This window comes from Pseudorca crassidens, chromosome 9 (assembly GCF_039906515.1).
Source record: "Pseudorca crassidens isolate mPseCra1 chromosome 9, mPseCra1.hap1, whole genome shotgun sequence".
NCBI classification, from domain to species: Eukaryota; Metazoa; Chordata; class Mammalia; order Artiodactyla; family Delphinidae; genus Pseudorca; species Pseudorca crassidens.
The window spans coordinates 33,778,101-33,850,189 of NC_090304.1; positions in this window are offsets into that span (position 1 = coordinate 33,778,101).

Consider the following 72,089-nt stretch of genomic DNA (forward strand, 5'->3'; position numbering starts at 1 on the left):
ATAAATAAGGAGTCAGTTTAAGTTGACAACTAGGCTTCATGTTGAAACTTAGATTTTAGTCTAAGGAGGGCATATTTAATGTGATATAATTAGATAATAGGAATTCAAGGCTTCTTGACTTGAACTAAAGAATTAACTTACATACAAAATCTTTCCTGAGATCAATGAAATATTTTATTTCATTTATATATAATTATATATATATAATTATATATATAATTATATATATATATACACACACACATATATAAGGCTTTATATATATATATAAGGCTTTATATATATAAGGCTTAACTTACATCCAAAATATTTCCTGAAATCAATGAAATACTTTTACATGCATAAGGAATTTCATGGCAGCCATTACTGAGTTTACTCCATTAAGTTTTTTGTTTTTTAAAGTATATTTTTAAATTTGGGGCTATGTTTAGATTTACACAAACACTGCAAAGATCTTACAGTTAGTTCACATACACCCCTCATCTTGTTTCAGCTCCTCCTATTGTTAACATCTTACATTATATACATTTTATAGGTAAAAACTAAGAAACCAACATTGGTACATTATTATAAATTAACTGCAAACTTTATTTGGATTTGACCAGTTTTCCTGTCAACACCCTTTCTTGTATTAGACCCAATCTAGGATAACACAGTATATTTAGTCATCATGCCTCCTTAGTGGCCCTAGCATTTGTCCGTATCATTGTTTTTTCTTGTTTCTTGTGACCTTGACTATTTTGAGGAAGACTGGTCAAGGATGTTTGTAGAATGTCCTTTAAATTAGAATTGTCTGATGTTTTTCTCATGATTACACCAGGGTTATAAGGTTTTGGAAAGAACATGAGAAGTGCCCTTCTTATAACGTCATATCAGGGGTTACTTGATATTACTAATGATGTTGACCACGATCACTTGGTTAAAGTATTGCTTACTAGGTTTGTCCACTACAATGTTAGTATTTTTCTTTATCGTATTCTATTGCTTGGAAGTGAGTCACTAAGTCTAGCCCATACGAAAGTGGGAGAGTGGAGACCAAGTTACACCTTGGTCTTTCTACGTATATTATTTGGATCCAATAACTTTTAAAGGCTTTATTTTTGTTGTTTTAGTTTGAGAAAGGCAACATTTCCTAAAAAAGAACTAAGTATTCTAGATTACCTTTTTCTCTAACATTTAAAACATTAGCCCAAAGGTTATACAATATTAAATATTCTCATGAAATTGCAAAAGAGCATAACTATACACTTTAAATAAATTTGTGTATAGATATTAGAGGATGTATAGTTAATATTAAAAGTACAACTTGTCCTATCTGTGTATCCAGAATAGCAATTTTTTTTTTAATTTAAGCAGAAATACACATTAGATGCATTCTCATATAATTAAAGAAAATAAACTTAAGAATGATTTTACACTGGAAAGAGAAACACAAGTTATCTCCAGGATAAACACCACATAACCTTTCAGTTTAATATATAACCTTTGTCAGGGAAATAATTTAACAATGTAAATATGAGCCAAATTTTGTGTTTAGTTTAGCTTTTAAAACACTTTTAGTTTTTATGCAGAATAAGGATTTTTTTTCTTTTTTCATTCATGAATATCCATTAAAACAATTTATTCTTTCTATTACTTCCAGAGTAAAGCTATAAGAATGTAAAATTGAAGAAAAATCATTCATAGACCTTTGTTTAAGTCTTCTAAAATATGAAGACTGAATACATGAATGATATAATCAAACAAATAAGATTTGAAGGAGCCTAGTAGAAATTTTGTTCATAGTAAAATCGATATTCAAGTGGAAGTAAAATAAAGCAGAATTAACTAAGACCCTGAAAGGGAAGGAACTACTGCACTAGCGGCCGCCTGGGCTGCTCGACCCGGTGCCACTCCAGCCTAACCGCGACCCCCACCGAGGGCGGGGACAGCCTGTTCGCTCTCTGCCAGATGCTGAGCCCAGGGCTGAAGCCCCGTCAGGGGCCACCGCGGAGGCTCCGTCCTCTTCCCTGGGCGGCTGTTTTTAAAGGCAGCAAGCTCAGGCGGATGCAGGCCGCGTGCACAGTCGAGCGGGAAAAGGCACGCTCTTCCCTGAGAGGATGGTACGGCCCCAAACGGGTCACTGATAAAACGTAACATATTTATCAATATGTTAACTCATGAACATTATCCATAAATAGACATCCATCCCAGAAGTAAACACTTTCTATGTAAGGCAGTTGATGAAGCTAATGAAATCATTTGGACCTTATACACAACGTCTATATTTATGTTTATTGGCCCATATTTCAGTTTCCTTCATCCTTGCTCATTAACAACATTTATTAAAAGTCTCACAAAGCCTCCCTACTTTGAAAAGTTCTTATAGATATCACGGAAAGATGGTGGATTTACTGCTTTCATTCTCAGTTGATTTCCAATTACAATTTTACTTAATTGGCTTCTGTGTAAATATTAACATTTGCTACAGCACAATAACTAGAGAGTTGTAGTGTGTGGCAAAGAGAGCTGTATATTTAAGATAAGAAAAATTGGGTCAAAGATTGTTGCCTTCAATGACATTGATCCAAGACATTTATCTTATAGTTAACATCCAACCACATGGACAATAAAATCACCCTGACAGTGACAGAATTTGAGGTACAGAAATAATCTATGATTCAACTGCCAAAATCTTCCAAGGTCTTCTGTGACAATAACACAGAGGCTTATATAAAAAATTATACAAAAAGAGGCAATAACACGGAAGTATGGGGAAAGGTCAAGAGGGCTAATGAAGAGAGGTTTTTAAAATTTGTTTGTTTCAAGAAAGTGATAAGTAATAGCCTCAGCCTCTAGTTTAAGTTCCTCCATGTAAAGAACTTGTAAGTTGTCATCCCCATGCTTACAACAGAAAAAACAGAACAAAATGAAAATAAATAGATTTTCCTGAATCTATAAGAGAACTGAGGTTGCAAGACAAAGAACAAGCCTGATATCTGGAGAGACAAACATGCAGAGAATCAGAGTCATGTTCTAATTATTTTAACACACGTCCCTGGGGCAATAAACTGATATGAATACTCAAATGTTAATTTAGACTGGTTGATGGCGGCTAAGTGCAGACCAGAATGAGAGTGAGAAACTCCGAGGGGCCATAATTTTAGGGGTAATCCCATACTTTGTGGACTCTACACTCAGTCCACTGGGTTCTCTAAGCAAAGATATAAGAAAGCCTTTCATGACTCTGGTTGGGAAAGATGAAGAGCACTTATTGATATTTATGATATACACCCAGAACCTTCTGCATGACAAAAGCCTACTCTGTACCACACCAACAAGGCTTACGTAATAACAGTGGATTACAGCTACAAGAGCTATAAGACACAAAGTTTCTTTGAGGAGGAGTACTTAGGGAAGCTCAAAGTCAATATAGAAGACAAAAACAAGGACACCTGAAAACTCTGAAACCTAAGTGACCTATAGCTATGTTAAATATTAAGCATAGTTCAATTCCCAGCTTAATTAACATAAATCCTCACACTGAAGACCTATATACTCAATTACTGATACTCAATGCAATATGTCTGCACTTCAACAAAAAATTACCAGGCATGTGAAAACGCAAGAAAAAACAATCTGAAGAGACAAAGAAAGCATCAGAACTAGTATCAGATATGAAACAGATGTTCGAATTATCTGACAAGCATTTAACTATGATTAATATGTTAAGAGCTCTAATGGAAAAGTAGATAATATAAAAGAATAGATGAGTTATGTAAGCAGATATGTGGAAACTCTAAGAAAGTAACAAAGATAAAATCTAGCAATTAAAAACATTGTAACAGAAATTAAGAATGCCTTTGATGAGCGCTTTAGTAGACTAGATATCGCTGAGGAAAGAATTACTGAGCTTGAAAATAGTTCAGTCAGTACAAACTTCTCAATGGAAATACAAAGAGAAAAAGAATAAAAAAAAACTAGAACAGAACATCCAAGAACTGTGGGACAATTTCAAATAGTATAACATACAATTAATTAGGATACCAGGAGAAGAAAAAAGAGAGTGTGGAGCAAAAAATATCTGTATGTCAAGTATTAACAGCTAAGAATTTTCCAAAATAATTATGAAAACCAACCCACAGGCACAGGAAGCTCAAAGAAAGCCAAGGGAAAAAATTACACCACCATTACTGTCCTCTCCACACACATACACATATATCATCTTCAAACTTATGAAATCCAAAGACAACGTGAAAATGTTGAAAGAAGCCAGAGAAGGGAGAAATAGCACCTAAAAAGCATAATTATAAAAATTACAGTTGACTTCTTCTAAGAAATCATGAAATTAAAAAGAGAGAATGACATACATAAGGGACTGAATGAGGGAAAGAAAGTCCATCTAGAATTCCACTCAGTGAAATGATCCTTCAAAAGTGAAAGAGAAATACTTTCTCAGAAAAACAAAAACTGAGGGAATTCATTGCCAGCAGATCTACCCCAAAAGAAATTTTAAAAGCAGTTCTGACGTAAGTCAAAAAATTAGATCTACATGAAGAAAGAGTGCTGAGAAATGAATAAATGAGGTAAAAAATATTTCATTTTTCTTACCCTTAATTGATTGAAAATAGAACCATTTTTTAAAGCAATAAGAGTAGCAATGCATTAGGTCCGGGGTCTCCAACCCCCGGGCCCAATCCACAGCCTGTTAGGAATTGGGCCTCACAGCAGGAGGTGAGCAGTGGGCAAGCAAGTGAAGCTTCATCTGCCGCTCTCCATCGATCCCCATCGCTTGCATTTTCACCTGTACCATCCGCCCACCGTCCGTGGAAAAACTGTCTTCCATGAAACCGGTCCCTGGTGCCAAAAATGTTGGCGACCCCTGCATTAGGTCATTATATTATATGAATAAAAGAAATGAATGACAGTAATATCATAAGGGACCAGAGAAAGGAACTGGGGACACTGTTATAAGGTACCTTCACTACACATGAAGTGGTACAATACTATTGGAAAATGGACTTAGAGTAATTTAAAATGAATATTGTAAACTCCAGCACAACAATGCAAAAAAAAAAAAAAAACTTCTGAAAAGAAGTATAATTGATATGCTAAAAGAATAGATAAAATGAATCATAAAATTCTCAATAAAGCCAGAGAAACCAGTAAAGAGCTTCTATGTAAAAGAGATATATGGGAAGTTACCATCTTAGAAGATGGTTTTGGTTAAGGCAAGCAAGTAGAGATGATGTTGTGCTGACAGAAGAAAATATAGAAAGTGTTACTTTAAAATGTTAAACATATATTGAGTGGTAGGTAAGGAGGGCCTAGTGGGAAGTATTGGGAAGAAGACTGGGCTAAATAAACGTAAAAAATTAAATTACAACAAAACAAAACACTGAACTAGTTGAGCAGCATCAGTGAATTTTAAGGAAATTTTATTCAACACTTTTGAATAATTTTTATATCAAAAATTCTAAGTTGAATCAAAATTCGTTTATCAAAAGAAATGTGAGGGCTTCCCTGGTGGCGCAGTGGTTGAGAGTCCGCCTGCCGATGCAGGGGACACGGGTTCGTGCCCCCGGTCCGGGAAGATCCCACATGCCGCGGAGCAGCTGGGCCCGTGAGCCATGGCTGCTGAGCCTGCGCGTCCAGAGCCTGTGCTCCGCAACGGGAGAGACCACAACAGTGAGAGGCCCGTGTACCGCAAATAAAAAAAAAAAAAAAAGAAATTTCAATATAATATTTGTCATTTAAAGAAAAGAGGCCTTTCAGTTTAAAAAAAATAATTGCACCCTTGGAAATACAATTTAAAGAATTTAAATTATCTGAATTTTTGTTAGTGGCAAGAAAGATGTTCCAGCCAATAAATAACAAAGTGATAAATATTCTTCTGCCATTTCTTACCACCTACTCATACCACGTTCATCACAGATGGCAACTATCAAAAATTAAGGATTATAAATAACCATTTTGAGCATAATATCTGATTTATAAAAGAAGCCACAGAAGCAAGCTCATTTTCAAAAATGGAAAAAGTTCTTTTCCTTATAATTTTAGAATCTAAATAAAATGTGGTGGCTTATTTTAACAGACTCCATGTAGACTCACCCAAACCTTCTTTTGGCCTAAGTTTAAATGCAAATATAATTTTCTATATAGACTATGACATGGAAATCAAAGATTGTTCTTGGATTGTCTGGAAAACAGAAGCAGATCTGATTCCACAGATGACTAGGTAACACAGGAAAGCTAAAACCTCAGTCAAATAAATAAACTGCAGGCAATAACATTAAGAAACCATGCTAAAAATACTATTTTACAGAGGTGAATAAAATAAGAATATAAATCATTGGAAAAACTAACACGAAACAACAATGAAAGGAAGTCTTTGTGCTTCTTCAGAACTAAAGTGAAGACCTTCTTTTCAAAAAAGAAATTGATCTTTTCAGCCAAGTAGATTATCTGAGTCTGCTGGAATAGACTTTGAGATTTGAATAGATCATGAAAGCTCAAAAGATATACTAACAAGATTTACCTAAACAGCCATGAATACAGTGACCATACAATTTATTGTTCAAATGAGAACACTTCCAGGATAGAAAAGTGGCACCAATAACGCAAGGATGACAGACAGAAACCAGTATTGTTCCCAGTGAACCACGACATCTAGTCCTCCTGGCATGAATCACAATAATATAAAAGCTATACTTTCCTCAAGCTTACCAACACTTGTGTGGAACACAACTGCAAAGGGCACGTTACCCATATTATGTTGTGTTCCAGAGGGCACCAATCACATAGAAATCATTGTGAATAGCGCCCCTGGAGCTGTGTAGTGTGGTGGTCCTTGGTCCTTATTCCAAGCCAGGCAATTTTCTTAGGACTTAATCCATATTAATTTACTTATTACTTGAAAACTCTAAAATGCTTGTTATCTCCATTTTACAGATGAAGAAACAGAGATTGATTGAATAACCTGCCCAGAGTCACACAGCTAAAATTGGTTGAGCAAAGATATGAATCCAGAAGGTCTGGCATTCCAATTCCTATTTTAATCACTGCCTATACACCTCCCCATTAATTCCTTTTCTCCAGTATAAATTTTCTTTATTCAGGACAATAAGAGGATAAAGCTTTTAGGATGCATAAATTTCCCAAAAGGTATTCTATTCAAATAATTTCCATTACATTAACAGGGGAGCCGCATGTAAAATAATAACGTGTGAGTCGGGAATACTTCACAAAGAATAGGTTAAAGTGATAGACTGTAAGTCAGAGCTTTACCTCTGGCAATTTTGTTTTGAATTGTAAAAATTAAATGAAGAAACCACATGTTTTTTAGAATTGTATTCAAGTATTCAATATTCTTGTTTCATACTTCCAGGCTCAACGAAAAGGGGAAATCATGGGAAAAAATTCATACTTCTCCTCCTCCTGACAGTCAGATGACAATTTTTTGAACTAGTATCACAATATGAATGTTCTCCCAATAAATTATTTTCCTAATGAAGGAATTCTAAAACCTGCTTAAAATCAGATCAAATGTGACATAAAATACATATATAGTATTCCCACACATCTGTATACCACGTTTGTCCTCAATCCCAAACATAACTATGCAAATCACCCAAGAGAAAAGTGGGTGCAGAATGGGAAGAGAACTAATCTAGAATGTGTGTTGGGAGGAGACTATTCAGAAAATAGCAAGAAAAAAAAGTGAATCAATGATCAAAGATAAAATATTTAGCATAGGGATAGTTCTTTTCATCTTTATTTAGCTTCTAGCTTTTCAACATTCAGTCTAGGGAAAAATTTACATCATAACAAACAATGAATATTATTAATGTGTTCCATTTTTCTGTCCGACAAGAATCAACTTCTTGTTAACTGTTACAGAGACCCCTTTCTATAGAGGTTGCTACAGAGGTTATTTGACTCCCTGGACTAGTTGGTACAAATAGTGGGTTGGCTTCTTGGGCTGACTGTTGCAGATTGTTGGTCATTATTCTATCGTTATGTATGGTGTAGCTATTGCCATTTGCATATTCAGTGTTTCAAGTGTATAAAGGTCCAGCCCCCTCCATCCAATTTTGGACAAATATGAAAGATTTTCTAGCTCTAAACCTACCTTTAAGGTCAGCTGAGGACTTTACTGGAATTCTCCATCTTCTCAATCCTGTTTCCTTTCCACCCCATGCATAGATATTGCCGCCAAGATCACTCCCTAATAAAGAACTGATCTTCAATTTCCATTTTAGAATCTTTTTCCTTGGGAACGCAACCAGCACCAAGCCATAAGAGCCCTGGCTGCCCCAGGTCCTGCTTGCTCAATCCAAAGACTGAAGAGCTCAATGTATGGCGCATCCCTAGCGCATGTGTATCACACCAGTCTACTGAGGTACATTAGTGCCCAAGAACTACTAGTTCAACCTACTAGGGTGTAGTTCAAGCTGTTCAGAAATAACTTGGGGAAAACTCCTTCAGAGTTACTTAGGAATCAGTTATTACAAACAGCAGTAAGTAACTAGCTACCTTGGCCCCATCTGCTGTTCAAAGAGCCTGGAGAGACAATGCGAAAACCACTGTGAATGTAGAAATTCCACTGATTAAAATTACATTTAGTGATTTATCATAAGAATTATCCTCCTACATGGATTATTGTGAAAAAAAAATCATATATATATATTCATGTAAGCAAGCATTAATTAATGAGAGTAAATAACAACTGCTTAAATGTGAGTGAATGTTTTGTATTTTCTAATATGAAAAGGTAAAGATATATTTTGACCAAAGGTTTACCACACTCTCAGAGGCTTGAGACCCCTGCTGTTGATAATTGTTTTTTCTAGGGTACTATTTATATCATGGGTTCTCCTTTCTCCTAAGAATTGCAGAGCAAATGAGTAAACTCAATGAGTGAAATAAGGTAATATATTAGAAAACAGAGAAGTTGGTGTGAGAACACTATGTTCTGCAATCTTGCTTTTATTGTTGTTATCCTTCTCATGTGCATCAGCAGGGGTCCCTAGGAAAATCCTCTATGTGCAAGATCTGAACCCTTCAAGCCAATGCTAGCCTTTGACAGAGTTTTCCCTTTTTTATCACTAGGTTTTAAATTATAACCACAACAATGCAACTTTTATAATACAGTAGTTCAAATATAGGTGTAAATGCTGTGTTTGAATTGTAAACATGTAACAGACTTTTGGTGATATAATTTGAAAGAAATAAAGCTTCACTTGTACATGGGAAGCCAAGCCTATAAATGCTTGGCCACTTCTAGTATAAAAGTCTTGGCTACAAATAAACAACATAAAGTCTTGGCTACAAATAAACAACATAAACAACTTCTCTCCAAGGCAGTAATTGTTAATGCACTTAAAGAGCTAAGAAAATTGCAGAGTATTTTCTTTTAGCAACCCATTAAATTTCAGGACTATGTCTCAGATATAATCTAACTTATTACATTTAAAGTTAATCTGTAGTACTTGCAATTCTTATTACCCAGGAGACCTCAGCCTGCCAAAGTAGAACTTTTGTTCCCCATGTTTATCGTTGCTCTTCTTCAGAGGGTTTTGTAGGAACATAACATTTAAAAGAAAGATTGGTCTCAAATGGGTAGCCAATACCATATCCTTCCAACTGGCCTTGATTGCATACACACATTCACTAATTAGACCTGTTTTACCAAATAGAAAACTCATATTCAGGCATATTCTTAGGTTATTTTCCAAACTAGTTCGTCATTTCTTCATGGCAATTATTCATTCTAAAGTCGTAACATAACCATTCCACAATGGGCAAAGCATTTGTCATTCATCTGCAATCATAAATACCTAAGAACAAAAGTGATTAACTGAGGATGAAAATATATGAAAGCCCAACAAAACATGTACCTTAAGATTTTTTAAATTATCTGTTCCAAATGGCTCTGCAAAAAGAAAAAAGAAATTGAAGCATAATGTTTGACAACAGTTTCTGGTTATTTTTCTATTTTGTACATGTCTGCCTTTCATTACCTCCTCAGGTTTCAGGAAGACACAAGCTAATGAACAGAATTACTAAACAGCATGCTAATTGCCCTTGAGTGCAGACCACAGTTAACAAAATGTGTCATGTTTCTGATCTATTTCTGCCCCCATGTTCAGTGAGATGACAAAATAGGGGTTGAAAATGCCTTCGTATTCCCTAGAGAAAACACCTTCGATTTAAAGGACATAAGGCAGAGATTTAACTGCTAACCAAGAATATAAGCTACTATCTTCATGACTCCAAAACTTAATGGCAAGCTTTCATCATCTTCCCGTGGCTTAAAAATGATCAATACTTATCTAATGGTTATAGCTTGCTATAAAGAAAACAACAGTAACTATAATGCTATTTATGTGAAATAAATAACCACTGTGTTTTAAATCTTAATAAAACACTGATCTGATGCTTAAAATTTGTCAACCAAGTCTTTTTTTTTAATTAAATTACCTAAAGCCTAAGAATAAAACACAGATATTCTCTGCAGTTTTCTTACTTTTTTATAGTGCTCTTTAAGTAACTTAAAAGTTTGTTCCCATAATCTATGTTTTCTTTGGCTTAAAGACACAAAAGTTAGAAGTAGCTTTGCCTCGGGTCCTCCCCAAGACAGGTCAAAGGCCCAGCCACCAACCATCATTATAGGTAAGGCTGCCCAGCAACAAATCCTCCTCACCAATCTGGAGCTGCCTGAGTACATCTTCCAAAAGCAACTAAACACAGGTCAATTACTAAGAGAGCAAATAAGAAAAAAAGAGAACACGTTAGTGGAGTGCCCCATGGATAACTGGTTTGAGAGTTTTAAAGAGAAAAATTTCTGCAAGATCTCTCTCCCTCTCTTTCTTTGTGTAAACACGTACAAAAAAAGATCTTAAGAGAAAGAACTTCATTAATGATCTACTTCACAAGTATTTCTTGTGCTATAGCAAGACTTTGTGGTGTATTTATACTTCATATCACATCTTGGCAACTTTGGGGGTGATAAGTTTTGTTCTTTTTAATATAGTTTTTCTTTATTTTGGATACCTTGAGCTCCTGAACATCTCACTCAGACTCTACTCATTGAGGAATGGTTTTAATCAATTATTATATGTCCAGAGAGAATTTATTCAGTTTAAGAATTAATCACTGGATTCCTTTCTTTCATAGACTTTCTAGTGTCTCATTGGTACCACTTCTAAAAAGGTGAACAGATTGAATGGGAGAAAGTAAAATGAAAATCAATCGCAGTTCAATTCCCAATATATGATAGAGAAAAACTTCATTCATAAAATGAAAAATTTGAAATGGATGCTATTGCAGTATGGCTACTTTAGGAAGCAAACCTTAAATGGAGTTTAGGGTTCACTATATTTATTAGGGATTGTCTTTGGGATCAATATATATGGAAGGGAGTAGAAGGAAGCAGCACCAGGTAGAGGGTACAGTTGAGATACAGGCTTGACTATTTCAGTGGACTCCACAGGGAATCTGGAGCCGCAATGGCCCCATCAACGTTGTCCCATGGGTGGCAGAAACAGCCAGGTTAATATACTTCCATCTCGATCAGTCATTGGATGTTAGCCATGCATGAAAGGTCATGAGCTTGGACAAGGCAGCAATCCCTGGAGAGGCTGCGAGCTGAATGCTGTCCACTGACAGCACTCCCAGAAGCAGAGGCAACAAGAATTCTCTTGAAGGAGGATCTAGGTGGTGAATCTCCATGCCCACAACAGACGCTCCCCAAAGTACTTTGCAGTCATCCTCCATTCCTACACTTCTTGATGATGCCTCATTTCCCTTTCCTTATATTTGCCGTCAATGCCAGTGTTTCTCAAACTCAACTATGGATTTCATTTAATAACAATAAAAAAGTATATCAGAGATATTCAGTGTTGATTTAAAGTGCCATAAGCATGAAGTCTTTTAAATATCTGCAAATTTAAATTCTTTAAATTTATACCTCTTAAAATTTTATAAAAAATTAAGTTTAAAATATAAATGTAAGCAAATAACAAGAACTTCCAATGTAATATTAATATGTTAGATAATCTTCTCTTGGTTTAATAGCTGAAAGAGTAAACCTCAAAATAGATATATTTCTCTGGTTTGACAATAATAATAATAGTAGTAGTAATAAATAATGCAAAGTAAGCTAGCTGTAATAAGTTTGGAGAAATGGTATCATACTTAAAATTCTTCTACAGAACAGTCCCTGAATGCTCGTTTCAATAAGATGACATTTAGCCACTCTCTAAAGTTCTGCTTTTCCTTGTAGATATGTTTATCATTGAGGCATATTGTACGCCACACTGAGAATCAGGAGAGAAAAACCCACATGATAATAATAAATGTTTCCTCACTATATGTTATTCACTCTTTAAAGCATTTTACTTGCATTCCTTCATTTAACTCACAAGAGAGAAGTATGTGGTAGGTTCTACTAATAACACATTTTATAAAGAGTAAGACTGAGGCACAGAGAATTTAAAAAACTAGCACAAGATCTCAAAGCTTGACTGTGTTTGTGTGTGAATATATACTCACATGTATTTTGAATTTTAAAATTATATTATTAATTTTTTAGTTGATGTAAATATACTATTTTGTTATACAATCCAACTGTCTCAAAATCATTATTAATTTTGTTATATTTTAGCATGAATCATAAGCACAAAGTATTCACGTTTTCTACAATTACAGTATTTCAAATTACCTAGTGATTTCAAACATATTTTATAAGATATTATGTAAATAAGGTTCAAAGTTAAAATATATAAGTTATAGTTAATGAAAGAAAGAATAATCTGACTAATTTGGAATACGGAACATCTTACTACCAGGAAAGGGAGAGGAGAAGCAAAATCCTCTAATTTTATGTATGAGTAAAAGTGGTTCTTATAAAGGTTAGTAACCTCTGTAGTAAGTGACAAAAAAAAAAAAAAAAAAAACTGACGTCAGGGTTTAACTCTTGATAATGTTTCCAAAATTTACTGAGGAAAAATATTTCAGACAGAAGATAATAAGAGTCTGAATTAATGAAGTTGAGATAGAGAAACAGAGTTTATATTTCAAATGCCAGAGAAAGTCAAAAAAGCATAAACACTGAGTATTTGTCATTGACTAATCTAGTAAATGGTAAACTTAGCTGTATAAAAACCACAGTGTTAAAAAAAAAGGAGATGCAGTTATATAATGATTTCTTTGCATAAAGAAACATTTTAGGCCAAAATGAGATGCATGATACACAGTTTGTTGGTATTAAAGCAATAACTTTGAATAACTGCTTCTCTCAGAGAAGATACTTTATCAGTTACTCATGACTGTAGAATAAGAAAACATTTTCATGTTTCATTTTCATTGTCTATCAAGTCCGTCCTTTGACATAAGGATAAGAGCAAAATTTGGGGTAATGAAAGAAGATTTGTATGAGATTTTATTAAAAGAAAAAATACCACGTTTTTCTCTTTTTATTATTTCATTTTCAGCAGATGTCATTCTTATCTCAACAACAGGTATCGTTTATGAAAATAGGTAAACAGAGTCCAGTTCTCTCTCCTTCATAGGACATATGTGCTTGAAAAGTCATGACGGTTTTTGTAGGGGCAGATTACCATGCACGGGTTGCCAATCCCAGGGGAGGACTCCAACTACATGGAGGAGAGGAAAGATCATCACAATGCCAGCCACCAGGGATAGAAGTCCAAATGCTTCTACCCACTGCATCTTGCTATCGGAGTGGCCAAGAAGAAAACAATACAGTCAAGCACTGGATGGAATAATGATTTACTTACATGGAGAAGAGACAAAACAAGGTCAGCTTCAATAGCTGGTGGTGTTCTCCAGTGGCCAAAAGGTTCTGTCTCCGCCCCATTCCCGCCCTGCAGTGGGATTGTGCCCTATGACTCACATGCTTCAAGAAAAGACTAGGTGGTAAGCTTGGCACAGGATGTGGAGGATCTTTATCTCTAGGTAGGATAGTGCTCCAAGCCCAGTAACCATTTTCATGTGTCTGAGTCGGGGTGAAAAGACTACAGGCACAAGGACTGCCTTTCCCAACAATTTTCGTCTCTGGATTAATTCTGCAGTATCTCTAAGACATCCCAACATCTCTTAAGAGATTTACAGGACAAAAGTCCAACTTTTTTCGTGGTATTAAAGAGCCCTGAAGGATTTCACAAAAGAATTCATCCCACTGAGAATTTCTTATAATTACGGCTGACACCTTATTTATTGTGGGAGCAATATGCTGAGTAATATAATAGAGATCAAGATAATATGCTTTCAGACAATATAGACCAAGATAGTTTAATATTGCCTGACAATACAATTTTTTTTCTTTTAATTTGGTAGAACTTATTTTTTCTCCAGAAGTATTTTGTCTTGATTCATTCTCTACAAGACCTCTGAAGCAACACTATCACTTGATAAAACTGTCAGTGACAGTTTTAGTTCTCTCTGCTCTGCTCCGTAGTATAGATTTCATAAATGTAGTTAGATTTTGCTTTCATCAATTTACCTCTTGATAATCGGTCTCTAAAGACATACACCTTAGAATGCCAAATACTTGGTAATTGCCTCAATATCTGATTTTTGATCCAATTATTAACAATTCTAAAAGGAAAAAATAAAAAGTTGTTTATCCCCTTTTTTCTCAGTGACATCTTGGAGTCAGTGGGAAGAATATATGTGCAGAAATAAAAAGTTTGATGCCAAAATTTGCTGCAGATCTTCAACTTAGCAACTTCTTAGAAGGTTCAGTGAATGTTGCTTTACAAAAATATATAAATATTGCTAGAGGCCACTGCTTCAACAGCACTTTGTCGGCACTAAAGTAAACATCTGGGACTCCTTTATTGCTATCTCATTGCCTCAGTAAAGTAATCTTAATTTCACTTTGCTAACAGCCTGTATATTAAGGCAATATATTGAATATTCATAACTCACACAAGAACCAGGATATTACAATTGAAGTATGGTTGGGGAAACTTAAAAAGAAGAATTTATTTAATTTGCAAAATCTGCTAAGAATGTAGATCCTAAACCCCAGTGCATTTCTTCTACAGCAGGTGAAACCAACTGAATCAGAGATTCTGCTGAATTATGAAGTCTCATATTCTTCCTGGATATTTGCAGATGCACAGTTGAGATTTAGGCAATGATTACAAGGAGGTGTTTGGGTAATATGACATTGTATGTAAAAATATTATAACATTTAGGTATTAAGTAGGATGATTATTTGAACAATCTGAGACAGAGAAAAAGTAAAAGAGAGCTGGCACCTAGAAGAACAAGGAGGAAGAAAGAGGTGGGGCTTGGAGGCAGTATTAAACAAGAGCCTGGCAGTTGATATCCAACAACTGAGGATAATGACAAGCTTCCCTGGAAAACAGTTCAGACAAGAGCAGTATGAGATTTCAGGTTTCCATGAAAATGGGGTAATGGGAACCAGATAGAGCTATGATCTGTGAAGCACCACAAGTACTCTGTGATATTCAAAAGAGCCTTTGGTCTCAGCGAAAGCTAAGAGAACTTGAAAGGAAACAAGCCTAGCCTGGAGAACTACAATCTACTCTTAACCATCATCCTTTTTAACAATTTATTTCTTATCTCCTCATCATTGCCCAGCTATATATTACATATATATCTGCTTGTGTGATCTGTTTTGGTTTTTTGGTAAATTATATAATAAGCAAGGAAGAAACTAATCTACATTTTATTATTTTTCTCTTATTTTTCTTCCTCTGCCTATTTTTTTTTGGAGCAGTGCTAAAAATAGTAAAATGAAAAATGCAGTAATCTTTATAGATTCTAATCGCAACAGTATTTATGTATGCTTAATATCTTTCTCTTCTTAAAATCACAACTATGTCTTCAAGACCTGGACTAGAAAAACTCAGCTTTCTGTAGCTATCACCAGCATATACCCGTTGCCCTGTAAGCATCTCTCCACTGTTCTGATCACTATCGTGTGTAACCATTACACAACTCCCCTTAGCATTACACTGGTGTTACATTGATTAAAAGAAGCAAGTATGAGCAGTAGTATCATTGAATTTCTAAATGTTAAATATATATAAGTTAGAAATGAAGATATGCATTACTAAATTAAGAAACAGACCAGGCAAAGTTGCTCAATGGGGGTGTATGAAGGGAGGAAAAAGTTTGGCATGTGAAATGCTACTCAGAAAGCACAGGACAGAGAGAAATGCCTGAAAAGAAAGAAGAGATCACAGAATCGGTACTTATATTGCTCTTTATGGTTTACATACCATTTTCACAATATTATCTTATTTAATCTCCACAACAGTTCTATAAAGAAGCTGATTTCATTCTTATTTTACAGATGAAGGAACACTAGAGGTTGGTTTGCCCATGTTAGGGATATAAGCAAAATCTGAATGCAGCCTCAACTTTAGATTCCATGGGCAGCGCAGAATGATTCTTTTAGCACGCATGCAGTTAAAACTCACCCTGGCAACACATTCTACAGGTTCCTGTAGTCCATAATGACAAAAATTAAATTGAGCTTCAGGAGCTTACAATTAAATGAATAATCACAGAGAAATAAATGGAGAAAATTTGATTCCAGGCAGATCGTAATAAGTGCTCTGATGGAGTTACAAACATACTGGAGGAGAAAGAAAGGCATATAAAAACCCTGGGTGTATCTGGGAGGCATCTTGGAGAGTGTGAAATCTGAGTGGGCTTCAAAAAAAGTTTTTTATTAGGTTTACATAGTGGCAAAGAATATTCTAGACAGAAGAGAACAGCTTGAGCAAAGAGCTAGAGACAAGAAGAGGAATCAGGGTTGCGGAGGATAGCTTATAAGTCAATAAGACTAAAACACCAGGTGCATGGGGAAAGTAATCAGAGATGATTAGAAAGGTAGAGAAAGAACAAAATCTGAAGAGTTTTTAAAGTAAGGCTGAGGTTTTGAATTTAGCTTTTTTGCGCAGCGCCTGCCATAGGCTAACTTTTCTTTTTTTTTTTTTAACCCAGAAGAGACAACATAACTATGGGAAAAAGAGGAAGAAGTTATGGATTCATTAAAGATGTTTGCATCTTCTCAAATGGCTATGTTTTTGAGCGCAGCTTCCCAAGACTTGAAATGTCATGATAAAGAATTTGGACAAGCATGTTCACAATACTGCAAAATCTAAATTACTCCAGTGCAAAATTCTTTGGGAAAATACAATGTGCAGAGAGAGGATTTAAAATACCCTTCAGAGAATGACAAGCTAAAATGAAATCCTAAAAAGAAGGCTTCTCCCAGTTGAAATGGAAGGGAAGGGAAGGGAAGACTCCATCTACAGAAAAAATTAAATGCAGGTACCAGCTACTTAATAAATGATGGTTGAGCAATAAACATTATGAATAATTTACAACCCAAATAATCTGCAGCTGAAGGATGCATTCTCCCACCCTCATCACCCCACCAAACACTGCACTTTAGAATAGCCTTGAAAATGGCAGCTGGGAATATGATAAAGAGAAAATTAAAATAGAAAAAAATTTACTAAATGCTTTCATCCAATTGCATACTTCTTTATTGAAAGAACTTGTCAGTAAATAGGAAAGAAGTAAACATGGGGAAAACATCTTGAATCTTTAAATTATAATTTGAGTCATCTAGTCTGTTGTTATTTGTCCAAAAAACACGTGTAATACCTACTAAATACAAGGTATATACTTTTCTAAGTATTTAACAAGCTGCAACTCATTTAATTGTTATAACAATCTTAAGAGGTAGGTACAGTTATTATCACCATTTCTCTAATGAGAAAACTAAGGTACATCATTAACTTGCAGAAAGTTACATATATTATCAGGCGACAGAAACTGTGAGTCCATAACAGAGCATAACAACTAGACTATGCTCTCTTCTTTTTCTTTGCAGATTGTTTTCCAAGAGGTAGCAAAAATGTTATTACTCACTTATATAAAAAAGATTTATTAGCCTTTATTTTAATAGCAGGCATTTTCTAGCTGCTTGGGATGTAGTGATGAACTAAAGATAGGTAATGACTCTGCCTTTCTGGACCTCACCTTCCGTTAGACAAGGCAGGGAATGCATAATTAAACCATTAAATAAGCAAGACTGTTTCAAAGAATAGGAATCATGAAGAAAATGATGGGTTATTTGAAGAGAGTAGCTGGAGGTGGACCAAAATTTATAAACATATGCAAAACTGGCTTTGTGGATGGGAGACGCAACTGTCCCTTCACCAGATAAAATTTATTTGCATATCTCCAGACAAGAATCATTTCATTGCAAACAGTTATCTACAACTTACATAGTTGCACAACAGCTCAAAGACAATGAAAGACCAATTCCTATAAAGTTAAATCACCCAGAAGGCTGTGCTAAAGATGAGAAATAGTTTTCCATTGATTACACCCAGTAATCTTGGTCTATTTGTTTTCAAAACGTTTCACAATTTTTCCTAACACTATATGTGTCATAGATAGTTGGTGTCATATAAGTTATATTTTAATGACTTAGAAATCTCAAGTCAACATTTTTTCTGTATTCTGACTCATTTACTACCTACCAGACATCTCTACAATGTCTAAAAGGCATCTCGAACTTAACATACAAGAATTCACTGATTTTCTTCACTGAACCTATTTCTTCTTTACTTTTCACTAACACAGTAAATGACATCACTATCCAACCAATGACTCAAACCCAGAAACCTCAGGCGTCATGCTAGGCTCTTTATTCCATCAGACTCCACATGAAATCCACCGTGCTCTTCCTCCAAACTGCATTTTGATTCATTTACTCTTGCCCCTCTCCATTGTCACCATCCGTGTTCAAACCATTTTTATCTCCTAGTTGACAACTTTAATAACCTTGAAAGTCTTCTCCCTTTTTCTATTCTTGTCCCTCTCCCTTCCATTCTCCTGACAGCAAGCAGGCAGAACATCCTTCATAAATGTGAATCAGATAATATTATCATGAGGCTTAGAATCCTTTGGTGCATTTCCACAGAATAAAGAACAAATCACTCACCATGTGTCTATAAGGCTCTTTATGAACTGCCCATCTTTTTCTTCAATGGAATCTAGTACTCTGATGGCATTTAATATATATAGTACAGACACTTGGATTCTCCAGCTCTTCAAATATAACATGGTTCCTATCTAAAGAACTTTTCACTTTCCATTCTCCGTGTCTGTCCTGGTCTTTTCTGGCTCTTCCCAGAGCTGGATTCTTCTTGAACTTCAGATTTCAGCTTTAATATCCCCTTCTCAGTGAGGTCTTCCCCTAACTCCCTGTCAGAAAGAGGTCATCCCTTCTCTTTATTTTGCTATATTACCCTGTTAAATTTCTTCAGAGGATTTACATCAAACTTATTTTACTTGGTTATTGATTTATTTTCTGTGTCCCTAGAAAAGTCTAGGAGGGCAGACGTCATGATTTTCTTATTCTTGCACATATTGATGCTTAATAAACATGTGTTGACTGATTGATTAAAAATAGTTACTTCGGGCGTCCCTGGTGGCGCAGTGGTTGAGAGTCCGCCTGCCAATGCAGGGGACACGGGTTCGTGCCCCGGTCCGGGAAGATCCCACATGCCGCGGAGCGGCTAGGCCCATGAGCCATGGCCACTGAGCCTGCGCGTCCAGAGCCTGTGCTCCGCAACGGGAGAGGCCACAACAGTGAGAGGCCCGCGTACCGCAAAAAAAAAAAATTTACTTCGATGAGTATTTCCCAAAGCATATTTCATGAAATAATAGAATGTCAATGATTGACACAAAAAAATTATTTCATTAACATCACTAAAATTAGTAAATGTCAAGAAAATACTTTTCCAAAATTTTCCGTGTATTTTTTTCTCACCTGGCACATATATAAATTTAAAAAACTTTTCAATAATATTATTTGATTGTAATACCTTTAAAAAGATACTATATGAACAAAGAATATGAGGTTTTTTCCCCCTTGATATAAAGTAATCTATCATTCTGGATTTGTTGATGGGTCTTTGAACTTTAGAGCAGGGAAGGAAAGAACTGATAAGTTCTTTGCATCCAGATTTACACATCTGTAATGGATTGATTGCCAATGAGAGGGAAGAAAGAGGAAGATTTCTGAAAATTCCAACCATAATCTTTCCTAATTCATTACAATGCAAACACTGTACAAACATATTGACTAGGCCTTTACTGAAAATCTTAACAGAAAGAAACATCTGGGTGGCTATGTATGAATACCCCAGCCTCTTTTAGATCAGTTACTTATTAATTGATTAATTTTATAAATATTCACTGTACGTCTCCTCCTGGTACTGGGGATTCAGCAGGGGGACAAAAAAACAACAAGGCTTTGCCTCTGTTAGAATTTATAATATCATGAGGAAGACAGACATTAATAAACAGCAATTGAGCAAATAAGCCCATAATTACAGATCTGATCATTGCTATGAAAAAGAACAGTACAGGCTAAACACACAGTAGGGGCAGCTAATTTAGATTTGGAGTTAAGTGTAGGCTTTTCTTAGGAAGGGACATTTGAAAGGTTCAATGAATGTAATTTGATATTAAGTAATTTCTTTTTCTATGAAAGATTGGCCATTATTACCTATAATTTGGTTAAAAGTGACATGTAAATATATAGATATAAATATATAAATGCATTTGCTCCTGAATTTCTCCTTCACATTGTTATTCAAAAGAATGACAACTTAAGAAAGAACGAGAATGAGCTCTGTTCAGTATTATCTTACTATCTTCCACAGAAATATTCCCATTAACACGTTTATTAATTTATCTTTTTTTAAGTAGAAGTCACAGAGCTTTTTTTTTTTAACATCTTTATTGGAGTATAATTGCTTTACAGTGGTGTGTTAGTTTCTGCTTTATAACAAAGTGAATCAGCTGTACATATACATATATCCCCATATCTCTTCCCTCTTGCGTCTCTCTCCCTCCCACCCTCCCTATCCCACCCCTCTAGGTGGTCACAAAGCACGGAGCTGATCTCCCTGTGCTATGCGGCTGCTTCCCACTAGCTATCAGAGCTTTTTAAAGAACATAAAATTAATATGGATTTTGGCATTTGCCATATAAGTTAATTTCAGTTTTTGCTATCAGATCTTAAATTAATGAGATTTCAAACTTTGTAAACAGGATAAGAGCGTGTCAATGAGGCTGATAATTTATAGTTAATAGGCTTTGCCTTTATGCATTAAAAAAAGGAAGTAAAATTTAGAATGGAAATTAATAACCCTTTGCTTCTAGGGAAGAGAAAAAAAAATCTGTTTGAAGGTTCAAAGATTTTTTGAATCGTAAAATGTGTCACATTCACCTTCATTTTTAAAAACCTTTTGAAAATACGTAATGAATCCTAGACAATCTTTCAGATAAGTGGTGATTATGTAAGCTATTGAAATTTTTAGACAGATGCATTTGTCAGCCTAGCCTTGGTTTTCAACCTTTAATAAAAATCAGAAAATCCCCTTACTGTAAAAATTAATACTGAGTATTTTCTAGTTGTTTTCTGTCCAGTTGAGGAATTACAGGAGTTATTCTAATTCAATTTAGACATGAATTGGCAAATGTGATTGCAGTACCTATACACAAGATCCTTTAAATACTGATATACTTACATCCTAGTCCATACAAGTAATAATAGATGATAAAACTAATACACATGTTTTTGATGTAAGTTTCCAGATTTACTTTAATGACACTTTATGGAGTGTTTACTATGTATCTGTGGCATTGTGAAGCCCACAAATCGGGAAATCACACAGTTCCTAGACTCCGTTTAGTGGCAAATTACTCTCATTTTGAAAATACTGACCACCAACTGTGTGCCATGGCCCTTGACAGGCACAGATGTCAAGGTGAAAACAGCATGGATGGTGGCACCAAAGAGCTTACAATATAGAAAGGAAATTAGGATATTATTATAAAGGTTAGGTGACTATTGTACACATAAAATAACATCCTCTAAGTAAAAGTAAAAATAAAATAAATCCCCTAAGAACAGAACATAGTCAATGGACCTGGTGTGGCTAACAGAGATGCAAAATAAAATGGAGCCAGGCAGTCATGACAGACCTTGGATTCAGTCGCGTAGTCTGTATTCTTAGAAAAAGCACAAACAAAAACTATAGAACTATTGATCCTGCTAAAGGGTCCTGTTTGAAAAACCGCCGTTGAGAAGCTCTGATGACAGCCACTCACCGAAAACTTGTGGTCAGACTGCAAGGGGCCACCTAGTCCCTTGCAGGGACTGAATAATAACTGAAATGATTACTTCTTTCTATTTATATCTTGCCTCATTTAAATGTGACTGTATACATGATACGTATGATAAAAAAGAAAACAAAGGAATTTATACTGTAGAAAAGTAATATGGAGAGCACAGAGATTTTTAGTATGGTGAAACTACTCTATATAATACCATAATGGTACATACATATCACTATACATTTGTCCAAACACATAGAACGTACAACACCAAGCGTGAACCCTAATGTAAACTATGGACTTTTGCTGATAATGGCATGCTAATGTAGGTTCATTGCTTGTAACAAATGTAGCATTGGGTGAGAGATTTTGGTAATGGGGGAGGTTGTATGTGTGTGGAAGAAGAGAGCACATGGGAAATCTTTTTATCTTCTGCTCAATTTTGCTGTGACCCTAAAACTTCTCTTAAAAAATGTGTTTAAAAATTGAAAAAAAAAAGTAATCTGGGCTTCCCTGGTGGCGCAGTGGTTGAGAGTCCGCCTGCCGATGCAGCGGATGCGGGTTCGTGCCCAGGTCCGGGAAGATCCCACATGCCGCGAAGCGGCTGGGCCCGTGAGCCATGGCCGCTAAGCCTGCGCGTCCGGAGCCCGGGCTCCACAACGGGAGAGGCCACAGCAGTGAGAGGCCCGCGTACCGCAAAAAAAAAAAAAAGTAAGCTGAAGAAAAATAAAATTTCAAGTATACTCCTCAAATACATTCCATGAAGCCCCATGTAGTTTCTAGGAGTGAGCCAAAAATGTGACTTTTGACAAGTGCAAAGAGGAAATTGATATCAATGCCTCAGTGTTAGATAAGACCAGGAAGTATTCCGAATAATGAAGCCTGAGAAAAATGCCCCTTTCTCTCTTTAAAAGAAGGCATCATGTTTTGTAGTGGAATACAATACAATAAATATAATAATGCTCCTAAAGTTATTTCTGACTCATGAACAATCCAGCTAGTGTAATTTTAGGAAGCACCAGAATAGTGATTTCTGCATGTGCAGCTTTTTGAAGATCTGAACGCTTCAGAGATAAAATTTAGACCATTTGGAAGGTGTGCTTCTCAAATTGTGTTAAGAAGACACTTGAAGATGTGGAAGTGTGCGGGTGTATTCAAAAATCACATTTTCCTCAATGTTGAACCATTTTAAACATTAATTTTACATTAAAAGAAACATGGCTATAATGGAGCAGCATAACCTTTCCTCCCCACAAAAAAGGGAAGAAAAATCATTAGACTTTAAATAAATTTCACTCCCTCTTCACAGCTGGTTATTTGGCTTTGCTCTTCATTTTCTTATGAATACCAGTTTCCTCTTGTGCCATTGGTATGACTCTGGTAAAAACATTTGAAATCATGATTGGAAAGCAAGGGTATGAGCCTATATGCTTGAGATGTTTGTGATGTCTTTCGGGGGGCTACAAACTTCAGCCTGGCCACACCCTCCATTTTCCCTCCGAAGTCCATCATCCCCTGCTAGCAGCAAGATTTCCACTGAAGTTAAAAATGAAGAGACTAGAGATCGATAAGGCCGACATAGAGGAGAAAGCTTTGAAAGACAGTATGCGGATTAGGAACATGGGCTTTGGAGCCAGGAAATCCTTATTTGAAACCTGGTGATGCTACATATTTGTTCAATCACGTTGCTTTACCTCTGTGAGCCTTAGTATTTTCATTTGCAAATAAGGACAACAATAATATCTACCTCACTGGTTATATTGAGGATTATATGATATGATATTGCACTGTCCCATAGGGCAGCCACTACCCACTTGTGGTTATTGAGAACTTAAAATGTGGCCAGTCCAACTTGAGATGTGCTATAATTGTAAAATACACCCTGGATTTTCAAGATTTAGTTTGAAAAAAGAATACAAAATATTGTGTTAATAATTTTCTATATAGTTTATATATTTTCATGTTGTAATTATATTTTGGATATAATGGTTTAAATAATATTATTAAAATTAATATCACCTATTTCTTTTTACTTTTTAATATTTTTATTTTAATATCCTTTCTAAAAAGTGGCCAGGCTTGCTTTCATTATTCCAATTTACAGGTGAGAAAACTTAAGTTCAGAGAAACTAAGACATTCAAAATTCCACACAAGTAGGGGCAAAACACAGAAACAAATGCCAGTCTTCTGTGTTTTTTATCACTTAACTGTGCTACCTCTAAAAATCAGCATCACTGCATGATAATAGTAATAATAACAACAACAACATCATCTTCATTTACCAAGTGCTCCTCATGAGCCTGATACTGTTTTAAGTACTTTAAATGGATTAGCTAATCTGATACCCCTAGTATTGAAATAGATCCAATTATGATCTCACGTTTTACAAATTGGGAAAGCAAGGTGCAACACCTGCCTGTATGTACTGGCTTCCTGTACTCTGATCTCACCCACAGACTTTGACTTAAATTAAGGAGCAAATTAAGGGACCTTGAAATTTGTTTAATCTTCAGTCCTTAAAGTCAGAACGTCTCTGCACCTCCAAAGCACATGCATGCTGAATTTTACTTTATAATCCTGGATTGTTAATCATTACTCATGAGAATCTTTTTGCATTTTATCAATGACTTAAACATTAAATCTGTAGTGTGTATATATCATAGTGGTTCAGAGTGCAAGGTCTCAAGCCGGCCTGCCAGGTTCAATTCCTGGATCTAAAGCTTCTTACTGTGAATTTGGACAAGTTACTAATCTCTTCAAGTCATAGGTGTTTTCATCTTTAAAATATAAAATGATAGAAAGTAAAGGAAGGCAGCTAGCTAAACGGTCTCCCATTTCAAAAATTGCCATGTACCGTTTCACCAAAGGTTTATTTTTCAGAGGTGCCAGGGGAAATATAAAAACTAAAGTCCTTCTGAAATACATGATTTTAATGGATTTTTTAAATCACTGTATGTTTTGTATAGTGAACTGAAAATAGGAGTAATGAACAGCATACCACTGTTTAATCAATATCTATTGCTCGAATCATAGATTGATATGGATATGGTGTGTGTGGTTGGTGATTGTTACTGTGTTGTCCTGTTTCTTAAATTTAAATATAATTGAGAAAACCTTTATATAAGTTATAATTTAGGAGATTAAATTATATGTCTATAAAAACTTTGGCATTATACCTTTATTGTATCTTTTTTTTTTTTTGTATAAGAAACATAATGACACCATTTTTACTGCAAGCATTTTTTTTTTTCCAGGAACATAAACTATTTAAGCATGGGAATTGTCCGTATTGATTGAGAGCACTGTGTACCTACTTTGTAATAGCTAAGTCTGGGGCAATAAGCTTGCAATTTCTCTAAGGAAATGATATAAGGTTGTAGAATAAAGGTAGACAGCATTCTCTAAACATATGAAGTTTTAAGCATTATCTTTGGCAGCCATAAAATAAATATCATTCAATTCCAGTTGGATGGTATCTCCCCCAAACTCTATTTGCAACACTCTCTTAGTACTTTATCCCGCACACTGTTAAAAAAGTAATGAAGATCGTGTATTTTTAAATTAATAAATAACCCTGAACCTCTTAGTTTCTAAGTTCTAGTCACAGAATGAAATAAACACTAACCCTTTCTTTGATTCATTGCTATAAATTTTCTCTCTCTGGATTTGGCAATTTAATTCTCTGTGCCCTGGCAGCTACTCAAGCATATAAATTGCATATATATAATCCAAATACTCTTCAACCTAAGACTATTAAAATAACAGAGAGGACATATTTCACATTCAAACATGATAACACTTGATAACACATGATAACACTTACTTGACCTATTTTTTTCTGATCCTAAAAATGTTAACATCACATTACTGAATAGTTTATATATTTGTTCAATCAGCAGATGTTTTTGAAGTGTTTGTTTACTCTTTTATGAGGTACTGTGATAGACTCTGCTGTTAGAAAGATGTCTAAGAAATAGTACCTGCCCTCAACTAACTGGAATATACTTAAATCAATGTCAATATTTTCCATCGAGAATAGAGAAAAACGAGTATGTAAGTGAACCCAGGTGAGGGTGAACGGAGGACAAGGACTAAGAAAAGATTCACCAAGGAGCAATATTTAAACAGCCTCTTCAATGAAAATTGGCCTGATGGACAAGGCAGAATCGGTTTTGAGGCCAGGGGCAGTCAGTCTATGCAGAGAAAATCACTCACAGAGGGAAATGCAAACATAGAAAGATAAGAAACAATGATTTGTTTAAGAAACTGTCAATAGTTACATAAACTATGTTCTAGGTACATGTTACAAGGGAAGAGACAGGGTTGGAAAAAAGACGGGGCTCAAGAGAAAATTAGGGGTTTATTCATGAAGCAGAAGTAGTCCTCTCTTCAGTATTTGTGAAGCATGAGGGAAGAATATAAATGAAAATTTACAGGTCATATGTTATAAGCCTACCTAGCTCCTGAAAACAGGTCACCATTGGGCACGAAATTCTAAAGCGAGATCTGAAAGGTGGGAGACGCAGAAGCAAGGACTACGTATCTCCCTGGCTCCAAAGACTGGTGTAGCTAGGGAGGGCCATATGGTACTCTCTAAAGCCCAGTGACATGGGCATGGGTGCCGCTTGCTTGAATCTGAGACTGGCAGCCTTATGAGCTCTGCATAAGAGTTTGGACTATAAAGATGTTTAAACAAACAAACAAAAAAGAGTTTGGACTTTTTCTGCAGCCTAAAGAGAAGCACTGAAGTCCTTTCAGTAGTGAATGTCTTAGATAACGGTTTTATTGTTTGCATATCTACAAATTAGTGAAGGTCACAGATAGGAAAATTTTCTTTTCAGGGTAAAGTAATGCTATATAGATATTGTAACCTTCTTTGAAAGGACTCATTTATTAAGGCTCTGTACAATAGATATAATTAAAATTGGCAAACTACATAAAGTATACATTGCTATTTATCACGTGTAATGCTTTATTATTTAAAAACCCCTCAGAAACTATGCCACACTGTGGATTTAATCCTGATAATGGTCACTCTGAGCACTGAGAGTAATCGACTTCCCACAAAGGAGGTTCGTAAATGTCTAGGCTGAGCCTCATAGACTGCGGAGTAGGTATGGGAGAAAGGAAAGACACCCCATTCAAAAGATGCAGACTTGGGAAGTGAATCCGAGTAACCTGGATTTCAAACAGCCCAACCCTATTTTTCTGTGTTTATTCTTTAAGTACACAGAGACCGTCCACAAATCCTCTAGTAATTCTTTGCTTTAAAATTGTTCGCCCACACAATGACTCGTTCAATTTAAGAATGGTGTTGAAACATAGTAGAGTTTAAATTTCAAAAAAGAAAATGTCACACACTAGAGTGGGTGTTGTGGTGTGCCACCCAGATCCCCAGGTGGCTGGTGGCTGAGTCCCTCTCTGGGAATCACCCTTTTCAGAAGAGAACTGCCTTTGCCAGGGTTTCACCTCCTTCCCAGGGCAACTCAACATGCTATTAGTCAACGCACGTCCCCTTCTAAAGGTCCATCCTCCTTGCCCCAGTGCATGCCCACCACGCAGGGCCTTCTCAGCAACAGACCTGATCATGTCACAGTTCACTCTCTGCCGTTGCTAGGTCTGTTACAGCAGGCAGGTAGCTAGATATCAGCAGAGAAAGGGGGACAGGGGCCACACAGCAGGAAACCACATATCTTGGAAATAGCAGGGGTCCTTGGGCAGACAGAGAAAACCAGGAACCTCCAGACTGACAGGAAACCGCGCATTTTGGGATGATAAGTGTCCTGGAGGCCGACAAAGAAAATTGGGAGGGCTTCCCTGGTGGCGCAGTGGTTGAGAATCTGCCTGCCAATGCAGGGGACACGGGTTCGAGCCCTGGTCTGGGAAGATCCCATATGCCGCTGAGCAACTAGGCCCGTGCGCCACAACTACTGAGCCTGCGCGTCCAGAGCCTGTGCTCCACAACAAGAGAGGCAGCGACAATGAGAGGCCCGCGCACCGCGATGAACAGTGCCCCCGCTCGCCGCAACCAGAGAAAGCCCTCGCACAGAAACGAAGACCCAACACAGCCAAAAATTAATTAATTAATTAATTTTTAAAAAAAAGAAAGTTGGGAAAAGGCAGGAATCTCAGGCATCCAAATGTAACCTTTTGTTCATTAGGCCATCATTACAATAAAATTAGCCTTGCAGATAAGAAGTTCCCATCCTGCACTGATACCATGACACTTCAGATCAAGACTAAACAAGGACAAAAATCGCTCCTCCCCTCTGGAAGGTGCAGCTGGGGTGAAATCAGGGACTATGACCCCCTACCTCCTCCCTCCCCAGTGAATATTCTGCCCCTTTATTTCTTACACTCCACATACCCAGCTTGCCAAAGAAACTCAGGGCAGCTACTCACCTAAGACTGCCCTCTCCCCCCTTGAGAGCCAACTATCGCTTATATAAATCCTCGCTTTTCTTTCTTGACTTCCTGTCTAGTCTCTGAATTCTTTCTGTGAGGACACAAGGACCTACCCTCCAGGAAGAAACATCTTTGGCGGAGCCACAAGGAGAAGCCTCTCTCCTCCCTCGCGCTTGAGAGGGGCTGCCTTACTTCCCACCATTTCACTCCTGCTTTCAAATCATCTGTCCCATTTTTGGACCTATTGCCTCAGAGATGTGACTGCCAGTTAAGCATTTAAAAGCCGCTGGGTGCTTGCCAAGAGAAATCTCCCACGAGAGAGGAGGAGTGGGTCATGGAAAGGACTAGAGAGATGATAGGCTTGTCCGCTCACCTGAAGGCAATTTCCACGCAAAGCTTTTAGAAACACACTTAAAAACATGGGTTTCCCTGGCGGCGCAGTGCTTGAGAGTCCGCCTGCCGATGCGGGGGATGCGGGTTCGTGCGGTCCGGGAAGATCCCACATGCCGCGGAGCGGCTGGGCCCGTGGGCCGTGGCTGCTGGGCCTGCGCGTCCGGGGCCTGTGCTCCGCGGCGGGAGAGGCCGCAGCGGTGGGAGGCCCGCGTACCGCATTAAAAAAAAACCAAAAACAAAAACATAACAGTGCCCCCTCCCCACGGCTACCCTTATAGACTTATTATTGGTCCACCTATTCTGCCAGCATTTTCCAACCTTGCAGCTAGGCCTTCCCCTTTCACTGTTAATATGCGCAGGGCAAGTCAGGAAAGTTTCCCGCTGTTCTCACAAGCAGCTAGCGTCTGGACCTTTGCCCTCTGGGTTTGCCTTATCCACCATTTAATTAACTGTCATCAGGTCCAACTGTGTGAAAATACAAAATGCAACTTTACTTACACAGAGTTCCAGCCATGGTTGCTGCTGCAGTCCCTTTAGGAGCTCTCTCCGGCCTTGGATGGTCTGTGCCCCGTAACGCCGAGCACTGGGAAAGGGGACGGTCCTGCCCCAAGCAGCTGAGACCCATGGTGGTGGGACTGTGTCCGGGCTGCCATCCTTCGCCGCGCGCCTCCGCTTGCCTTTGGCCTTCGGCCGCCCCGGTCCAGGGTCCGCCACAGGTCTGGGGTCTATCGGCAGCACCGCCCTCTGACCTCACGCTGTGCGTCAGGGCACATATGGCCACGCCCCCTGGATAGATGGAGGGGGCGGGGAGCGACCCGCGTTTGTTGTACTTGCCTACCCGGGTCTAGGGATTGGGAGCTTCTCTGCAGGGCCACCGGGCCCTGCGCCACAGTGCCTCTGCCTTGGGCCGCCATATCCCCCCTGCGCCTGGCCCACCACCAGCTGGACGGAGCTTCTGTAGGAAGGGGTTGGGGCAGGGCAGCACCAAGGCCTGAGGTGCACCCACCACAAAAGGGAAGGGAAAAGAGAGACTTTTTCACAGACCACCTCCTTTTATGGCTACTGCCTGTTTTCAGAAACTTACCACCTTGTTAGAAAAAATAAAAATAAAAGCTGGGGCCTTCGGCTCCATGCCAATCTCCCTGCAGTACTCCAATCCTACCTGTCCTCCAACCAAATGGGGAACATAGAATGGTCCAAGATCTCCGAATCATAAATGAAGCTGTAATTCCTCTTCATCCAATTGTTCCCAACTCATACACAATCCTTACTCAGATCCCGAGGACACAGCCTGGTTTAAACACAGTCCTCGATCTTAAAGATGCCTTCTTCTGTTCATCCTGATTCCCAATACCTTTTTGCTGTTGAATGGACTGGCCCAGACACTAATGAAAACCAACAATATATCTGGACTGTCCTTCCTCAGGGATTCCAGGACAGCTCACACCTGTTTGGCAATGCCCTAGCTAAGGAATTAAGGAAACTAAAATTAGAGACAGGGGCATTATTACAATATATAGATGACTTCCTTATCTGCAGCTGCTCAAAGGCAGCTTCAGACTAAAGTACTGTGCAGGTCCTCAATTTCCTGGGCTCCAGGGGGTATAAAGTATCCCCACAGAAAGCCCAAATTGCCTTCCAGAGAGTCACCTAACTGGAACATGTTCTAAGCCCAGGGAAGAGCTCCCTTACAACCCAGCATAAGGAAGCAATCCTCCACTAACAACCACCACATACAAAGAAAATTGCTCTGAACCTTCTTAGGAATGACTGGGTTTTATAGGATTTGGATCCCCAGGTTTGGTGTCATGGCAAAACCATTGTATGAGGCCTTGAAAGGATTGGACATGGAACCACTAGATTGGACAGGGAATTTACAAACAGCATTTGACCAGATTAAGACCATCCTGACTAGCGCCCCAGCCCTAGGGATTCCAGATCTTAACAAGCTCTTTACTGTATTTACCTCAGAAAAACAGGGAATAGCCCTGGGAGCTCTCACCCAAAAAGTAGGGCCAATTCCATGACCAGTGACATATCTCTCAAAGCAATTGGACTCAGTGGCCTCAGGATGGCCAGGCTGTCTGAGAGCTGTAGCAGCCACAGCCCTGCTAGTTGAAGAGGCCACAAAAACTCACCATGGCTCAACCCCTGGAAGTATTAACCCTATACACCAGATACAGGGAATATTAGAAATTAAAGTGTATCAATGGCTGACTGGAGGCTGCCTTACAAAATATTAGGCCCTCCTTCTTGACTCTCCTGAATTAACCCTTAAAGTATGTCAGACCTTAAATCCAGCCACCCTTATGCCAGTAGAAAGCCCAGAGGAATTGTCTCATTCTTGTACCGAGATCATCGAACAGGTATATTCTAGCAGATCTGACCTTAGGGACTAGCCCCTTGATGCTGGTTTACTGATGGAAGTGACTACATACATGACAGTGTCCGGAAAGCAAGGTATGCCATAGTAGATTTACATAAGGTCATAGAGGCTGATGCCCTGCCCCCCTCAGACGTCAGCACAAAAAGCCAAGATTATAGCCCTAGCTCGAGCTCTAAGGCTAGGAAAAGACAAGAGGATCAATCTGTACAGATTCTAAGTATGCATTTTTGGTGTTACTTGCACATGCAGCCATTTGGAAACATAGGAGACTCCTGACTGCACAGGCTTTTTTTTGTCTGCCTCCAGGACACTTTTCATCCCAAAATGTGTGGTTTCCTGTCAGTCTGGAGGTTCCTGCTTTTCTTTGTCTGCGCAAAGACCCCCACTATCTCTGAGATGTGTGGTTTCCTGCCATCTGGCCTATGGCCCACTTTCTCTGCTATAATCTAGCTACCTGCCTACTTTAACAAATCCTGTGACCATCACTCTTCCACAGTGTTGATCCTAATAATTCCCCATTACACACCCTGAGCATGAATTTCCATCTCAGAGTCTGCTTTCTGGAGAGCAGGACCAGAAACACATATTAAGTTTGTTTGCCCCTAAAACTGTTATCTCGATGGATGGGGTAGATGGGGGGAAATTCCATTCTAAAGATCATATGTGAAACCAATGCCACATCTTTTTCTTAACATTGTAATTCTAGAAAGGAGCTATTTTACCCTTGGAAGGGTAATTTTTTTATTCAATTTCCCTGATTTCAAAAGTCAAAAACTTTTCTCCACCCGCATTTCCTTGAGAAACCTCTTATTCATAAATCCTTTCTCTGTCACTTTGATATGTATGTAAATCTTTATAAAGGGTAAATAAGGTAGGAAAAACCAGGAAAATTTTTCTTAAAGGCCTGGGAGCCGTGTCTTTGAAATGTAAATATCAAAGAGAATCCATCTGTCTAGGCTCCAGGCAGTCCCTACCTCCTTGTCATCAGAATTTTAGCCCAGAGGCCTTGTTCCAAGCTGTAACCACTGGCTTATCACAGAGATACAGAAGTTTTATTATTGCTTGAGATAATAGCAATTAGCTAGCCCAGCTGGCTACCCCAATTACCAGGTGAATTTGAAGTAAACTATGAAAGAATACATAGCAAACAGTTCTGCCCAAGTCTTCTTCCAAACAAATTATCATTAATCTTGAGAACATGTAATAGATTATATCTGCTTGTTGGTATGCAAAGGATGGAATTTCTTTGTGTCTTTCTAATATCATTAGAAGATTACCTGTGATGAACAGCCCTGTTTGATTTAATGTTTATTCAATAATAAAACTCTTTTCTTTCTTCTCTATATTTGAGGAAAGGATTTTCTAGGTTGACAGGAATTTTATTTTCATTTTTCCTCAACACATGGAACAAGTTTCTGTCACAATAAAAATGTAAAATAAAACAATGGTCTCATCAGTGCTAACTGTGCTGATGCCGGTGGATTTGCGTCACTTGATCAAATCCGGGGAAGTAGTTGTACAGCTAGACGGATCTTCACAGTGGAAGGAATTAGAGAGATGGAATCTCTGGTATCTTCATTTGTTCAAAAGGGATCTGGGCAAAACTCACACTTTACAACACCATTGAAATTGAAACTCCCATCCCCATGTGGACCCTGGGTATTAATGACCTGACTTGCATAAAAAGGAACGAAATTGGGTCTTTGGAGAGACATGGATGGATCTAGAGACTGTCATACAGACTGAAATAAGTCAGAAAGAGAAAAACAATATGGTATATTAACGCATACGTGTGGAACCTAGAAAAATGGTACAGATGAACCGGTTTGCAGGGCAGAAATAGAGACACAGATGTAGAGAACAAATGTATGGACACCAAGGGGAGAAAGCGCAGGGAGGGGGTGGTGGTGGGATGAACTGGGAGATTGGGATTGACATGTATACACTAATATGTATAAAATAGATAACTAATAAGAACCTGCTGTATTAAAAAAAAATGAGCTGTCTTGGAGCATATGTGTTGAGAGGACTTTCCTCACTTAGAACTAAGTGACCAGGTCCAAAACCAGTCTTCTTTAGCCCATTATCCCCAGGACAGTGGTTATTAATATTTTGGAGAATGTCATTAATTCTTGGGAACTCTGATGACAGCTTTGAACATCCTACTCAGAAAAATACACATATCTACCTGAAGTCAAATTTTTGTATGCAAATTTAGGAGAGTTCTGAAACTTCTGAGCCAGCCTCTTTCGGTCAGTAATCATGAGATTTAAATATTCTCTAAGACTGTACAATTTTCACCTGGTAGATATTCAGTAAATATTGGTTGGGTAAATTCTAGTCTTCCCAAAAGTAATAAATGATGCCCATGAGTGAAGTGACAAACTACTTTTTTCTCGTTGTCCTATGGAAAAGTGGGTCTCCAAAAGAAAAGTGTTCTTAGCTATCCTTGAATTTCAATTTAACTTCACCATGCATGCTTCTAGCAAGAATCCTCTCTGTATATATCACTATGCTATATGTGTGGAGATAATGTAGTAATTAAGAATATAGACTCTGGAGTCAGATTGCCTGGGTTTCAAATAATAAACCACTGTCCTCAGTTTCTCATAAAAAAGAAGATAATAACAATATCTAGTCCATTTGTTTTCTGTGAGAATTAAAGCAATTCACATACTACATTTAGTCAATATTTGATGTAGTAAATACCCAATAAATGTTAGCTATAATGATTATAAAAAGAAAATGTATATTAAAGAGATGCTATTTAAGGATTCATCTGGCAGAAAGCAACTGTTGGAGAAGTTAAGAAGTACTTCTATTTATATTAATACTTGAAAAGTAAAAATTTTAATAAAGTATTAGAAACACGTACAAACCTCTTTTCTCTGAGCCTAGGCAATTAGAATGAATGTAGGAGTAAAGGAGAAGAGAAAAAACAGTAATAATAGCCTGATTCACATAGATGGCTGAAATCAAATATGGGCTGAGGAACAATTCCATATTTAAAGTTTTAACAGTTGGAGAGAAGTCTGAAGAATTTTAATAGGACACACATAAGGTTCTTTCCCTTTGAGGTAGATCACTTTTTCTACTTAAGATAGATCTATGACATGTTCAGTTAGACCACATTTTCTACATAGACAAATTTGATGAGTGGGGAAATAAAAATGAATCTTCAGGTTGCAGTTCTAAATGATTTGATAGAACTTGAATAATATAATTTGGGAGTGATTGGAAAACAAAGCTCATATTGACACTTTGCTCTTTTTCCCTCTCCCCCCACCAAAATTATTTAGATTTTTGGTTTTCTGGTGGAAAATTATGCTGTGAGAGAATATAATCCCTATAAATTTGAATAGGTATTATTCTTCTTTTAAACCAACTGTACTGAATGTGAAGATACATATCATTCAGTGGCTCTGCGTGAACTGCTTGAAAATGCACATAATGAGTTAACAAGGTTCCAGGTTTTTATTTTGCAATTTAATTTCTCTAGGTAGCCAGAGAGCAAAAAACTTGTTTTTTCTACTTCATTTCCATTGCAGGTCCCAAAAGAGATATGGCAAATTGCCTTTCTTTTGCAGAATGTCCTAGGGCATCAAATTTATAAATCCTACCCACAAAAAATAGTGATAACTTTTCACAGCCGAGATAGTCCAGGTGGATTTAGTACAGGGAAGTCCAATTTTGTACTTCTTTCTTCTCCTTCCATAAACTCAGTCGTTTGGATTGACTATCCAGAAAACGGAATCATTCTCTTTGTGTTTTGATGCGACCTGAAGATGAAAGTTTAATGACCTCTATTTCACATATGACTGTGGGATAGCGGACTACTTCCTGATAAATATTGGCAACATCCACACAGCACTATTTTGTGTTGTTGCTTTTATGACTTCCAGAAATTATGTGTACTTACTTCAAATTAACTGTATCACCCTGATTCTTATGTTCACTTCCTTGCTCACATTGTTTCCCATACTTGGAATTATTTTCCCCTACATAAATGTATACAAATTCTATTTGTGGATCTAGATTTTATTCAAGTTCTACCCTCTTCACAAAGCCTTCTGGGTTCACCTAAATTTGAAATAATCTCTCTGTCCTCTCTCCAGCATAGATTGTGATATTTATCTAATGTTTATGACTCGCTGCCTGGGCAAAATCACAGCTGGCTATTTTATATGCAAGGGGACATGTTAAACTCTCAGGATGAGTTGTCAGCTCCTCCAAGACAGAATCATGGTGTATGATTACACTTTGAGTGTATGTCACAGGACACTGGCACTTTATTTCTCCATGCTTTGGAACCCAAAGGTGTGTTTATGGTGTAGCTGAATATCCTTAAACTGCAGATTTGCTCACTGACAAAGGGCCCCTTCTAAAGCTCTGAGTGTTCCCCACTTGGGACAAAAGGGAAAAATAGAAGGCTGAGTCATGGGTTTGAGACTGAGAGAGCTGTTGCAGCCTGAGATCACTCTCTGTTTTGTGGTGACCCTGGGGCTGTGGGTGATTATAAGAGTTGGCAGGGCAACTTGCCCTGGTGGCCTCCTTGTGCATCTGGACCCCATTTTGTCCCCAAGAAGAACTGAATGAATTACTTCTCCACTTCCAACTTAGGTAGCTCTAGAACCCAGTTTTCATGAACACTTTACTCTTCACAAAGAATGTGTTTTGGCTGGCATGGGGGGCTGGGGACATGAGTGACATGGGAGAATGTTGAAGAAGTGACTGAGCAGAATGGGGTCCATGTCAAAGCTGATGTTCCATAAGCAAGAAGCTCTGCTTGTATAAACAACTACAGAGGAAGTTCTAGACATGACATGACCAATAATGGTGTAAATATGTTAGTCTAAATTATGGTAATAAAAGGACACGGCTCTGCCAGAGGAAAGATGGATTTATGTTTCTATTTCTCTCTACGAAATGTTATTACAAAATGTTGTTCATATGAAGTGATAGTCAAGAAATATGAATTTAAAATCTAAGAACAAAAATATTACAGAAGTATCTCTGACAGTTAACTAAAACTACTAAAAATGATAATATTTTTGCTGAAAGACCTGTGATGTTCTGGTGCTTGTAAACCTTTTAAAATTTGTATTTCATGGTAATTTCATTTTTATAAGAATAAGGAAATAAGCATTTATTTTTGTTGCTAATTTTGTATTCTTTTTCTTAATGAAGATGCCCAGTTATTTAAGATGTGAGTCCTAATGTGCATACACCTTGCCGGCCCCTCATGCTCTCTTGAACCTTTCATCTTGGTGTCCCACGTGTACTTCACACTCAATATGAACTCATCAGCTTCCCCAGCCACAAACCTCTTCCTCATTCTCTGTTTGTTATTTGATTGAATGGCTCCACCATCACCATTTGACCCCCAGGACCCAGCTCAAAAGAAAACTCCTCCAAGAGAAATTCTTAAGCTACCCCAATCCCAATTCGTCTGATGAAGTAGCCCCTAGTGTCTTCCTCTAAAAAAGCAGTCATACCCTGAGCTCTAAATCCAATACTTTAGCCTCTCTTTATTTATCCATCATCTCTCTAAATTGTTCTCTTTATTTAAGGATAGAGTCTACTAAGTCTTACCTGTTTAGCTTCTCATTATTTAACATATGGCCTGACAATAATTGGTAGTAACAGAATAATTATTAAATCATTGAATAATCGTTCCTGAACTTCCTGCAAAGGTTTATTCCTAATTTCATCCACCCATTGGTACATTTACTCAGTAAACAAATTTTGATCATCTACAAGGCACCAGGAACTATGCTATTTACTATGTACACACTGTTGAATAAGAATCAGAGTTTGCTTCTAAGGTACTTTCAACTTTCAGAGAAAGAAACATAAATAGACAATTATAAAGAAGTTTGATATTGCCTGGGTAGAGGAAAGTACATAAGATGCTGGAAACACATCAGAGGAGCAGCTAAAGCAATCTGGGATTATCAGAGAATGCTCCCCTAAGAAATGAGACCAAAACCAATTCTTGATGAATGAACAGGGGTTAAATCAGGTTAAGAAAGTAAGAAACAAGAGAGATTTTCCAACAAGAAGCAGCATGTGCAAAGGCACTGAGGAGTGAAAGCATTCCTCATTAATGCTACTGCAATTCTTGTATATGAGGGGTATGCTGGGAGCATGGACCAGTGAAAAAGACTTGGTTGCAGAGGTGGGTGGGCCCAGAGCTGATACATTTATCCTTTTACCATTACTCTGTCTATGGCATACTTGTTTTTTTAAGTATCATTTTAACTTTATTTATTTATTTACTTATTTATTTTTGGCTGCTTTACGTCTTCGTTGCTGTGCATGGTCTTTCTCTAGTTGTGGCGAGCAGGGGCTACTCTTCGTTGTGGTGTGTGGGCTTCTCATTGCAGTGGCTTCTCTTGCTGCAGAGCACGGGCTCTAGGTGCTCAGTCTTCAGTAGTTGTGGCACGCAGGCTCAGTAGTTGTGGTTTGTGGGCTCTAGAGCGCAGCCTCAGTAGTTGTGGTGCACAAGCTTAGTTGCTGTGCAGCATGTGGGATCTTCCTGGAACAGGGCTTGAACCTGTTATCCCATTATCCATGTGATAATACACATGGATCATTTTGGCAACCCAGGGAAGCATGTCTGAGCATCTGTGTCCAGAGTTTTTATTAGGGCTTCATTGCATAAGCATCATTGATTAACTGAGTGCCCAAGAACTTTATCTCAGCCTCCAGGTCAACTGGTACTGCATGACCCAAAACTCCCACCCTAAATCACATGGTTGGTGTTTCTCAAATGGCCAGTATCCACCCTATGATATGGCTAGTTCCACTCTAAGATCCAGTGTGATCAGCTTCCAAACTAAACAAAGACACTCCTATCAGGTATGACATAGATTATCTACCAGAAGCTGAAGGCAAAGGTAAGAGTAATCTCTCTTTGCTAAGGACAAATTCTTTACTACACAGTGGCAAATTATATGAGTAGGTAGGGAAAAGTAAAATATGAAATGATTCTAAAGTATTTGAGAAGGTATAGAAAAAAAGGAAAAAAATTGTTTGTAATGGGTTTGAGAACTTCTTTTTCTTTCATCATAATTTTAATTTGTACTTTTGCTATGTTGCTCTTACAGTAAATACTTTAATTGCTTTGAATGTTTAAAAATAAAAATATATGAATATCATAAAATAATAAAAGTCTTTTGTATAAAGTGTTTACCTTTACTATTACTAGTTTAAATAACAGTTTTCACTGCTCCACTGTGAGCTCCTTGAGAGCAGGGATGATGTCTAATTCATCTCAGTATCCCTATTACCTAATGTGCCCCCCAAACAAAAGTTGCTTACCACCAATTTTGTTAGATAAAAAAGTGGTTAAGAGGATGAACTCTGGGTTCAGACCAGCTGAATTTGATTTAACTTTTCCAGTTACAAACTGCACAACATTGGGCAAGTTTCTTAATCTCTCTGCACTTTGAGTTTCTCATCTGTGAAATGGGTATAATAACAAAGCCTACATCACAGGGTTACTGTAAAGGTGAAATATGTGGTACATGTGAAGTACATAGATAGAACAGTGTTGTAATATAGTTAGTGTCCAATATACATCAGCTACAAGTAGTGAACAAATGAAAGTTCTTAATCCCTATAAAAATCTCCTTCATATAGATATTCTGTTTACCCCTCCAGATTTCTTGAATTTTCCTTACTATGCTTTCATGGTAATACAATATTTAAGTAGAATGATCCTCAACACTTGGTGCTCCCAAGTCTTGGGGGAATGTTATATCTCATGAAAAATTTTTAATGGCTAGACTTCCCTGGTGGTCCAGTGGTTAAAACTCCACGCTTCCACTGCAGGTGGCACGAGTTCCATACCTGGTCATGGAACTAAGATCCCACATGCCAAAAATAAAACTTAATGGCAGGAAAGGAGGTGCAAATTTTCAACTGGGAGCCTTTAAGTGAAGCATGACAGGGAAGGGGTTGAGTTCCAAAGGGCACTGCCAAAAATGTTGCAGAGAGAATCCACCAAAAGGATTTGGGACTTAGCAACAAAAAGAAGGGAATCAAAATCAAAGTGGCCTATTTCACAAAACTGCCTGGAATCAGCCCCTGGAATTAACTTTCAAATGAAAAAAATATTGGTGGTGCCTTAATTCTTATGTGGTCTGTAACAAGCTGAGTCTAACAGCTTAATTTTAGATTTGCCACAAAATTGATATTGATTATTCCTCTCATGTGCCTTGAAATATTGGAATTGTTGACATAAAGACCCCTAACACATGAAAATCCAAAATAATCTGATGTGCAGTTTAATTCAACTAAATGAACATTTGTTGAGACCTCCTGTTGACAGAGCAGTGAACTTAGCTTTCTGGGAGGTGTACAGGTGAATAAGTTATGGTTTCTGCCCTCACTCTTACTTTAAATGTACTGTTGTGGTTTATTCAAAGCCATAGAATTTTAGGTCGATAAATGGCAGTTGCCACACTGAAAACTTTAGCAATCCTTTGGTTTTCTTCATAGAACAGTAGGTTGATAGTTGGGGTGTGACAGAAGACATTCTTGAAGCTGAGGTGTGGAATATAAAACACAAAGAGTTAGCAGGAGAAAGTATCCAAATAAATATCCTCTTAGTCTGTTCCAAGCATAGAATATTATCTTCATTTTCTAATTCTTTATTAATTTTTCATAGTAATATGTTGCATGTAAAGGTAGAAATATGTATAAAGCATGCTTTAAAGGCACAAATAATATCCCTATAACAAAGAAACAATTATTCTGAGTCATATGCACTGATGTAGTTTCCCTTACACCTGTTGACTTTATTGGTTCATCATTTTGTATTAAATTAGAGTTTTTGATTCAAATACTGACCTTAAACAAATGCTAAATCAATTCCATGCATGTATAATGAAGTGTTTTTGAGCGTTTAATGTGCACAAAACAATTTATTAGATCTTTATTGAATACAGCACCATAAACTGTGCTAGGAGCTACAAATAGAGAGGTGATTAAGATATAGTCATGACTTCAAGGCCCAAATAGATTAGTAATGGAACTGACCATGTGACAAATATTGTTTGATAACAAAAGTATGGGACTTCCCTGGTGGCGCAGTGGTTAAGAATCCACCTGCCAATGCAGATTGGCGGGGAAGCAATAATGTGATAATGGGTTCCCGGACCAGGGCTTGAACCAGGGCTTGAAGCTCAGATGTGCTTCCCTGGGTGGCAATAATGATCCATGTGTATTATCACAGATCAATGTCAGGAGGTTCAACACATCCTAAAGACAACAAAAGCTCCATGTTTTTAACCTTCACAGACCCTTCTCTAAGCATCTCTTCCTTTGGCTGATTTTACCTAATCCTTCCCTTGTAGTAAACTGTAACTATGAGTATAACAGCTTTCAGTAAATTCTGTATGTCTAGTGAATTACTGAACCCAAGGGTAATTTGGGGAACCCCTGGAATTTACAGTTAGCATCAGACACGGGGATAGTCTTGGGGATTAACTCTGGGTAGTCACTCAGTGTACATTACAATATCATCTTTAATCTGTCAGTTTTAGTCATTTAGGTTATTCCTAATTATCTGCTGTTAGGAGTAATCCTGAAATAAATATTTCAATGCAAATAATTTGTCTCTTCTTGGCTATAAATATGTACTTCTTTTACTTCCCATGAAACTAATTCACACATGAAAATTTCTCCTTGTAACACAGAGTTTTCTCGCAAACTGAATGTTGGGGGTTTTTAGGGCTTTGGTTGTCCTATTTCTTTTATATAATTTTTTTGGTCTGTATCAGTTCTGTTTGTTTTTTTAATAGTTTTGTTGATATATGTTATATACCACTAAGTTTATGCATTTGAAATCATATTTCAATGGCTTTTAGTATATTTACAGTATGCTTTCATATTAAAAAGAGCTTCTAGTAATGCAAACTAGGGACAAAATTTCATTATTTAATTTTAGTGATCCTGGGATGCCAAAGATGGTAAATTGTAGCATTCACTCCACTCTGGCATGCAACATTACAAAAAGTATTTCTTCTGTTCTTTTCAAAGGTGCTTTGATTATACTAATGATTATAACTCTTCTTCCTGGAATTTTAAGTCCTTTTTTATCATTACAGTAGTCAGATTAAATCATCTCATTCTTAGCTTTTTGTCTCTCATTCTTATTAAGATGATCTACAGCCTAGCAATGAGCACTCTTCCTTTTAAAAAGTGCTTGAGGGCTTCCCTGGTGGCGCAGTGGTTGAGAGTCCACCTGCCGATGCAGGGGACACGGGTTCGTGTCCCGGTCCGGGAAGATCCCATATGCCGCGGAGCGGCTGGGCCCGTGAGCCATGGCCACTGAGCCTGCGCGTCCGGAGCCTGTGCTCCGCAACGGGAGAGGCCACGGCAGTGAGAGGCCAGCGTACAGCCAGAAAAAAAAAAAAAAAAAAGTGCTTGAACTCAAGGGAAGATGACTGGCTTAAAAACATCGCTTAAGAAGTGCGGAACAATGAATCAGATCAGGTTTTATGAATCTTTTATTTGTCATGTTTTTTAAACCTTACAAAAACTGCCTCCCAGCTTTGCCTACTCAGTAGTTCTTCATGGATACCTACAGAGCATCTTGTCAAGGAGCCATTCCTTTCAGTTTTTTGACTTGCATTTCCTTAGCGTTTGCTGTGGGGCTTGTTGTCAGCTGATGAAATTGGAAACACCAGATCTTTAAGTTCTTTTGCCTACAGTTACTTTGATGAATTACTCCAGGATGTAGAAGAAGAACTACAGCACCGTCAGAAACTAGCCTGGCATTGCAGCACATTTCCTAAACTAGAAGAAAAGCACCATGAATTTTTTGGAATACCCTCAAGGTTGCAAGTGACCTGTTTTCCAGAAGGTGATTCTTTTCTTTAAAAAATATTTTTTTTTCTGCAGTGGAAAAAGAACTACTGGTTTCTCATAAACAGTACCATAAACTGCATTGTAATTTATGGCAAAAGTTATTCCTTCTTTTAATTTCCACTTGCTCTATTCTAACCAGGACATTATTTATAATCTCCTTGCTCATTGAATCAGTCTTGTGGCTCCCTGAATTTAGTATCTCTTCAAAATAATGCACTCTATTGCCATATTAAATTTTCTAAAATACAGCTGTTATCATGTTTTTTTCTGGCTCAAAAATCTTTAACTGGTCACCCATTTCCTCGGGATAAAAGTAAAATATCTTAGACAATATTTAATGGGAAAGTAATTCGTAGAGACATGAGTTTGTATCCCTAGTCTATTACTTTGCTTTTTTTTTTTTTTAATTTGAAGGCTATTGTGAGTCCACTAAAGTTAGTTTCTTTTTTGATAAAATTGACTCATTTCAAAGGTATTGAGAAAGTTTAAGTTAATGCGTGTCTAGTTCCTGGGAAACACTAGGTGCAAAATAAGTGTTTCCTGCATTTCCTTAGCCTCATTTTCAAACCTTACTTCTATCTTGCCTCAATTAAAAAAAAAAAATTTCTTGAACACCTACTGTGCACTATGTATAGCAAAAACTTTGTAAGGGATGTACAAAAAAGACCATGTTGCTCTCCTCAAAAATGTGCATTGTAAAGAACATAAGGATAGGGCAATGGAAGAAGTGTGGATGGATTTATGAAATTTGTAAGTGGGAGAGTTGCCAAGACTTGGCGATTGAATGGATGGAGATGTAATAGATAAAGGAGAGGACAGTGTAAATGAAGACCCCAAGGTTTATAGATCAAGCCAGTTGTTGGATGGCAACTCTTTTTAATTATTTTTCTTATTATCTCCCTTTTTCTATTGGATGCCTTATTCTCTCAAATGGATTGGAAGTTACTTAAACTCACAGACAATTGTGTAGAATTATTTAAATCCAACAAAATGCTCTGTATGTAAAACAGGCACTCCATAAATGCTTAATGAAGGAGTAAATGCTTGTAGAGGAAAATACAATTGAGGTGAATGAGGTCTGCCAGGGATCAGTAGCGTCTTTTGCTATTAGCTAATCAGTTCAATCCCATTAAATAATACCAAGACTCACTCTCACAGTGAATAGAGTTATTTTAACAAGCTTTCAAAGACTCTCACATCTTTATTTTAGTCATTTTATTTCCATCTCATAGTTGTTTAAAAAGCCAAAATGACTGACTTAGTTTTTGTTTTTTTCTTAATAGTGCAAACTGAAAAAAAAATCAAAATGTATGCGGGTATTAGGAGGAGAAAAATTCAAGAAACAGTTTATATAAAGGAAAATTATATTCCAAATTTACTAACATCTTATGATAAACACACTGTAAATAAATCGGTGTTTACTAAGGTACTCTAATCATATATATAAATGTATGCATATACACATAAAATATATAAATACATGTATTTTATATAAACTATGAATTAGTTTTTATTTGTTTATTAATATTGTGTAGTATTTGAACTACTATTAAGTTACAAAGTTATGTAATCCATTTGAGGCTTGCAGGAGGATTTTAAAAATCAAGCAATAGAGTTATTTTCTTATTTTCTATAATGTGTTACTCTAAGAGAAGCTAAAAGACTGGAAATATAGATACATTAGTTCTTGGTAAGAATTTGTAATAGGTCTTTTAGAAAAATATGAACTTGATGAAGGAATTAAAATAGCCTTTAGTTTCCATTCAGAGGCAGAATATTGGATGGAGTTGAACATGGTGATGACTAGGTGTGGTATTCCAATTATTACCGTAGACATTACTTTCTGAATGAACAGAAATATACTCTAATTACCACTTACAGTTCTTGCCACTCTGTGATGCTGCCCATTAGGTAGTAAAGAATAGTCGTTCATGTATAAACTAACTACTGGAGGCCAGGCATTGTGTTTGTAAATGATGATACTGTAATAAATAAAGTATTATTTCTGTGTTACAGAAGCTTATACTTGTGGGATGATAGACATGTTAACAGATAATTGTAAGAAGATGCGATCATGCTGAACCCAGGCCCACAGAAGGCATCAATCTTGCATGAAGCTCTTTTCTGCTGAGTCATGACTTGGTCTCACACTCTTTCTTAACACTGTGGTCCAGGCTGCATCATTTGGAGTTGGCATGTGAACCGAGGCTGTATGCAATTAACAAGAGCTTCTTATTACATGGGTGGAGACAGTTGGGGAAGTATAGACTCCCTATCTGATCCTCTCTCAACCTATTTCAGACCAAGTGATTTTGACCACGCTACCTGAATGAATAACAGCTAGAACCCTGAGACAAATATGACACCATAAATGCAAGCACCCTGAGACCAGTCCTTAGTAAATGAATGAAATCATTTTGTAAATGCTAGTTTCCTACAAAGCAAGTTGGAGCACAGATGGCTAAATGAGAAGTTGCTTACTATATTTTCAGTGAGATATCTGTTAAATTTTACATTACCCACATCTTCACTTTTCTCTCTCTCTCTCTCTCTCTCTCTTTAAAAAGCTGTACCAGCCACTGGCAATTCTTTCCACTCCATTTAGTATCTCTGTGTGTTTGGCACACAGATCCTGAATTTCCCTCACAGATATCCTTAAACAGTGAAGTATTCGGAAATCATTTTCGCAGATATAGAAAAATAGATGCTATACAAAATCAGGCCTGAGAGCACCTTCTGTATCCATTTCCTGCCTGCTGTGCTGTGACCCAGGCAAAGGCTCAGGCCACATGTCAAGCTTAGGGATATCCCCAGAGAGGCAGAGTTCTTATAGGTTGTTCTCCTCACCTGTATTTTTTATTGTTATAAAAAACGGGAGCTTTTGAATCATGAGAGTTTTGGAAATAGTCTACTCTTCCCTAGGCTGAGTGCCAGGGAATAGGAAGAGTTTAGGAGATTCTAAAAGTAAGAGGCAGAATTTATAGAGCATTAACTCTAGAGTGGGAGTCCCTGGCTCCCACTAAGTTGTCCATAATTTTTAGTGTATGTGTGGATAAAAACATAGTCGCCACCTGAACTCAAATTGAAAGTTGTCTGCCTGACAGCTGGAATCTAAATTGCCTCTCCAGTCCAGAAGATGTAAGATTGGAATGGAGAAACTACATTTTGATGTTAATCTTAATAATACAAAGTTCTCTAATTAAAAGATATTACTGAAATTTGCCTAGTTTTCTAGATTTTTTAACAGAGTAATATGAAGAGGGTTTTTTTGTGTTTCTAATCTTAAAAAATGGAAAAATCATCTAATTTAGGTGTCTGTCACTGTTGTGTATAAACCAGTCTCACTGGAAGCACCTGGAGTGATTTGTAATGATCCTAATCTTGGATCCCACCCCCTATGTATTCAGATTCATTAGATTATAATTGGGGCCAAGTAATCTGTAGTCTTTAAATGCTCACTGAGAAATTCTGATGTGCCTCTTTTAGCTCAACCTCCCCTCCTATTCATCAGTGTCTTGGAGAGGTCATTTGCCATCATTTGCTTGATTTCTATGACAGGAGACTCACTACTCTTGAAAATCATGTACTTTTAAATTAAAATGATTATTTTACTAGTTCTGGACAGTATGCATGCTGACAAAAAGCAAGGATATCTGTGCATTAAATTATTCCAAACACAATATAAAATGTTAGACATGTTTGAAACATCACCTTCAGCAGAATTAAGGAGAATATAGACCCAACCATGCAACAGGAGTTTCTGTCCATTTTTTGAGCACTTGTACCTAACACAGGACTGGGATCTTTACATTCATTCTCTCATTGAATTTTGCAGAACTAAATGAAGACTACCCAAATGAGAACAAACAGAGATTTATGCAGAGTTTGTTATTTACCAAGCCACCTCCACTTGCCTTTGGCAGAGACCCAAAGGTAGGCAGGGAAATGGGAAACTATAGTGAAGAAAAATAATAAAATGGAAGGTTTCTGGTTTCTATTGTCCTCTGATTGGAGGGAAGTCATTGGGCAGAGGCGGGCAGGGAGGTGGACAACTAGGGGAGGAATAACTAGAAGCAATGACTGGTTTGGGGAGCATATTTGGCTTTGTATGATTGATCTTGCATTGGGAATAGGGGCAAAAAAAAATAAGGAAGCTGTCAATTATGGACAAAGTCCTGATCATCCTGGGCTGATTGCTACAGAGGTTGTTGATCTAAGTCCTATCATCATATACGGTCTGGCCAGTGTCTATTTGTACATATAGCCTCTCAATCTTTACAAATACCTGTCAGGTAGGTTTTATTATCTCCATTTTAAATTGTAAAGAAACAGAGGCATAGATAAGTTAAATAACTTTCCCCAGATCTTAAGCTTAGGTAAATGGAGAAGCTGAGATTTGAAATAAGGTTCATCTGACTGAAAATACTTGCTGTTAACCACTACTTATCTTGTTTTACAATAAGAAATGATAATATTTTAAAATAATAATAATACATTATATCTATATGTCTTCAAGATTTTTCCTTTTGTTTTTATCTTTCAGAGGTCTGCATTTATTCCAACGTGCATTAAGGCTCATGTAAGATCAAAAGTTCTCAAGTACAAAAAATAATTCAAGACATGGAAAATTATAAATATCTTTAAAAGTCTATGAGTTCAGAAAGGAAGAATTTTTTAGATTTTTTAGAAGTTAGTATTTTTCAAAATTAAAGGTTTATTTTTAAGTTTCTTAATTAACTGGTATTTTTGTGTGGGATTCAGTATGTCTAACTACAGAAAAGCCTGTTACATTTTGTATAAGGAGGCAGTTCTCTCTTTGGAAGATTATCAAGAACTAGAGAAGAGTAGTCTATTGTGAGAATTCTAAAGAGTAAGAAAAAGACACCTTTATACTGCTACATATTTTCATCATGGCCGTCTCTTCATTTTTCCTTCTTTATAAACAAAATAAAATGTTTTATATTTCTCTATAAAATATCCATTTCCTCACATCATTTAATTGGCAGTTTCTGAAAGTAATCACAGGTATATTTTCTAGAACTAACTGAATTCCTTCTATAATGTCAATGTCAATGTCAATTTTTACGGGCAAAGTCAAAATACAAAGAAAAAGAAAACATTGTGGTTCAGTTCATAGGTTTTTATTGAAACTGACAATTCAAAAATATTAGTCTGATGATTGAAAATTTTCAGCCATTTAAAAATATTAATGTTTTTATTACCTCCACAAGTAAAGAGATTTCAAGCAAATAATGTATTTAGTAAATGAATATAGTTTTAAATCAGACATATGCAACTAAGTTTCTTTCACTTAAATGGGTATCCGTTTGTTAGCTTATGAGGTAAAATAGACCATAGTACCTAAATAGCTTAATCTAAAAGGGAATTTCAAGGGCATTATTTTTACTTCATATATTTCCATGCTTGTAGTGAAGAAATATAAGCCCTAAAAGAAATAATACGTTTGAAAAGGACATTTCCTTGTAAAAAGTTTTGTCAGTTCAGAGTAATTTTATTTATTTATTTTTTATAAATTTATTTATTTATTTATTTATTTTTGTCTGCATTGGGTCTTCGTTGAGATGCACAGGCTTTCTCTAGTTGCGGCGAGTGGGGGTTACTCTTTGTTGCAGTGCGTGGGCTTTTCATTGTGGTGGTTTCTTTTGTTGCAGAGCATGGGCTCTAGGGCCACAGGCTTCAGTAGTTGTGGCATGTAGGCTCAGTAGTTGTGGCTCGCGGCCTCTAGAGCGCAAGCTCAGTAGCTGTGGTGCACGGGCTTAGCTGCTCTGTGGCATGTGGGATCTTCCCAGACCAGGGCTTGAACACGTGTCCCCTGCACTGACAGGCTGATTCTCAACCACTGTGCCACCCGGGAAATCCAGTTCCAAGTAATTTTAGATGTCCACTTTACTATTCATGAAATAATTACTTTTCTTCATCTGATCAATCAAATTAATTCCATTACCTGCCAAAAAGCTTATTTAAATGCAGAGAAAAACTTTCATCAACTATTTTAGTGGCAAAGGAACCTTTTACTTTGAAGTATAGAGAGGTGATTATATGTCTATTCTTTCTAATTACAACCTCCCTCTTTTTTAAAAAGAAAGTAAAGGGACAAAGTTCCACAATTTTAAAATGAATTTAAATAAATTACTTAAAAGAGAAGCATGACCTATTTAATTAGATTTTCATAGTCAGGATGTAAAATATATCATACTATAAAAGTTTTTGAACTTAAAAATGACTCACGGTAACTCATATAAGTAATAGGTTAGCAATGCCAGTCCTTTACAATAATAACTATTATTACATCAAAATTATAATCATCATAATAGATGATGAGTCATAAGTCCTTCTTTTGAAATAATATTTGAAACCTGGGGTTATCAATAAGTACTATCCAAGGTCTATTATCATTGAAGAATAAACCTGAAAAAAATCTGATTCACTTCAAAGGACAGCATAGCTCACCCCCTGTATATTAAAACAGATTTATCTTAATATTTAGGCAAAAGCAGATCTCTTCATACATTAGTTTTAGCATAAATTGAAGTAAATTTTGTTATTTGGATATAATATTAAGTTTTCAACTGGGCCATTTATTTAGAGTTTGGGAAGAAAAGAAGGGAAAGGATTAGGATGACATAGCAGGAGTATGAATTTTCAAAATGCACTTCCAGATCGTTAATGTAAGTTCAAAAAAGTAATTTTTTACTGGGATGGGAGAAGGATTGATATAAGAGGAACTGTTGAGAAGGGTCAAGAGTGCACTGCTATTGTTTTTGGTATTGTCAGGAAGTCATCATGGGTTGAGTTAGTTTTATGCCTAGTGGGGAGCGAGGTTGAGACCACCTTTGAATCCAAGAAGAAAACCATTCTGTATGAAAATGCTGACTGCTAACAGAAAGAATTTCTAAATTTATCTTTATGATACAATTCTCTTTTTAAGGATTTGTTCCAAAAATGGGTATTTATTGTGAACTTAGCACACACAGGGCACTGTGAAATACGTACTGGAAATTTAGACTATTATCAGGATGTACTTACTGCCCTGCATTGAGTATTATTATGTGTAAATTTTTGGCTTTAATGCAAAGCGGGTTAAATAAAGGTTTTGAGAACAAACAATTACTTGAGAACAAGTAATGAGCATTAATTAGGTTCAGTTGGGTCACGATCCCATTGGAAGAAAGCATGAACTTCAGATACCTAGGTTTAAATTTCTCCTCTATTATTTACTATCTTGGATAAGACATGTAGCATATTTTTAATCCCCGAAGTTTGATAAAAATGTATCTGGGGATACACCACCCACCTCAGTGTTCTGCCACGAAAGTATTTAGCCCTTCTGATGGTGACAAGTGACTGTACATTGTCCAGTATCAACAAAATACTTTTATTTTTTTATTTATTCATGGAAATTGGATATTGTGTTGGGCCTTCCAAAGGAGACGATATTGGAAGAAGAAGAAAAATTGATTTATTGACCCACTCTAAGTTTATGCTCTGAGTTTAATTAATAGACAATTTAGTGTCTACTTTTTCTGGCTGATATTTAATCATCTAAGAAAAACCTGCTCAAAGGTTGGTAAGGTTGGATGAATTCTCTTCTCTTATAGATTTTCTGTCACAGTCACCTGTCTCTGGACCAGGACCCCAATTTTGCAGATAACACAAGTTTAAAGGTGAGTTTCAGAAAGTGTAATAGTACTAGAACTATTATTCTGTACGCAGTAAAAAAAAGTTCTAATGTATAGGAAAAAAAGCATAATGTTAAAAATGTATGCTTTTAATTATTAAATACAAATTCTGATCATTTTAAATTTAACTTAATCTAGCCTTTAGTTTAAATTTAAAACAACTTTGTCGAGTTGTTTTGACAACTTTTTCATTTTATTTTCCTAAGTATTTACTTTGTATTTTAAACATTCAGAAGAAAAGCAAAACTATATCCCTTTAAGATATTTAGTTTTGATAATTCTTAAATTTCATGGAAGTTACTGAAATGCAGATACTAGCCATTCTCCAAAGGACGAATTGAACATTGGATATGGGATGAGAAGGATGAACTATTTTGACAAAATTCTCTTTAAAGCAACTCATGAAATAATTTTCAAAATAAATTGTGTAAGCAATTTTGTAAAATAAATATTAAAAACACTGAACTGTTATCATTTGGTCCAGCCCAAAATTATTGGACATGTTAGAAAGAATGAAGGTTTAGTAATAAACAGGAATTTATAAATCAGCCATAAACCACTAATAACAATAGTAAAGATGATAATATTAATAGCTAAGAAGAACTTCTATAAAGTATAAGAAGCTTACAATGCATCTAGTATATTCTATACATTTACATGTATTACTTCAAATTAAATTAAGTTCTTTTTTTAGCTGTGGAATCTCTAGCAACTTCCTGCCTCTGTGACAGGCTCGTGGAAATCTAAGTTTGTTTCCTTTGTGCTTCACTCAATTTTTATGCTGGCGACATTCATGTTCAGAGTTTTCTGCACATTGTCAGAGGTAGGAGAGCTGGAAAAAGGGTGAGGCAAGTGGGGCACTCACCTAGGGGAAAAGAAATGTAGGGAGCACCAAAAAATTCAGTCAAGACAAGCAGTATTTTAATGCACTATTTCTAAAAAACAAAAATGAATGCAAAAGCTCCATGATGAACAAAATATCAAAAATTTAAATAAAGACATGATAAATAAGGGCCACACTGAAGCCTGAGGTAAAAAGACAAATCAGAAGTACCAGTATTTATCATGAAGTTTTCTCATTCATTTTTATTTTTTAAAATTGTACATTAAAATATTATCTCAGTTACTGAGTTTTTTGGCTCCCCTAAATCTCATGCCTGAGGCAAGTGTCTCACTGGCCTCACCCTAGTGTCATCTCTGTCAGGAGATATTTTCATATAAGGTTTTTATCACAGTTGGAGTGGCCTAAATATTTTTCAAGTGAAGTCTTTGGCATAAAAGGGAAAAATGACTAATTTCTTGCATAATAGTATCAGGACAACTCACACCCCAGGCACAAGACCATACACTGTCTCTCCAGTATGTTCTATTTCTCTAAGGTACGAGCAGGAGAAGCGAGGTGTAAAATGGGATTTTAACTCTTCACTCAATATATGTTAGTTATGTAAGCATTATACGTAATGACTGAGGAATCACAGTAAACACTATTTTTTCTAAATATTATTATAATTTATATCTTAATTATATCTAAATACTTATTGTATTTCTAAATAGCAACTACCATTTCTCAAAATATTGTTCACCAAAATGCAAATATCAAAAATTGATAATGTAATTATCATTTAAACCTCCTCGACTTTTTCCCAGTGATGTACTCTCTAGTTTATTGATGGCATGAACATTTTTAAAAAGATTCAAAAGAGATAAAATGATTAAAAAAGAAAAAACTCAGGTTTCAGAGGCTTTGCTTTCTTTAAAATGAAAAAGAAAAGAGATGTTATAATGATTCTCCAGGACACCAGCAATAGAGACTGGGGACCATTTACTTTGTTTTTTACTTTCTATCTCTAGTAGTTTCTGAACATAAAAGACATCAGCAGAGAGTCATATATTCATTCAGACATATTTACTCAGGGAATAAAGGTGAATATGACATAGTCCCTGCTCTTGAAGAGTTTAAACTTTAAAATGCCTTTTTTTTTTTTTTTAATGAAAAATTAGAATAACTCTTGTCAGGTTTTTTTGTTTTTTGTTTTTTTTGCGGTACGCGGGCCTCTCACTGTTGTGGCCTCTCCCGTTGCGGAGCACAGGCTCCGGATGCGCAGGCTCAGCGGCCATGGCTCACGGGCCCAGCCGTTCCGCGGCATGTGGGATCTTCCGGGACCGGGGCACGAACCAGTGTCCCCTGCATCGGCAGGCGGACTCTCAACCACTGCGCCACCAGGGAAGCCCTCTTGTCTGTTTTTGATGTGTTTAAAATTCATGTTACAAATGAATTCTTTTAAATACTTTCTAAAACTGTGGTTTCATGGATATCTTGAATTTGACTATTATTTGTTAAGGACTAGCTGGGAAGGTATGATAAGCATAAAATAAAAACTTCCATTGTTTCTTGGAATTCCAGCTGTGGCTCTCTATATTCCTGCGCTTATCTTAACAATCTTTCATTCACTATGTCTTTGCTGTGTACATTGCAGAAAACGTAAAGATAATCATACTGGTAAATTTATAATGTGAATATAAGGAAGGAATTCACATTTTCTCAGTATCTACTATGGGCCAAGCACTGTAGTAGGAAAATCTGTGTATTATGTAGCTCATATAATTCCCACAGCAATCCCCCAAAATACATTTTATTATCTCTATTTTATATGAAAGGAAATTATGTTACAAAACAGTGAAGGGATTTGTTCGAGATCACATAATAAATGGATTTCAGAATTTCTGTTTAGTCCATTCCAAAACTCACATCTACCATATTTTCGTGCAGACACAGCCCCACATACCTGTGAGTGATTTGGGTCACTCTGGAAAGTGTCAGGGTACACAGGTGCACCTGTGTGGAGGGAGCCAAGCTGTAAGGAGGCAAGAAGTGCCTTTCTGCCTGTCCACAGGCAACAGAGAGGACACCTGAGAAAGAAGAAAGAAGATGATCACAATCAGAGAAAAGAAATAAGGCTCCCAACTTTCCCAGTAGGTAAATATAGAAAATTTGTGTATGTTATTTATGTTATTGAGAATTAGGGAAAAACTAAGTGAAACTGAAAAATAACCAAAATCAACTGTGGTCAAGAATGGGAATAGGTAGAGAATATAATTTTGACCCTCTGTGTGGTTAGAACATCGGTTATAAGTGTTACTGACCAGGGCTCTTGGCCTCCTTAATCAACATAAACTGATAAGAAGCCAGACAAGAAATCCAGGCAAGGCTTTACTGGGGCCCCTGCCGCAGCAGGGGGAGCTAGAACAAACCATAGTTTCCATTGCTTACTCACTCCCCAAGGGTGTATCCAGAGGTCAGGCCGTAGGGGTGGCTTAGGTGTTTTGCTCACCCCTTTGTGGTGCTGTGTGCAGGGGCATGTGCAGTACCCTGCTTTTGCTCCCCGCTCTTCAGAACTGGCAGTTGGGCTTTTTTTGGTCTTTTTGTATCTTTTGTACAGAATTTGCCCCAACTGTACTTGCACACAGTTATTTTTAGCCTCTTATAGTTTCTTTGTATTTTGTAGCTGGAGGAAACATTTGTCCAGGTGCAAGCATTTCAGCACTGCAGCAAAGGGTCCCAGGTCCCAGCTCTGCCTCATAAGAAGAACCTGACCCAAAGACAAAATAGCAAAAATTGAGAGTCATCTTCAAGCAACATGGTAATTGACAGCCTAAGTAAAATGTCTTGTCAGTTTTATCTAGAAACCATTGAATCGATGCTGCTAAATATTGTGTTTTATATTAATAAAATCTTAAATCTATGTCATGCACCTCAAAAAATGTTATGAATGGGTGAAGAGATCTACCTAATTTATAGTTTATAAAATTTCACAGGATGAGAGGTAGGTTTAACTTATCAAGATTGATTTCCTGAAGTCTGGTCTCCCAGAAGCAGAAATTACTTCCTGCAGAGCTCCATGAAAATCAGTGTTTAAGGCATAAGTCCTGTAAGATTTGACCCTCAACCTCCCTGCTGGAGGCTAAGGGAGGAGGTGGGGCTAAGAACCAACAATGAATGGGAGCCGGTAAGGTAGAGTCGAAGTCCTGCCATTAATATTACTACTTAACTCTGGCTCTGATTCCACCAGGAAAGGGTCTGGACCTTGCCTAATCATGTGACTTAAAAGCCACAGAGCTCAAGGGGTTTCTCTTCTCCCACTCCTTAACCTCACTCTGCTAATACCATCATTTCTTTTCCCACTGACTCTGTAGATTTCAGATACACCCCTATGTTTTGAGCCAGATCTATCGTCCTTGGCTTATAAGCAAAGACACTGTGCTTCTTTGTTGTTTTTGTGTTTATCTTGGTATTTACAGATTTCTCTGGCCTAAAATAACAGCAGCTGTGAATGAAATGAGTCCTCTCATTCTTTCCTTCCAAGGAAGTAACATTAGGTGTGGATAACTTGGACATTTATTCACCACCTATCTGTGTAAACTTTTCTATATGTAGATTTTAGGTACGAATGTATAACATTATGAACGTTAACATAATTAGATTTCAGAATTGCTTCTTGCTTTTTTACTTTACATTTTAATTACTTCATTTCCATTCATTTGTAGTTATTTTAACACATTCAAAATTAGCTTAGTTAATGAATCTGTGACTAATCATAACTTTACAGTGGGTGAAATGTTTGAATATAGTTGCTACTGAATAAACAAGAATTTACCTCAACTGTAACATTTATTATATTTATTATATTTTGCTTTCAGAATCCTTATTTAGCATATCTTGAATTGCATAATGTCCCTGAAAAAAATATTACACAGTTGAAACTGGATTTATCAAAGTAATAATTGACTTCAGTTTTATATTCCTACATAAGCAAAAGAGGTTCTAAAATATTAGTACATTTGGAAGAGAAAATAAGACAATCCATCTAATTGCATCTCCTTCTACCGCTGAAATAATGGCTAATATTCTCCATAGTACAGATAGCTTCCTTTTTTAAGCAAAACACATATGCAGACCTCAAGGCATGGCCAGTAAGGCAGAGATGTGAGTTTGTTTTTTGTTCTTTTTTAAAGGATGTAAGGATGTTTGTACATTGGAGAAGAGTAAGAATATTAGGAACCCTGGATGGAGAGACAAAAGAAGAGACAAATATCTTGGCAGAAGTTAAGGATGGGATTGGTGTAGGGAATCTCAATATGAATAAGGAAGGCCATTTAAGAACTTGGATATCCCATATCCAATTTTATGTTCTTATGTTGTAGAGATACAATATGAGTTTAAGGCTTAACTCTTTGAAACAGGCAATACAAATACCCCAGTTATCATTCCCAATTACACAGCAGCTCTGGAAACCATGTGATCCAGACAGTGTTGCTGCAGGAAAGAGGAGCTACTTGAACCACCATTGTCTTTAAGGCTTCATTGTATTAAAACACTGTGACTTCAGGGTGTATTTGTTAATGCATCATTACCTGCCCTGCTTGATTAGTGCTGTAAATACATTGGGGAATGGTGGGATTAAAGTGCTAGCAGGTGGAACAACCAGAGTACCACTGAGATGGCAAAATCATCCATAAACAGCATTCAGTCAGTAGAACCAGTACCTTGGCATCCAAGGTGACAAGGAGAAATGCAAGCCACTTTAATTTTCCCTAGAATAATTTAGACAGATATTGCCTTTATTACGTGGTCTGGGCTGGTGTTTAAAACACAAGTAACCTCAGTGAGGACTGGGTTTCGAGAATAGTAGCCTACTTTTACTGAGGTCTTTTAACATGTTAATTACTGTGTTGAGCCCAGAATATTTGTCATTCAGCCCTCAATTTAATGCTGACAAAACATTCTAGGATAGATGTTATTACTATTATTTAAAGGTTAAAAAAGTGAAGCTTCAAGAGGTTAAGTAACCTGCTCCAAAAGGATTAGAGCAGAAACTTGAACACAGGTCTTTTTGCTTTAAAGCAGGAACTCCCAATCATGGTACCTACTGCCTCTCTAGCCCACAAAAGTATTCCAGGTAAATTAACCTAGGATCTTCTAATCCACAGACAGACATATTTTCCTTTGAACCACTGATCTTGGGTACTAATGTATATATGCTTTTGGTAACTATCTCTTCACATTCCATTAATATGTATAAAATGCCTTTAAATCATGTCAATAATTAATTTTTAAGTGTCACAACTAGGCAATTAAAATAACAGTGTCTATTTTCTCAAAATCATCACACACACCCCACCCCCCTTAAAATTTTCCAATATTTTGCCATTGCTTTCTGAATAAAACCTAGACTCCCTCACCAAGGTATTTAAGGATCTGAGTGGTCTATTGCTTACTATATCTGACATTATCTCCTTCCCATTCTCTCATCACTTACTACACTCTAACTATACTACCTTTTTTTCTGATCATAGAATCCTCTAAACTCATTCCCCACTCAGGTCTTTTACATTTGCTGTTCCCTGTGCCTGGAAGACATCACTTTCCTGGATATTCAAATGGCTGGTTCCTTCTGAATATTTAGATTTCAGAGAGATATTTTTACTGGTCTACTAATTAGTTGGCTTAAATATCTTCTTTGTCTTTGAATTCTCCTTTGAATCATTATGACATCCAACTAGTTCTTTCATTGACTGATGAGTTGAATAAATTGTTTGATACATGTTCACTTTCTATTTGTATTAGGATTATAATTTTACAATGAAAATATCTTTAAAAATATCCTTCATTATATTTTGGGCCCTATTTTTAGCACTTTACATCTATTAATGAGTTTAATCATTTTAATAATATAATAAGGTAGTTAATATTATTCCCATTTTACAGATGAGGAACCTGAGATAAAAGAGGTGAAATAACTTGTCCAAGGTCAAATGGGCTTTAAGTGACAGTACTGGGATCTCAATCCAGCTCCATATCTTTTCTTTTTGACTTCCATACTTAATTATTATAGAGATGCCAAATGGCCAGGCTTTAAAACTATAAGAATTAATTAGATCCCTTTGGCAGAGAATATGGATAGAGAAGAAAAGAGGACTGAGGATCCAACTCTATTAGTGAAGCCGTGAGTAGAGAGTATATCAAGAAGGAAGGTATGGTCAACTCTGAGGTCCAGATAAATGGAGACAGGAAAGGAATCTATTAGGTTTGACAACACAGTTGTTTATTTTTTGACGGTGAAAAGAGCATTTTAGTGGAATGTAGAGAAGATATAATGAATTGGATTGAAGAGAGAATGAAAAATGGGGACAGAAGGAAGTATAAGTAGACAAGTTTTAGAAAAAGTACTTTTTTTTCTGTAAAGAAGAGCAGATAAATTGATTGTTTTAGGGAAATGCTGTGAGTGTACAATAGATAAGTTTTGTTAATTAGGTTGTTCAATTAACAAATGTTCAATCTGCTATATCCATTCATTAATGGGAGAGGTAATACATATCTTATCTGATGTGGGTTTCTAATTTTCTTCTTATAATTCTGTCCATGTTTACTTTATGGACTTCCAAGACTGTTGGGAGGTATCAGACAGTGAATTTCATGACATCTCATGAAATAAGTATAGAAGTAAGCTCCACTGGGAAAGTGTGAAATCCAAGGGTCAGCATGAAGAGGCATGTGGTACCCATATTTCTCATCTTTCCTTCAAGAGGAATATGAGGGTCAGTGTGCTGCTGGACACATGAAGCAGACATTCTCTACACGAAGTATCTTGCCCCTCTCTTACTCTACCTTTGTACAATGTAGGTGAGAAACAGACTTGGATGTGAGATATAAACAGACAGGAGTAAGGTTCCAAGCTGCATGAGTATGGAAGACAATTAAGCAGAGAATGAATGAGAATACCAGTAACCGCAGCTGGTAACTTGGAAAGAAAATTGACTTAGGCTGTTAGGGAAAAGCTATTACAGTTTCCTTGAGAAATTAAGTTCGGTACAATCCCACCCACTGAAGAAGAAGAAGATATCCTTGATCCTGGGCCAGGCATTCTGAGCAGGACTGGCTACACAATGTGCAGGGCCCAGTGCTAAACGGCTACAGGAAACCCTTAGTTCAAAAATTACAAGAATTTCAAAATGGTGACAACAGAGCATTAAATCAAGCATGCTGCTCTTCTGAATGTGGGACCTTGGGCAATTGCACAGATCATAAATCCATAAAGCTGTCCTTGATCTTGAGATTCCAGTCCTGCTTGTCCCTCACCCACAGGGCTTGGTGTATGCTTATAAAATGCAGTTTCAAACTATTATTTTTCTGTTTTACCATTATGCAGCATTCCTCTTTATCTCTAATTATGCTTTTTGCCTTAAGTTCTGTTTTGTCTGAACAAAATACAAATGCTTTTTTTTTTTTTCTTTTTTTTGCGGTACGCGGGCCTCTCACTGCTGTGGCCTCTCCCGTTGCGGAGCACAGGCTCCGGACGCGCAGGCTCAGCGGCCATGGCTCACGGGCCCAGCCGTTCCGCGGCATGTGGGATCTTCCCGGACCGGGGCACGAACCCGCGTGCCCTGCATTGGCGGGCGGACTCTCAACCACTGCACCACCAGGGAAGCCCTACAAATGCATTTTTATTTGTTTTGTTTTGTTATGAGATTTACATTCTCAAAGATTTCTATTGCTGCTGTTGTTTTTGTATTTAATTTATGTATTGACAGAGATATTCAATGTTTTTACTCCCAACTTCAAGCATGGATGTCTGTTTTACACAACCCAACAACTTTTTTATTTCCTTTTTTTTCTACTTTATTTCTGCAAATAACATGGCATTCTGAAGAATCAACTAATATGAAAACATAATTTATTTTTCTAACTGTGACTACAAACTATTTGAAGGGTTTTGCAGAGAAAAAAATAGCCTTATGCATTCAGTTTAATTTTCAACTTATAATGTGTTTAACAGTTATTATTACTGTTCTTAATAACAACAACAAATCTGAACAAACTAGAAATTAGTGATGTTTCTTGGACTCATCAGAGAAGTGAGTTATGGGGCAAATTGCCACCTAAAATATGGAGAGATGAGTTCATCCACGGGGACAAAACCAATATCTATTTAAATGGAGCAGAAGCTACTGGAATCCTAAACAGGTAGGATCACTTAAAGGGTGATTTTGAGAAACTGCTGGAGGCTGAGTGTGAACTAGCACGAGAGTGAGTATCTCCTGGGTCAGGGAGAAGTGTAGATGTTGCTATGAAGGTGATGTTTTTTAGATGAGATTAACGTTTAAATCAGTACACTGAGCAAAGCAGATTACCCTCCATAATGTGGGTGGGTATTATACAATCAGTTGAAGGCCTTAAGGGAAAGAGACTGAGGTCCCCTCAAGAAGAGGGAATACTACATCCAGACTCAAGCTACATCAACACTTCCCTAGGTCTCCAGCCTGCTGACCTGCCCTACAGATTTTGACAATGATTAAGTAACTAAATATGTAGGTGAGAATAGACAAATCTCCTGTGCATAAAAATTCCAAATAATTCATGTAGATCCTCCACCCTCAAAGAGATATAGCATAACTCCCCTCTCTCAAAGTGTGGGTTATGCAGAAAGGATTCCTCCCAAAGATTACAGAATGGAAAGGGAAGAAACCTGATACAAACTACCTCAGCCAGACGATTAAGGTTAATATCAATAGTGATACATCATTTTGAGAGCATATACCCTTGACATGATGTGATGAGAAAGGCACTTTACCCCGTGGTCTTCCTCCCCAAAATATATAACCCGTCTAACCATGAGAGGAACAGTGAACAAATTCCAAATGTGGACATTCTGCAATATACCTGGCCAGTACTCCTCAATATTATCAAGGTCATTAAAAGCAAGGAAAGTCTGAGAAACTGTCACAGTCAAGAGGAGCCTAAGAAGAAATGAAAACTAAATGTAATGTGGTATCCTGGATAGCATCCTGAGACATAAAAGAGACATTAGGTAAACACTAAAGAAATATAAATAATATATAGACTTTAGTTAATAGTAATGTGTCAAATTGGTTCATTAATTTCAGCAAATGTACCACATTATGGTATATAGTATGTTTCATATTATGGTTCATAGTATGTACCATATATAAAGTCTTAATAATAAGAGAAACTAGGTGTGGTACATAGGAACTCTCTGTACTGTCTTTGCAATTTTTCTCTAAATACAAAACATTTCTATAATAGTGTTCTTTTTTTAAAGGGAGGTATTTGAATCTATATTTCCAAACAAAAGTAATGATCTCATAGGTAAATTTCTTTTCTTAGTGTTATCATTTCTAAGGAAAAAAAACCATTTTTATCAGTGGTTTTCTTTCTTCATTCATTCATTCATTCATTTATTGCAAGGTAGACATCATGTTACTTTGATACACTTACATACTATGAATTGATGACCACCATAACATTATCTAATGTCTCTGTCACTTTACATAATTACCATTTTTTTGTGGTGAGAATATTTGAAATCTACTCTTTTAGCAACTTTCAAATGTATAACAGTAGATACAGTTATATATATATATATGTATATATAGTGTGTATATATATATGTGTGTATATATATATAGTTTCAAGTATATAACAGTATTGTTAACTATGGTCACCATGCTGTGCATTAGATTCCCAAAACTGATTCACCTTCTAACTGAAAGTTTATACTCTTTGACCAACATCTCCCCATTTGCCCTGCTCCTCAGCCTCTGATAACCACCACTCTACTCTATCAGAGGTTCTATTTAAAGCAGCTATGGGTCTACTAGCCAATTCCTTTTTCAGAACATTCCAAACTGTTCTCTAGATCTTATCAATTACCAACCAGGCTGTGTATTGTTTTGTGTCAAACTAAAATACAACCAAAGCTTAATATTTTCTGAGAACTTAACGTTTACAGTAATTGGCTATTTTCAGGTAATAACTTTGGAATTATTGCAACTAACAAAATTGATTAGTTCATTCACTGAATGTCGGGGAAATGCCTTACTTTTCTTTCTGAAAGGTTGTAACATTCTGGCACACTGTCATATGCAAATTGGTTCAAAAATACCAAGTCAATATCAAAACTGACTCCAAAAACATGTCTATGTTCAACTGTTTTCAGTCTAGGTGCTTTGAGAGTATTTCATGTCTGCCTACAGTTAGTCAGCTCTGAATAAACTCTTTTGTAAAGTATTTTTTTAATTGTTAAATATATACTAATTTAATACTAACAGACATGAGTCCAAATTTTAAACTATTGAATTTAGGCTCACTTCTTCCCTAAAGCTTACTAATGTATATTGTTATAACTGGGTTTTCTCTAAATTGTTAAAATCCAAAATTTTATAAGAAATGGTTAAACATTATAATTTATGTTAAATTTTAGGTCTTACACAAAAGCTGTGAAATGACTGCCAAGACTAATTGTTTTCCAGTGACTCTTTGGCTAGGTTAAGAGACTCAGAATTAATAGGTGAATTGATGCTTTCCATTTTCTGCCCCTAGTGTCCTAAAACTGTTCTATTCATTAAGGAAAAACACCATAGTAGGTAGGAGGTGCAAATGAAATTCCTGGCTACAACTGTACTCTCTCCCTAATATAGAGAGGAAGTTCTGTGTCTACCTATGAGATGCAGTGAACGTATGTCCATGAGTCTTCAGCAGATTTATTCTCTATTTTTGCAAATAGGTTACAGTTTTAGGTCAATCCAAGAGACAAATTAGAAGCACTTTATCTACTTACTACATACCAGCAAGATCAAGGTATCCAGTCCCTTAGAGAAAATACAGTTCAATGAAATTGAACATATTTAGCCAACATTTTGTGTAGTTGGAGCATTCACTGGTGCATACACAATTGGTAATTGTATATGTGAGTAGCTTTTTGTTCAGTGAACATCTGTTTGCAATCCAAATGTGCTGGTTAATGGAAAGGGAGATAGCAGAGCAATGGTAGCATCTGTCTTTTGAAGATTTACCTTTGACATTTAACACACAATACACAAACTTCCACTGTCACCTAAGCATAATTTCTATGCCCTAAAAACATTCTCTGTTTTAAAAATTCAGAAAGATCTTTAAAGAGATAGATGGGCTCCAGGCTAGGCATTTACAACTTGCCTCCTGTTCACACTTCCTGAGGTGAGAAGAAGATGGGATCCAGGCCGGACATTCATTACCAGCCCCCTGTTTACATTTCCTGAGGCAAGAGACAAATGATCTCTGGACTACATATTTATGACCAGACTCCTGTCTGTATTTCAAGATCTGCACTTCGATATAAGAAACAACAGAATGGGGTAGATAACCGGACATTGGACACTTATGGCAGGGACAGAGAGGGGTTAAACCCTGTTAAAAGATCAAGAGGTCATACATTTCCCATCCTTGGGACAAGGAAAATATTGCACATGTGCAGAAAGGCTCCTGGGGGTCAAGAGGAGGGGGCACCACCCCATAGTATATGATGCTAAGGCTGTCCCGTAGACCTCTGGGCTGTAATCCATCTTGAAAAAAGTTGTGCACGCATGTTGGGCAGGGTCCTAGGGCAGGTCAGGTGTGGAAAAAGAAACCAGATAATTGACCAAAGGTAAACAAAGACCTGGAAGAACTGCCCTATATAAATGATTCAACCGCCTCTTTACTGCAGTCCTTCTCATTGGGGAGGACGCCCACACCCTTTCTCTCCAGGTGTGCATCTCTGCCTTGCTTCTATCTTAACTGAACAAACTGTCCTCTGTGAACTCTCCCACTTATTGTTGTGCTATGTCCCTAATAATACATTTTGTACTTGTTTTTACAGCTTTTGCGTCTGTGAGAAATGCATTTTTCACTGGGGCAAGAGCAAGGGGGTATGGTGGCTAGGATTCCTGGTTTTCATCCAGGCTACCCAGGTTCAATTCCTGGGCAGGGAATCAAGATCTCGCTTCATGCCACCACTCACTGCTGTCTCTCCGAGATCAGGATAATCATATGTACTCATGAGGAGCTGCTATATTCTCATCTGTCAAAAAGTATCTATGAATCATGTAAAAATATGTGACACAATCCCTGTCCTTGCCAGCTTTATAACATATTTAGAAAGATAAAACTAAATAGCTAAATCAAAAAATGAAGAGTTGAAAACATAGTTGTTTGCAAAGGGTAAACAACTGAGGAAAAAGTGTATACAATTTTGAGTTAGCAGAGCTGGGTCTAAATGTCCAATATGACAGAAGTGGCAAAATGAACTTGGGCTAATTAACCTCTCTGAGTACGTAGTTTCCACTTTGATACAAAAAAGATAAGTTACTACTGCATCTCACTGGACTCTATCTTAAAATACACATTGAGCATTGATGTGTAGGGAGTAAGACAGGGTAAATTGGTATCACCCATGCTTGTGACCTTCAGATACACAAGTCTATTTGTATCAACAGGGCTCTGATTGCATTCCCTGAGCAAGTAAATGTTGCTACTTGCAGATGAGAGTACTCCAGGGAGAGCCACAGCTGGTAGGTGAGCTACACTACCTTTAATTACCGAAGTGCATATATGGTTGTCTGTTTTCTTCACTGATAAATCCAAAAAGGCTGACAACAGAAGATCATTAATAATTAATTTTATATTGACCTTATATCCTGTATCCTTATAAAATTCACTTACTAGTTCCAGTAATTTGTGGCCTTTTGAAGATCCTCTTGGGTTTTCTATACATGATCATGTCATCTGCAATAATGACTAAATTTTTTCTTTCCAATCATTTTGCATTTTATTTCAATTATATCTCTATACTAGCAATGGGCAATTAGAAGGTGAAATGTTAAAACATCCTCATTTACAATAACATCAAAATATTTATGAATATATTTAATGTTAGATATGAATGACCTGCTCACTAAAAAAGATTGCAAAGAGAAAATAAAGAAGATTTAAATGGAAAAAAAGAAGATCATTAATAAATATTTCTTAAAGAATAAATAAAAGTGTTTTTCACTGGAAGGTCAGTTACCTAGTTACCTTCTAGTTACCATCTCAGACATCTCAAAACACTGCATCAGGGACCACAGCACAACTCTATGTACTGAGAGTGTCATATAATTGTAATGTTTTTCTTTAAGTTTTGTAGAGTGATTCCATACAAACAAACAAAAAAGTGCCGTTCTGTTTAGGATGACAGCAAGAAAAGTGGAAAGAGCTGGAACTAAGGACAAAGGAAACTATCAAGGGATAAAGTAGGTGGAGACAGAGGAGAGGGAAGTATTTAACATTATTAAACTTGGAGTTGATTGTTACAAATTGCAAGACTTGTTAAAATTTACTGAAAAGGGAGGAGTGCTAGGAAAGGAAAAATTAAAATTCAAACTTTGTTCTAGGATATTATCAGTAGAGTCTAGAAAGGTGGGAAGAGTAGTCTTGGAAGAAATGAACAAAATCCTGAGTGAAGACAAAAAGACAAGTCAATTTACCTGAAGTAAGTAGACTAAAAAGATCACAAGTAGATTCTATTCTCATACCTTCCTGCTAATTCCTAATGTTGTTTGTTTATTCATGTTCTTCAGCAGATGCTGCAAGATCTCAAACAGTCCTTCAGCAAGGGGTTCCTGAACCATGACACCTACACTAGATATGGAACTGAATGGAGATTAAAACCAGCACTGCAGGAAGGAAGAGAATAACGTGTCTTGTGGAGCAACTGGAAATAATATTGCTCGAGTACTGAAAAGCCAAAATTGTTTGGAAGATGGTATAATTTGAAGAGAAGCTAAGAAGGACCTAGGAAACCACTGAAGATTATGAGTTGGAGAAGGAGAATGATAAATATGTCTTCAGGAAGATTAACTACAGTAATTTAAAAGAATATACTTGAGAAAGAAGAGGCTACAAGCATAAAGGTAGGAAGGAAGGCTAATCCAAATACACTAAGTCCCCTACATACGAACCTTCAAGTTGTGAACTTTCAAAGATGCAAATGTACATTCACGTGTCCAATCAACATAAGTTAGTTCATGTGTCTGGGGTACATTGTCACATACATGCATCCTCTACGAGTCCTTGTGCTTTTGTGTACTTTACTGTACAGTACTGTATAGAGTACAGTAGTACAGTATGTTTATTTCAAGCCCAGGATGTCTGGAAGCAAGCGTAAAAGCAGCGGTGATGCAGCTGGTACTGCTAAGAAGCACGTGTGATTACGATGGAACAAAAGTGAAAATAATTGAGAGAGTGGAGTGAGGCGAAAAGATGGTAGAAGTTCTTATAACATGAATCAACCATCGGCATGATTCTAAAGGACAAGGACAAAATCATGGAACATGTGAAGTCTGTTGTGCTGATGATGTCAATAATAATAGGGAAGAAGTATGGAAAAGTGACAGAGGAGATGGAGAAACGCCTCAATGTGTGGATGCAGGATCCACATTGGTGTCGAGTCCCGCTCAGCTTAATGCTGATTCAAGAGAAAGCCAAAAGGCTTTATGAAGACTTGAAGAAGAAACACGGTGAAGAATCAGAGGGCACATTTTTAATGCCAGCCATAGCTGGTTTCATTGGTTCAAGGCTACAGCCAAACTTCACAATGTAAAAGTAAGTAGGGAGGCAGCAGGTATTTACCTGAGCAGGTTTTTAATGTGGATGAGACAGAACCGTACTGGAAGAGGATGCCAGACCGAAGTTACATCAGTAAGGAGGAAAAGTTGATGCCAAGCTATAAAGCAGCAAAGGATAGGCTAACTCTGTTGTCTGGTGGCAAAGCTTCTGGCGATGAAGCTGAAGCCTCTCTTAGTTTATCATTCAGAGAACCCAAGAGCCCTTAAAAACATAGCCAAGGGCTCTCTTCCTGTTGTGTGGAAGAGTAACCCCAAAGCCTGGGTTACACAGGCCATTTTCCAGGACTGGTTTCTCCACCACTTTATCCTAGAGGTAGAGAAATATTGCTTGGAGAGAAGGATGTCCCATTCAACATTCTTTTGCTGCTCTACAATTCTCTGGGCCACCCCCGATTCATGGACGACTTTCATCCCAGTGTCAAAGTAGTGCATCTGCCACCAAATACTACGTTGCTCATCTAACCTATGGACCAGGGAGTTATAGCGACTTTCAAGAAATATTATTTACATCACACTTTTCCTCAGGCAGTAAAAGCAAGTGATGAATCAGGAACAACCCTGCAACAATTTTGGAAGGACTATACATCTACAAGACCATAAAAACATTGACTTTGCTTAGTGTGAGGTTATGGCCGTCACCATGAATGGGGTTTGGAAGAAACTTTAGCCACAGTTTGTTCACGATTTTTGTGGATTTGAGAAGGTGGATGAGGAGTCCAAAGAGATCTTCAGCAACTTAGTGATCCTCGGCGAGAAGCTGGAGGTAGATCTGCAAGAGGATGACTGCATTGAACTCCTTGCTGTGCAACACGAGGAGCTTACTAATGAAGACCTGATGGAATTGGAGGCCCAGAGAAAGGATGAAGAGGGACAAGAGGAAGAAGTAAGTGAAGAACCAGAGAGATTCACGATGCAGGAAATGGCAAGAGGATTTTCTTTATTTGAGGAGGCACTGCTAGTTTTTGAGGCACAGGATGCAAACACAGAACAGTACACGAAGGTTGCAGCAGCCGTTCAGAACACAATCCAGTGCTACCCTGTCATCTATGATGAGAAAAAAAGAGCTGCTACCCAGACATCACTGAATCATTTGTCCAAGGGGGTAGAGAGAATTGAATCCAGCAAGGAACCAGACCCTGTGCCATCAGCGTCAGGCGTGAGTGAAATTGCAGCTCGCCCTCCATCTCCTATTGCTGAGGATCCCTCAGCTCTACCATCTCCCACCCCCTCTCCCTCCTCCAGTCAGTAACTCTCTTCTTGCCTGTTCACTCGATGCCAGCCCCTGTATGCCAGCTGTTGTGCTGTACTACTGTACTTTTCAAGGTACTGTACTATAAGATTAAAAATGTTTTCTTTATTTTTTGTTTGTTTTTCATGTATGATTTGTGTGAAAAGTACTATAAACCTATTACAGTACAGTACTCTATAGCCGATTGTGTTAGTTGGGTACCTAGGCTAACTTTGTTGGACTTACGAACAAATTGGACTTATGAACTTGCTCTCAGAATGGAACTCATTTGTTCATAGGGGAATTACTGTAAAGGAAAAGGATTCATGATTAGAGCAATGAGGGAAAATAAAGGAAGTAGCTATGAAGAGACACATTCTAAAGGAAGTGTAAATATACTTTATATTTACAAAATTACAGAATGAAATTAAAGATGATGGCATGATATTACTTCTGAAAATGCATATGTTTAAAATAAAGTTGAGAGAAAAGACAGTATTTTTCATAGTTTTAGAGACACATTCTGTAATTTGCTATTCACTGGACTGCAACAGATGTTTAATTTTTTTTTTTTTTCCGGTACGCGGGCCTCTCACTGTTGTGGCCTCTCCCGTTGCGGAGCACAGCCTCCGGACGCGCAGGCTCAGCAGCCATGGCTCACGGGCCTAGCCGCCCCGCGGCATGTGGGATCTTCCCGGACCGGGGCACGAACCTGTGTCCCCTGCATCAGCAGGTGGACTCTCAACCACTGCGCCACCAGGGAAGCCCCAGATGTTTAATTTTTACATTGTAAATGCCATGTGGTCTCAAATTATTTGCCTTTTCTTAACTATTAAATACTCTTACAAAATAAATGCTCTTCTTGAATACACTTTTTTTTTTTTTTTAAACTCTTCACTGAGCAGTAGGGGGAAGGCAGGAAGAATTGTAAGAAATTATAATTAAAACATAGAAAGGCTGGTTTAATTTGTGTACTTAAATCTCAAATATCTGAGTTTACTGGAAAAGATTGTTCATTCACTAATTTCAAGATCACAAATTTCTTTTTGACTAGGGTTGTCAGATTCAGCAAATAAAGTTAACAATGAATAATTTTTTAGTTTAAGTATGTCCCAGATGTTTCAAATATTTGTCATACTCTAATCTGCTAACTCTATTCCTGTCATGTAATTTTTTCAGTTAAAGAAAAACAAAATTATTAAATATCTTGTGTGTGTGTGTGTGTGTGTGTGTGTGTGTGTGTGTGTGTTATTCCTAACAGAGATTTGTACATACAGAACATCAGTTATAGCTTCTATGGTCTCTTTCCTGAAGTCGTCAAGTCAATGGCTTGATCCATTCAGGTAAAACAGAAACAAAACAACAAGAAAAAAACATCTTTTGGGGGACATGTTATTACAAATAAGAACAGTGATTTCTTTTTTTTTAATAGGATAATGTCAAATGTTGATGCCATTCTAACCTGAAACGTTATGCAACACAAAACTGAAATTTTGAGAGCTCTTTTAAGTCTCAAGATGCCAAAAAAGTTAAAATTTAAAAAGTATATGTTTAGGACTTCCCTCGTGGTGCAGTGGTTGAGAATCCACCTGCCAATGCAGGGGCCATGGGTTCGAGCCCTGGTCTGGGAAGATCCCACATGCTGAGGAGCAACTAAGCCCATGCACCACAACTACTGAAGCCCATGAGCCTAGAGCCCGTGCTCCGCCACAAGAGAAGCCACCGTAATGAGAAGCCTGTGCACTGCAACAAAGAGCTCCTGCTCTCTGCAACTAGAGAAAGCCCATGTGCAGCAACGAAGACTCAGTGCAGCCAAAAATAAATAAATAAATAAATTTATTTTAAAAAAGTATATGTTTAAATGTTTTATGAATCTTTGAAAGATTAAATTTTCATATATTGTAGGAATTAAATTCAAGTTAACCCTTGGTGTGAGAAATAGATCCTTTGTCCCAAATGAATCTATCTCAGCTTTATAGACCTTTGTATTTTAATGTGCTGTGGATGTGATCTTTGGCTGATGGCATTTTGAAAAAGCTGGAGTTTAGTTTGAAATATATAGACATTTTCTGTTTTGAAGACAGAGACGTAATAATCTGCAGAAGTCTAGTTGCCAACAAGACTATTAAGTTCAGAAGAGTTAGAAATTTAAACGCTTAAAGACATATAGATATAGTTATATAATGTAAAATAAACTTGCTAATGGCTTACAAGGCTGGGCTGAAGTCTTGAATCATTTAAACACATCAGCATACATTGCAAATCTGAATAATTTATTTTCACAGTTGAGCTTTGGCAAAAAAACAGCTTTTAAAAGATTGCATAGTGGGCTTCCCTGGTGGCTCAGTGGTTGAGAGTCCGCCTGCCGATGCAAGGGACACGGGTTCGTGCCCTGGTCCAGGAAGATCCCACATGCCGCGGAGTGGCTGGGCCCGTGAGCCATGGCTGCTGAGCCTGCGCGTCCGGAGTCTGTGCTCCACAACGGGAGAGGCCACAACAGTGAGAGGCCCACAACAGTGAGAGGCAAAAAAAAAAAAAAAAGAATATCCATTCCCACAACTTTGTGAAGAGACTCTTACACCTATGGAAATAGAAAGTGATATACAAAGATTAGCCAAGGTTTCTGAAATAAAAAGATTAAAATACAGAGAAGATTGCAATTAAATATATCTGTATATTCATGAAGAAAGAACATGAGAACTCAGTGAAAATTTCCGAATCCCCTTTCTAATTGTCCAGTGTTACTCACTTTCTTTCCCTCTCTCCCTCTCTTTCTCTAGTTATCACTGCTGTAGCTGCTGACATAGGTTATCACCATGACTTACACTTTAATCATTTATATTCCCAGAAGTTGTATTAGTCATGCAAACCAAGAAATGGTAAAGCGTTAAAAGAAACTTTAGATCTGGAATAGAAGTAACCCCATAGTCTCAGGCCTGGTCGTATACTGCCTGGCGAATCTGAGCATGGGGTCACTTTAGGTCACCTAGAATATGCCCTCCTGTAGCTGAGGAAGCTAAAACCAAAGGAGATTAAGTACTGTCTGCCTGTGTTAGCTTTGATCCTCTCATAAGAGAAAGAACATGAATAATTATTGAGTACCCATTGTGAGTTTTCCATCTTGCGCACATGATATTAATTCTTCTAAACAATGATTCTCTCTGAAGTACTATATTCTCCATTTCTCAGATAAGGATATTGAAGCTCAGTTTCTTATGTTTCCCAAGTTTACTTACTCATGAAGGAATAAAACTGGCTCTCCCCTCCTGATTAATTCATTTTTCTCTCCCACTTTCCTTTTTTTTTGTTGTTGTTCTCCTGCTTTACATTAAAACACTGAAGATGTGAACAACTAAAACCACTTAAAGGAATAGAATACTATCATTCAAGCATTCAATTTCCATTAGTCATTTGTTACCAGAATACCAATAAATACCAGAATACTATACCTGAGTTTCTACTGGGCAAAACCAAAACAGTAGCCTTACAGTACAGCTTTGGTAGACAATGGCAAAGTAAAGATGGCATGAGCCATGGGATGTAGGTTTCACATACTCATTCTGTAGAAAAAGCATACTTACCTGTGAACATACTCACGTTTGGAGACAGAAGGCAAAACAAAAGGCACAAACCGTACTTAAAGAGAATCATTCCTCTCCCCATATTCCCCGTTATTCTTAGCAGTATCTGAGCTACACAGAGTTAAGACATTCTTGGCAGATATACCATTCGTTATTTGTTAATTAAAAAACAAAAATGTAAATAAAAGTTAGAGAAATAATTTGAAATACACTAATGATTGAAATAGTCTAATCACACATTGTAAATCAAATAGATATAATTTAAAAATAAAAATTAAAAAAAGAAATAGTCCAATAATTCATTATATTACTAATTTATTATTTGGGAAATGGTGCTTTTACCATTAGCACAGGTCAATGAAATGGCATAATTAATTAAATTATATACTTTTACATATAATTAATTAAAATTATATTACTCAAATGACTCTGTAGCCCAAGCAGACTAAGTCCCTCACTGTGTTATGTATCACAACGGCCAAGGGCATGATACACGGGTATACAAACAAGTAACCCTCAAATCCATGGCTGATATTAGATTATTTTTAGATTTTCTCTCTCCATTCCCAGAAACCCAGGGATTATGCCTCTACTTACTTCCTCATCAAGGATCCAACTAGTTTCTTGGATATTTCTAACTCGTTTCAGTAAATTCTAGTTCTATTTATTACCATCTCATTAATTCAAAAAATGCACATATCAATGAAATTTCCAAAATATACCTGGGCAAGGATCTTACTATAGTCATCTTTTATCAACTGGGAGAGGTTGAGACAGCCTTCAATGTGTGTGCACACACACATGCACAATCTTTAATAGGAATTGTCAATTGCGTTGATATTTATCAATGAAATGTTTCTTACAGTTAGTAGAAGTGACCATTTTGGGTGTATGATCATCCTTTTGTGATTTCTTAAATCCCCTAATCACTTGAAGAATGATCTTTCTCTCTTAAGAGACTGATGGAAAGTTAAGAATTTATTTAGCTATAAACAGCTGAAACCCCAACAAATAATGACTTAACATAATAGATGTTTGATCTCAGACTTCCAGCTTCCAAAACTGTGAGAAATAAATTTGTGTTGTTTCGAAGCTATCCAGTCTGTGGTATTTTATTATCAGCCTGAATGGACTAAGAAAGTTGATCTTGGGAAGCTGGGGTGCTATTCTAACATATGCCTGTTTCCTCTCTTTTGAACTTTCCTATCAGGTCCTCTAGGGTGAAACAATTCCTTCCCTGTCTCTGACTAGGTATTGTGCTGTTGGTTTTAACAAAAAGGGTTATGTCCTTCAGGGACTGGAGTCAGGAGAGATGTTCATATTACCTGAGAGCTGGGAGTCTGTACTAGAAGGCAGAGCGAATTTCTTTTTCTCCTAGGTGCAGTGTCCGCCCAAGAGATTTCCGGGGCATGGTTTCAGGAAGCTGATACCCTACAGTACAGCCACCAAGCTGACCCTAACATCCTAAAAGACAGGGGCAATGTCAGTTATTTCACTTCTTGCACAATCCCCTTGTTATTTGCACATCTATTAATTTGAAAATGTTAAAACCTTCAGGGATGAAATCAAGTTCACTTTATGTAACTTCTGAAACTTAGGTCCCTTTAGCAAAAACCTTGAAAACCTACTCCAATGCAAACCTGAAGCTATATATACATGTTATCCACAAAGGAACACATTTTTCTCAGCCTTAGGGATTACGTGCTTGAATCCCTTGGAAGTGCATTTATATTAGCTGGACTGCTCCTCATGATAAGAATTCAGTGGTTCACCATACAGCTAGACCCACTGTAGATCAGTAAAGTTAATACGTGGAATAGAAATGTAGTGTCAGCCTCTGCAA